Consider the following 72,089-nt stretch of genomic DNA (forward strand, 5'->3'; position numbering starts at 1 on the left):
TGACTTTTCCCTTATTCTCCAACTGTGCATTAGTGACCTTACCCTGATTCTACAACTGTGCATGAGTGACCTTACACTGATTCTCCAACTGTGGAAGCGTGACCTTTCCCTTATTCTCCAACTGTGCAAGCATGACCTTTCCCTTATTGTCCAACTGTGTATGCACAACCTTTCCCTTAATCTCAAACTTTCCAAGCGGGTCCTTTCCCGTATTCTCCAACTCTCCATGTGTGACCCTTCCCTTATTCTCCAACTGTGCATGCATGACCTATCTCTCATTATCCAACTGTGCGTGAGTGACATTTCCCTGATTCTCCAACTGCACATACATGTCCTTTCCCTTATTCTCCAACTTCATATGCATCTTTTTTCCCTTATTCTCCAACTGTACATGAGTGACCTTTCCGTTATTCTCCCACTCTGTATGTGCAGCATTTCCGTTATTCTCCAACTGTGCATTCGTGTTCTTTTCCTTTTTCGCCAACTGTGCAAGTGTCTCCTTTCCCTGATTCTCCAACTGTGCAAGCGTGACCTTTCTCTTATTCTCCAACTCTGTATGTGCAGCATTTCCGTTATTCTCCAACTGTGCATGTGTGTTCTTTCCCTTATTCTCCAACTGTGCAAGTGTCTCCTTTCCCTTATTCTCAGACTGTGCAAGCGTGACATTTCCCTTATTCTCCAACTGTGTATGTGCAACCTTTACCTTATTCTCCAACTGTGCAAGCGAGACCTTTCCCTTATTCTCCAACTGAGCAAGTGTCTCCTTTCCCTTAATCTCCAACTGTGCATGCGTGTCCTTTCCCTTATTCTCCAACTGTGCAAGTGTCTCCTTTCCCTTATTCTCCAACTGTACATGCGAGTCCTTTCCCTTATTCTCCAACTGTGCCAACATGACCTTTCCCTTAATCTCCAACTGTGCATGAGTGACCTTTCCCTTATTCTCCAACTGTGTATGTGCAACCTTTCCGTTATTCTCCAACTGTGCAAGTGTCTCCTTTCCCTTTTTCTCCAACTGTGCAAGCATGACCTTTCCCTTATTCTCCAATATTGCATGCATGTCTTTTCCCTTATTCTCCAACTGTGCGAGTGTCTCCTTTCCTTTTATCTCCAAATGTGCAAGCATGACCTTTCCCTTTTTCTCCAACTGTGCAAGCATGTCCTTTCCCTTATTCTCCAACTGTGCATGCATGACCTATCTCTCATTATCCAACTGTGCGTGAGTGACATTTCCCTGATTCTCCAACTGCACATACATGTCCTTTCCCTTATTCTCCACCTTCATAAGCATCTTTTTTCCCTTATTCTCCAACTGTACATGAGTGACCTTTCCGTTATTCTCCCACTCTGTATGTGCAGCATTTCCGTTATTCTCCAACTGTGCATTCGTGTTCTTTTCCTTTTTCGCCAACTGTGCAAGTGTCTCCTTTCCCTGATTCTCCAACTGTGCATGCGTGACCTTTCTCTTATTCTCCAACTCTGTATGTGCAGCATTTCCGTTATTCTCCAACTGTGCATGCGTGTTCTTTACCTTATTCTCCAACTGTGCAAGTGTCTCCTTTCCCTTATTCTCAGACTGTGTATGTGCAACCTTTACCTTAATCTCCAACTGTGCAAGCGAGACCTTTCCCTTATTCTCCAACTTTGTATGAGTGACCTTACCTTGATTCTCCAACTGTGCATGCGTGTGCTTTCCCTTATTCTGCAACTGTGCATGCGTGTCCTTTCACTTATTCCTCAAATGGTGCAAGTTTCTCCTTTCACTTATTATCCAACTATGCATGCGTGTCCTTTCCCTTATTCTCCAACTGTGTATGAGTGACCTTACCCTGATTCTCCAACTGTGCATGAATAACCTTACCCTGATTCTCCAACTGTGTATGCATGTCTTTTCCCTTATTCTCCAACTGTTCATGCATGTGCTTTCCCTTATTCTCCAACTGTACATGAGAGACCTTACCCTGATTCTCCAACTGTGCATGTGTGACCTTACCTTGATTCTCCAACAGTGCATGCGTGTCCTTTACCTTATTCTCCAACTGTGCAAACGTGACCTTTCCATTGTTCTCCAACTGTGTATGTGCAACCTTTCCCTTATTCTCCAACTGTGCAAGTGTCCCCATTCCCCTATTCTCCAACTGTAAAAGTGTGACCTTTCCCTAATTCTCCAACTGTGCATGAGTGACCTTACCTTGATTCTCCAACTGTGTATGCATGTCTTTTCCCTTATTCTCCAACTGTGCATGCGTGACCTTACCTTGATTCTCCAACTGTGTATGCATGTCTTTTCCCTAATTCTCCAACTGTGCATGAGTGACCTTACCTTGATTCTCCAACTGTGTATGCATGTCTTTTCCCTTAACCTCCATCTGTGCAAGTGTCTCCTTTCCCTTATTCTCCGACTATGCATGTGTGTCCTTTCCCTTATTCACCAACTGTGCAAGCGTGACCTTTCCCTTATTCTCCAACTCTCCATGTGTGACCTTTCCCTACTGTGCAAGCGTGTTCTTTCCCTTATTCTGCAACTGTCCCTGCGTGACCTATCCCTTATTCTCCAACTGTGCATGAGTGACCTTACCCTGATTCTCCAACTGTCCATAACTGACCTTACCCTGATCCTACAACTGTGCAAGCGTGACCTTTCCCTTATTCTCCAACTGTGCAAGCATGACCTTTCCCTTATTCTCCAACTGTGCATGCGTGTGCTTTCCCTTACTCTCCAACTGTGCAGGCGTGACCAATCCCTTATTCTACAACTGTGCATGCATGTCCTTTCCCTTATTCTCCAACTGTGAATGAGTGACGTTACCCTGATTCTCCAACAGTGCATGAGTGACCTTACCCTGATTCTCCAACTGTGCATGAGTGCCTTACCCTGATTCTCCAACTGTGCATGCATGTCTTTTCCCTTATTCTCCAACTGTACATGCATGTCCTTTCCCTTATTCTCCAACTGTACATGAGTGACCTTACCCTGATACTCCAACTGTGCATGAGTGACCTTACCTTGGATCTCCAACTGTGCATGCATGTGTTTTCCCTTATTCTCCAACTGTGCAAACGTGACCTTTCCCTAGTTCTCCAACTGTGTATGTGCAACCTTTTCCTTATTCTCCAACTGTGCATGCGTGTCCTTTGACTTATTCTCCAACTGTGCAAGTGTCTCCATTCCCTTATTCTCCAACTGTGCAAGCGTGACCTTTCCCTTATTCTCCAACAGTGCATGGATGACCTTACCTTGATTCTCCAACTGTGCATGCGTGTGCTTCCCCTTATTCTCCAACTGTGCATGCGTGACCTTTCCCTTATTCTCCAACTGAGCAAGTGTCTCCTTTCCCTTATTCTCCAACTGTGCATGCGTGTCCTTTCCCTTATTCTCCAACTGTGCAAGTGTCTCCTTTCCCTTCTTCTCCAACTGTACATGCGAGTCCTTTCCCTTTTTCTCCAACTGTGCAAGCATGACCTTTCCCTTATTCTCCAACATTGCATGCATGTCCTTTCCCTTATTCTCCAACTGTGCAAGTGTCTCCTTTCCTTTTTTTCTCCAAATGTGCAAGCATGACCTTTCCCTTTTTCTCCAACTGTGCATGCATGACCTATCTCTCATTATCCAACTGTGCGTGAGTGACATTTCCCTGATTCTCCAACTGCACATACATGTCCTTTCCCTTATTATCCAACTTCATAAGCATCTTTTTTCCCTTATTCTCCAACTGTACATGAGTGACCTTTCCATTATTCTCCAACTCTGTATGTGCAGCATTTCCGTTATTCTCCAACTGTGCATTCATGTTCTTTTCCTTTTTCGCCAACTGTGCAAGTGTCTCCTTTCCCTGATTCTCCAACTGTGCAAGCGTGACCTTTCCTTTATTCTCCAACTCTGTATGTGCAGCATTTCCGTTATTCTCCAACTGTGCATGTGTGTTCTTTCCCTTATTCTCCAACTGTGCAAGTGTCTCCTTTCCCTTATTCTCAGACTGTGCAAGCGTGACCTTTCCATTATTCTCCAACTGTGTATGTGCAACCTTTACCTTATTCTCCAACTGTCCAAGCGAGACCTTTCCCTTATTCTCCAACTGTGTATGAGTGACCTTACCTCGATTCTCCAACTGTGCATGCGTGTGCTTTCCCTTATTCTCCATCTGTGCATGCGTGTCCTTTCCCTTATTCTCCAACTGTGCAAGTTTCTCCTTTCACTTATTATCCAACTGTGCATGCGTGTCCTTTCCCTTATTCTCCAACTGTGTATGAGTGGACTTACCCTGATTCTCCAACTGTGCATGAGTGACCTTACCCTGATTCTCCAACTGTGTATGCATGTCTTTTCCCTGATTCTCCAACTGTACATGCATGTGCTTTCCCTTATTCTCCAACTGTACATGAGTGACCTTACCCTGATTCTCCAACTGTGCATGTGTGACCTTACCTTGATTCTCCAACTGTGCATGCGTGTGCTTTACCTTATTCTCCAACTGTGCAAACGTGACCTTTCCCTTGTTCTCCAACTGTGTATGAGCAACCTTTCCTTAATCTCTAAGTGTGAAATTGTGTCTCCATTCCCTTATTCTCCAACTGTGCAAGTGTGACCTTTCCCTTATTCTCCAACTGTGCATGAGTCACCTTACCATGATTCTCCAACTGTGCATGCATGTGCTTTCCCTTATTCTTCAACTGTACATGCGTGTCCTTTCCCTTATTCTCCAGCTGTGCATGCGTTACCTTTCCGTTATTCTCCAATTGTGCAAGTGTCTCCTTTCCTCAATCTACAACTGTGCATGAGTGTCCTTTCCCTTATTCTCCAACTGTGCAACTATCTCCTTTCCCTTATTCTCCAACAGTACATGCGTGTCATTTCCCTTATTCTCCATCTGTGCCAGCATGACCTTTCCCTTGTTCTCCAACTGTGCATGAGTGACCTTTCCCTTATTTTCCAAGTGTGCATGAGTGACCTTACCCTGTTTCTCCAACTGTGCATGAGTGACCTTACCCTTATTCTCCAACTGTGCAAGGGTGACCTTTCCCTTATTCTCCAACTGTGCATGACTGACCTTACCCTGATTCTCCTACTATGCATGCGTACGTTTTTCCTTATTCTCCAACCATGCATGAGTGACCTATCCCTTATTCTCCAACTGTGCATGAGTGACCTTACCCTGATTCTCCAACTGTGCATGTGTGAACTTACCCGGATTCTCCAAATGTGCATGCATGTGCTTTCCCTTATTCTCCAACTATGCAAGAGTGACCTTTCCCTTATTCTCCAACTGTGCATGCGTGTCCTTTCTGATATTCTCCACTGTGCATGCGTGTGCTTTCCCTGATTCTCCAACTGTGCACGCGTGAGCTTTCTCTTATTCTCCAACTGTGCAAATGTATCCTTTTCCTTATTCTCCAACTAATCCTGCGTCACCTTTCCCTTATTCTCCAACTGTGCATGAGTGACTTTACCCTGATTCTCCAACTGTGCATGAGTGACCTTACATTGATTCTCCAACTGTGCATGCGTGCGCTTTCCCTTATTCTCCAACTGTGTATGCGCAATATTCCCTTATTTTCCAACTGTGTAAGCTAAATCTTTCCCATATTCTCCAACTGTGTATGTGCAACCTTTCCGTTCTTCTCCAACTGTGCAAGTGTCTCCTTTCCCTTTTTCTCCAACTGTGCATGCGTGTCCTTTATTCTCCAACTGTGCATGCGTATCCTTTCCCTTACTCTCCAAATGTGCAAGTGTCCCCTTTTCTTTTCTCTCCATATTGGAAAAGTGACCTTTCCCTTATTCTCCAACTGTGCCAGCGTGTACATTCCCTTATTCTCCAACTGTGCAACTGTGTTCTTTCCATTATTCTCCAACTGTGCATGCATGACCTTTCCTTGATTATCCAACTGTGCATGCGTGACCTTTCCCTTATTCTCCACCTGCACATGCTTGTCCTTTCCCTTATTCTCCACCTGCGCATGCTTGTCCTTTCCCTTATTCTCCAACTTCATATGCATCTCCTTTCCCTTCTTCTCCAACTGTGCATGTGTGACCTTTCCCTTATTATCCAACTGTGCTTGAGTGACCTTACCCTGATTCTACAACTGTGCATGCGTGTCTTTTTCGTTATTCTCCAACTGTACATGCATATGCTTTCCGTTATTCTCCAACTGTAGAAGTGCAACCTTTCCCTTATTCTCCAACTGTGCAAGCATGTCCTTTCCCTTATCTCCAACTGTGCAAGCTTGTCCTTTCCCTTATTCTTTAACTCTCCATGTGTGACCTTTCCCTACTGTGCAAGCGTGTACTTTCCCTTATTCTGCAACTGTCCCTGCGTGACTTTTCCCTTATTCTCCAACTGTGCATTAGTGACCTTACCCTGATTCTACAACTGTGCATGAGTGACCTTACACTGATTCTCCAACTGTGGAAGCGTGACCTTTCCCTTATTCTCCAACTGTGCAAGCATGACCTTTCCCTTATTGTCCAACTGTGTATGCACAACCTATCCCTTAATCTCAAACTTTCCAAGCGGGTCCTTTCCCGTATTCTCCAACTCTCCATGTGTGACCCTTCCCTTATTCTCCAACTGTGCATGCATGACCTATCTCTCATTATCCAACTGTGCGTGAGTGACATTTCCCTGATTCTCCAACTGCACATACATGTCCTTTCCCTTATTCTCCAACTTCATATGCATCTTTTTTCCCTTATTCTCCATCTCTCCATGTGTGACCTTTCCGTTATTCTCCCACTCTGTATGTGCAGCATTTCCGTTATTCTCCAACTGTGCATTCGTGTTCTTTTCCTTTTTCGCCAACTGTGCAAGTGTCTCCTTTCCCTGATTCTCCAACTGTGCAAGCGTGACCTTTCTCTTATTCTCCAACTCTGTATGTGCAGCATTTCTGTTATTCTCCAACTGTGCATGTGTGTTCTTTCCCTTATTCTCCAACTGTGCAAGTGTCTCCTTTCCCTTATTCTCAGACTGTGCAAGCGTGACATTTCCCTTATTCTCCAACTGTGTATGTGCAACCTTTACCTTATTCTCCAACTGTGCAAGCGAGACCTTTCCCTTATTCTCCAACTGAGCAAGTGTCTCCTTTCCCTTAATCTCCAACTGTGCATGCGTGTCCTTTCCCTTATTCTCCAACTGTGCAAGTGTCTCCTTTCCCTTATTCTCCAACTGTACATGCGAGTCCTTTCCCTTATTCTCCAACTGTGCCAGCATGACCTTTCCCTTAATCTCCAACTGTGCATGAGTGACCTTTCCCTTATTCTCCAACTGTGTATGTGCAACCTTTCCGTTATTCTCCAACTGTGCAAGTGTCTCCTTTCCCTTTTTCTCCAACTGTGCAAGCATGACCTTTCCCTTATTCTCCAATATTGCATGCATGTCTTTTCCCTTATTCTCCAACTGTGCAAGTGTCTCCTATCCTTTTATCTCCAAATGTGCAAGCATGACCTTTCCCTTATTCTCCAACTGTGCAAGCATGTCCTTTCCCTTATTCTCCAACTTTGCAAGCGTATCCTTTCCCTTATTCTCCAACTGTGCATGCATGACCTATCTCTCATTATCCAACTGTGCGTGAGTGACATTTCCCTGATTCTCCAACTGCACATACATGTCCTTTCCCTTATTCTCCACCTTCATAAGCATCTTTTTTCCCTTATTCTCCAACTGTACATGAGTGACCTTTCCGTTATTCTCCCACTCTGTATGTGCAGCATTTCCGTTATTCTCCAACTGTGCATTCGTGTTCTTTTCCTTTTTCGCCAACTGTGCAAGTGTCTCCTTTCCGATTCTCCAACTGTGCATGCGTGACCTTTCTCTTATTCTCCAACTCTGTATGTGCAGCATTTCCGTTATTCTCCAACTGTGCATGCGTGTTCTTTCCCTTATTCTCCAACTGTGCAAGTGTCTCCTTTCCCTTATTCTCAGACTGTGTATGTGCAACCTTTACCTTAATCTCCAACTGTGCAAGCGAGACCTTTCCCTTATTCTCCAACTTTGTATGTGTGACCTTACCTTGATTCTCCAACTGTGCATGCGTGTGCTTTCCCTTATTCTCCAACTGTGCATGCGTGTCCTTTCACTTATTCTCCAACTGTGCAAGTTTCTCCTTTCACTTATTATCCAACTGTGCATGCGTGTCCTTTCCCTTATTCTCCAACTGTGTATGAGTGACCTTACCCTGATTCTCCAACTGTGCATGAATAACCTTACCCTGATTCTCCAACTGTGTATGCATGTCTTTTCCCTTATTCTCCAACTGTACATGCATGTGCTTTCCCTTATTCTCCAACTGTACATGAGAGACCTTACCCTGATTCTCCAACTGTGCATGTGTGACCTTACCTTGATTCTCCAACAGTGCATGCGTGTGCTTTACCTTATTCTCCAACTGTGCAAACGTGACCTTTCCATTGTTCTCCAACTGTGTATGTGCAACCTTTCCCTTATTCTCCAACTGTGCAAGTGTCTCCATTCCCCTATTCTCCAACTGTGCAAGTGTGACCTTTCCCTAATTCTCCAACTGTGCATGAGTGACCTTACCTTGATTCTCCAACTGTGTATGCATGTCTTTTCCCTTATTCTCCAACTGTGCATGCGTGTCCTTTCCCTTAATCTCCATCTGTGCAAGTGTCTCCTTTCCCTTATTCTCCGACTATGCATGTGTCCTTTCCCTTATTCACCAACTGTGCAAGCGTGACCTTTCCCTTATTCTCCAACTCTCCATGTGTGACCTTTCCCTACTGTGCAAGCGTGTTCTTTCCCTTATTCTGCAACTGTCCCTGCGTTATTCTCCAACTGTGCATGAGTGACCTTACCGATTCTCCAACTGTCCATAACTGACCTTACCCTGATCCTACAACTGTGCAAGCGTGACCTTTCCCTTATTCTCCAACTGTGCAAGCATGACCTTTCCCTTATTCTCCAACTGTGCATGCGTGTGCTTTCCCTTACTCTCCAACTGTGCAGGCGTGACCAATCCCTTATTCTACAACTGTGCATGCATGTCCTTTCCCTTATTCTCCAACTGTACATGCATGTCCTTTCCCTTATTCTCCAACTGTGAATGAGTGACGTTACCCTGATTCTCCAACAGTGCATGAGTGACCTTTCCCTGATTCTCCAACTGTGCATGAGTGCCTTACCCTGATTCTCCAACTGTGCATGCATGTCTTTTCCCTTATTCTCCAACTGTACATGCATGTCCTTTCCCTTATTCTCCAACTGTACATGAGTGACATTACCCTGATACTCCAACTGTGCATGAGTGACCTTACCTTGGATCTCCAACTGTGCATGCATGTGTTTTCCCTTATTCTCCAACTGTGCAAACGTGACCTTTCCCTAGTTCTCCAACTGTGTATGTGCAACCTTTTCCTTATTCTCCAACTGTGCATGCGTGTCCTTTGACTTATTCTCCAACTGTGCAAGTGTCTCCATTCCCTTATTCTCCAACTGTGCAAGCGTGACCTTTCCCTTATTCTCCAACTGTGCATGGATGACCTTACCTTGATTCTCCAACTGTGCATGCGTGTGCTTCCCCTTATTCTCCAACTGTGCATGCGTGACCTTTCCCTTATTCTCCAACTGAGCAAGTGTCTCCTTTCCCTTATTCTCCAACTGTGCATGCGTGTCCTTTCCCTTATTCTCCAACTGTGCAAGTGTCTCCTTTCCCTTCTTCTCCAACTGTACATGCGAGTCCTTTCCCTTATTCTCCAACTGTGCCAGCATGACCTTTCCCTTATTCTCCAACTGTGCATGAGTGACCTTTCGCTTATTCTCCAACTGTGTATGTGCAACCTTTCCGTTATTCTCCAACTGTGCAAGTGTCTCCTTTCCCTTTTTCTCCAACTGTGCAAGCATGACCTTTCCCTTATTCTCCAACATTGCATGCATGTCCTTTCCCTTATTCTCCAACTGTGCAAATGTCTCCTTTCCTTTTTTTCTCCAAATGTGCAAGCATGACCTTTCCCTTTTTCTCCAACTGTGCATGCATGACCTATCTCTCATTATCCAACTGTGCGTGAGTGACATTTCCCTGATTCTCCAACTGCACATACATGTCCTTTCCCTTATTATCCAACTTCATAAGCATCTTTTTTCCCTTATTCTCCAACTGTACATGAGTGACCTTTCCATTATTCTCCAACTCTGTATGTGCAGCATTTCCGTTATTCTCCAACTGTGCATTCATGTTCTTTTCCTTTTTCGCCAACTGTGCAAGTGTCTCCTTTCCCTGATTCTCCAACTGTGCAAGCGTGACCTTTCCCTTATTCTCCAACTCTGTATGTGCAGCATTTCCGTTATTCTCCAACTGTGCATGTGTGTTCTTTCCCTTATTCTCCAACTGTGCAAGTGTCTCCTTTACCTTATTCTCAGACTGTGCAAGCGTGACCTTTCCCTTATTCTCCAAATGTGTATGTGCAACCTTTACCTTATTCTCCAACTGTCCAAGCGAGACCTTTCCCTTATTCTCCAACTGTGTATGAGTGACCTTACCTCGATTCTCCAACTGTGCATGCGTGTGCTTTCCCTTATTCTCCAACTGTGCATGCGTGTCCTTTCCCTTATTCTCCAACTGTGCAAGTTTCTCCTTTCACTTATTATCCAACTGTGCATGCGTGTCCTTTCCCTTATTCTCCAACTGTGTATGAGTGGACTTACCCTGATTCTCCAACTGTGCATGAGTGACCTTACCCTGATTCTCCAACTGTGTATGCATGTCTTTTCCCTGATTCTCCAACTGTACATGCATGTGCTTTCCCTTATTCTCCAACTGTACATGAGTGACCTTACCTTGATTCTCCAACTGTGCATGCGTGTGCTTTACCTTATTCTCCAACTGTGCAAACGTGACCTTTCCCTTGTTCTCCAACTGTGTATGTGCAACCTTTCCTTATTCTCCAAGTGTGCAAGTGTCTCCATTCCCTTATTCTCCAACTGTGCAAGTGTGACCTTTCCCTTATTCTCCAACTGTGCATGAGTCACCTTACCATGATTCTCCAACTGTGCATGCATGTGCTTTCCCTTATTCTCCAACTGTGCATGCGTGTCATTTCCCTTATTCTCCAGCTGTGCATGCGTTACCTTTCCGTTATTCTCCAATTGTGCAAGTGTCTCCTTTTCTCAATCTACAACTGTACATGTGTGTCCTTTCCCTTATTCTCCAGCTGTGCAACTATCTCCTTTCCCTTATTCTCCAACAGTACATGCGTGTCATTTCCCTTATTCTCCAACTGTGCCAGCATGACCTTTCCGTTGTTCTCCAACTGTGCATGAGTGACCTTACCCTGTTTCTCCAACTGTGCATGAGTGACCTTACCCTTATTCTCCAACTGTGCAAGGGTGACCTTTCCCTTATTCTCCAACTGTGCATGAGTGACCTTACCCTGATTCTCCAACTGTGCATGCGTACGTTTTTCCTTATTCTCCAACCATGCATGAGTGACCTATCCCTTATTCTCCAACTGTGCATGAGTCACCTTACCCTGATTCTCCAACTGTGCATGTGTGAACTTACCCGGATTCTCCAAATGTGCATGCATGTGCTTTCCCTTATTCTCCAACTATGCAAGAGTGACCTTTCCCTTATTCTCCAACTGTGCATGCGTGTCCTTTCCGATATTCTCCACTGTGCATGCGTGTGCTTTCCCTGATTCTCCAACTGTGCACGCGTGAGCTTTCTCTTATTCTCTAACTGTGCAAATGTATCCTTTTCCTTATTCTCTAACTAATCCTGCGTCACCTTTCCCTTATTCTCCAACTGTGCATGAGTGACTTTACCCTGAATCTCCAACTGTGCATGAGTGACCTTACATTGATTCTCCAACTGTGCATGCGTGCGCTTTCCCTTATTCTCCAACTGTGTATGCGCAATATTCCCTTATTTTCCAACTGTGTAAGCTAAATCTTTCCCATATTCTCCAACTGTGTATGTGCAACCTTTCCGTTCTTCTCCAACTGTGCAAGTGTCTCCTTTCCCTTTTTCTCCAACTGTGCATGCGTGTCCTTTATTCTCCAACTGTGCATGCGTATCCTTTCCCTTACTCTCCAAATGTGCAAGTGTCCCCTTTTCTTTTCTCTCCATATTGGAAAAGTGACCTTTCCCTTATTCTCCAACTGTGCCAGCGTGTACATTCCCTTATTCTCCAACTGTGCAAGTGTGTTCTTTCCATTATTCTCCAACTGTGCATGCATGACCTTTCCCTTATTCTCCACCTGCACATGCTTGTCCTTTCCCTTATTCTCCACCTGCGCATGCTTGTCCTTTCCCTTATTCTCCAACTTCATATGCGTCTCCTTTCCCTTCTTCTCCAACTGTGCATGTGTGACCTTTCCCTTATTATCCAAATGTGCTTGAGTGACCTTACCCTGATTCTACAACTGTGCATGCGTGTCTTTTTCGTTATTCTCCAACTGTACATGCATATGCTTTCCGTTATTCTCCAACTGTGGAAGTGCAACCTTTCCCTTATTCTCCAACTGTGCAAGCATGTCCTTTCCCTTATCTCCAACTGTGCAAGCTTGTCCTTTCCCTTATTCTTTAACTCTCCATGTGTGACCTTTCCCTACTGTGCAAGCGTGTACTTTCCCTTATTCTGCAACTGTCCCTGCGTGACTTTTCCCTTATTCTCCAACTGTGCATTAGTGACCTTACCCTGATTCTACAACTGTGCATGAGTGACCTTACACTGATTCTCCAACTGTGGAAGCGTGACCTTTCCCTTATTCTCCAACTGTGCAAGCATGACCTTTCCCTTATTGTCCAACTGTGTATGCACAACCTTTCCCTTAATCTCAAACTTTGCAAGCGGGTCCTTTCCCGTATTCTCCAACTCTCCATGTGTGACCCTTCCCTTATTCTCCAACTGTGCAAGTGTGTCCTTTCCCTTATTCTCCAACTGTCCCTGCGTGACCTTTCCCTTTTTCTCTAATTGTGCATGTGTGACCTTACCCTAATTCTCCAACGTGCATGTGTCTTTTTCCTTATTCTCCAACAGTACAAGCATATGCTTTTCCTTATTCTCCAACTGTGGATGTGCAACCTTTCCCTTATTCTCCAACTATGCAAGTGTGTCCTTTCCCTTATCTCCACCTGTGCAAGCGTGTCCTTTCCCTTATTCTCCAACTGTCCATGTGTGACCTTTCCCTACTGTGCAAGCGTGTCCTCTCACTTATTCTGCAACTGTCCCTGCGTGACCTTTCCCTTATTCTACAACTGTGCATGAGTGACCTTACCCTGATTCTCCAACTGTGCATAAGTGACCTTACCCTGATCCTACAACTGTGCAAGCGTGACCTTTCCCTGATTCTCCAACTGTGCAAGCGTGTCCTTTCCCTTATTCTCCTACTGTGCATGCGTGACCTTTCCCTTATTCTCCAACTGTGCATGCGTGTGCTTTCCCTTACTCTCCAACTGTGCAGGCGTGACCAATCCCTTATTCTACAACTGTGCAGGCATGTCCTTTCCCTTATTCTCCAACTGTGAATGAGTGACCTTACCCTGATTCTCCAACTGTGCATGAGTGCCTTACCCTGATTCTCCAACTGTGCATGCATGTCTTTTCCCTTATTCTCCAACTGCACATGCATGTCCTTTCCCTTATTCTCCAACTGTACATGAGTGACCTTACCCTGATTCTCCAACTGTGAATGAGTGACCTTACCTTGATGCTCCAACTGTGCATGCGTGTGTTTTCCTTTATTCTCCAACTGTGCAAACGTGACCTGTCCCTTGTTCTCCAATTGTGTATGTGCAACCTTTCCTTATTCTCCAACTGTGCATGTGTGTCTTTTCCCTTATTCTCCAACTGTGCAAGTGTCTCCATTCCCTTATTCTCCAACTGTGCAAGCGTGACCTTTCCCTTATTCTCCAACTGTGCATGGATGACCTTACCTTGATTCTCCAACTGTGCATGCGTGTGCTTTCCCTTATTCTCCAACTGTGCATGCGTGACCTTTCCCTTATTCTCCAATTGAGCAAGTGTCTCCTTTCCCTTATTCTCCAACTGTGCATGCGTGTCCTTTCCCTTATTCTCCAACTGTGTAAGTGTCTCCTTTCCCTTATTCTCCAACTGTACATGCGAGTCCTTTCCCTTATTCTCCAACTGTGCCAGCATGACCTTTCCCTTATTCTCCAACTGTGCATGTGTGAACTTACCCTGATTCTCCAACTGTGCATGCGTGTTCTTTCCTTTATTCTCCAACTGTGCAAGCATGTCCTTTCCCTTACTCTCCAACTGTGCAAGCATGACCTTTCCCTTATTCTCCAACTGTGCAAGCTTGAGCTTACCGACTCCTTAACTACACATGTGCAATATTGATATTGATCCTGGAGAAGATGAATCATATTTGCGGTTATTAAATACAGTGTTGCCGATACTGTATTAATGCAAAAGTCAATATTTGTCCATCCCTTGTCTCAGGGGTGGATTGGGCCACCGGGACACCGGGCCGGTTCCCGCTGGGCCGGCCCTTTGTGTTCCCTTTAGTGGCCACTGCCCTTCCTTCTCTCACCCCTGCTGAACTGCTAATGGCCGGGCTGGCGCGATCAGAGCTTGGCTCCGATGGGCAGCTCACTGAAGTAAACAAACAAAATGGCCGCCGGGGGAGTTGCTGCGCATGCCCAGCCACAGAAGCTCTTCCCATAAGCCTTTGTGGAGTCCATCAGTCACCACTCTTCGGAGTCTGGCATCTCTGCAGCAATCTTCTTTGCCCTGCACACACACAGCAGACAGCACAGGAGGACACAGGAGCCTGCACGGACCTGCCAAGCATTCTTTTACCGGAGCTGCCTGCCACGGCCCACAGCTAAGCTCCACCCCTCCTGACATTTGGCTCTGCCCCCTTTTTAAAAAATCTGCAAATGGGGCCAGTGACCTGGACCTCCCCGAGTCCCCTACTTTCTCGACTCCTTCCCACTTCACCTGGCTATCTTCCCCTCCCCATCTGGCTCTTTTCTCTTCCCCACCTGACCTGGCTCTCTTCCACACCTGACCTGGTTCTCCTCCCCTCCCCATCTGACCTGGCTCTCCTCCCCACCTGACCCTGGCTTTCCTCTCCTCCTCACCTGACCTGGCTCTCCCCCCCTACACCTGACCTAACACTACTCCCCACCTGACCTGGCTCTACTCCCCACCTGACCTGGTTATCTGAAGAAAGGCAGTCTCCAGTGCCGACGCCATCCAGCTGAAGAGAAGAAATTGATAAGGAGTGGAGAGAACAGAAGAAGCAAATAGTTGCAGAAAAAAAGGTAAGTATTTTATTTTAAATGTTTATAATATAGGTCTTTAATAAGGTAATATGTATATGTGTATTCATTTAATAAATAATATATTTCATATTTGAAATTAAATATATAAGTGTATATTTAATTCAAAATATTAAATATAGAATTTATTATTATTATTGATGTGGTTATATTTTTGACTGTGGAGATTCCGGCGTCAGAAAGCCATCGCTGGAATCCCGACACTTATCAGAATACCTGAGGTAAGTACTGAAGTTAGGGAGAAAGTTAGGGGTAGGCACTAAGGGGAGGGTTAAGTTTAGGCTGCGAGGGGGGTTGATAGATTAGGTTTAGGCACTAAGGGCGTTAGGTGTAGGCTACGGGTTGGGAGGGTTAGGGCCATGGCCAGCGCAACGTAACCATCCAGCCCTGCGCTGCAGGGAAGTGGCGGCCTGGAGAGGAGCAGCCGCTGCCTACTCCATGTCCTGGGATTTTGTTACCAGCGGGTGACCAGCAGCTCCTTCCCTGTAGCGGCAGCCGGAGGCTGGAGCTCACTCCTGAGCTCCACCTTCCTGCTTCCACAGTGGGTGAAGGGAGAGACGTGATGACATCTCTCCCATATTGCCCAACCTGAGGACGCAGTACTTAGACAGCGGTGGACACAGGAGCAGGGCTTCAGGTAAGTATAGTATTTTGTTTTGTGTGTGTGTGTGTCTGTGACTTTATGTGTAAGGGACACTACTACTGGGGGCACTGCGTAAGGGGCACTACTACTGGGGGAATTGTGTAAGGAGCACTACTACTGAGGACACTGTGTAAAGGGCACTACTACTGGGGGCACTGTATAAGGGGCACTACTACTGGGGGCACTGCATAAGGGGCACTACTACTGGGGGTACTGCGTAAGGGGCACTAATACTGGGGTCACTGCATAAGGGGCACTACTACACCGGCATTGCATAGGGGGCACTATTACTATAGGGATCATTGCAAAAGGGACACTATTACTACAGGGTGCATTGCAAAAGGGGCACCACTACTACTGTGGGCATTGCAAAGCACCACTACTGTGGGCATTGCAAAAGGGGAACTACTAATCTGGACAATGCATAAGGGGCACTACTATGGACATTGTGTATAAGGGGCACTACTATCATAACGGGAATAGGGGACAATACTATGTGGTGTAATGTGAATCATGGGCGCTATGTGCGGTGTAATGTGAATAAGATTGTACTACTGTGTGGTTTAATTTGAATTAGGGATACTATTGTGTGACCATGCCCCCTTTTGTGAGACCACGCCTCTTTGTGTACCGTGCGCAAATGTAATAATTTGCAGGAGGGCACGAAACACCCTAGCACCGCTCCTGGATGGAATTATTCTCCCCCTTTCACAGACCCCACCCCCTCAACAGACCCGCCCCCATTAGGGCTTCTACCGCAGATTTCCCGGGCTGGTTTTCCATCCCAATCCACCCCTGCCTAGTCTGAATCACCAAACTTACCAAGAAAGATTAAAAGATCTAAATATAATACAATGGTATCACTGCGCTCTACAAATAGGGGTATATTGTGTTTGTTACTTATCATGTGAAACAAGAAGGTTTTAATTAGTTAAAAATATAAATATTTTTAACATACAGTAACAGCATAATACAAACTGACTCAACTAAAATAATTAGAACTTACTTAATGCTTCAATTTAATTTAAAGTTTCTGCAATAGAATAAATTATATTAAGTCACCAGTCAGTGAAGCAGTGGGTGGTAAGAAGTTAGATTACATGCAGGGCTGGATTAAATCTTGTGGGGGCACCGGGGCTACTAAGTTGTGGGGGCCCCCTACAATAAAATGGACACCCCTACGCCCCATTGCCCCGTAATATGCCCCACAGTGCTACCCTTTTTGTGTACAGTGACCAGCCCAATGCCCCTGAGTACTCACCTTCCGGACCTGTGTTCAACTTCTGCATGCAGAGTTAGTGCACACAGCGCAAAGCAGCTCCCAAGTCCCCTCATCAGCAACCAGCATCACGGACATGATGTGTCACATGACGCTGATGAGGGGACTAGGGAGCCGCTTAGAGCTGTGTGTACTCACTATGCATGCATGCAGGACAACTGCGGCATCCCCCTTCCAGGAACAGGTGCTGCTGGGCACCTGTTCTCGATAATTGAAGGTTCACAACAACCCTGTGTGGGGGCCCTTTTGTGTGTGGAGGCCCCAGTGCGACCGCCCCTGTCATCTTCCCCTTAATCCCACCATGATTACATGAGCAGATGCCATTACTGTCTGTACCACTGTATCACTGTATTCCTACAATAAACCTGCAAGCCTGGTTAGCAATCACTGTTGTGGCTTAAAGTCCATATTCACATTCCGATGGTGCCTATTGTTAACCTCCTATGATTTTAAACCAATAGAACATATCAACAGGTCATGGGCCCAGGTACCACTAGCGCCATAGTACCCTGACTGTGAAGTACACAGTGAGTCCTGTGTTTGGTTCAGCAAACAGCATGTACACAGCAGCAGCATCCAGCATGCTTAAAATCCCCATCGGCAGATAATGCGTGCAACCTTAAAGTTATGTAACCAACTTAAATATAATAAAGAGACAGACCACGTATATATGCGATCAAAAATATATGGTCAGCTTAATTTATTTTACAATCAGAGTATGGTGGCATAAGAAAGAACGGGCAGTAACCTGACGCCCCACACTTGACTTATGCAAGGATGTAAAAACACTCACTGAACGGGCCAATATCCCAATTCAAGTGTAATAGTGATATAAAACTTGCAAGGGCCGATATCCCTCTCTGGCAAGTGAGACGGTATCCAGCCCCATCCCAATGCACTATTTTAGCCCTCTCCGATGAGAGGTGCCGCTGACCCCAGTAGGGTAAAATCAGCCTAACCAATGCATAGAAGGGGACGCACCGCTCATACTGCAGCAAGGTGGACGCTTTATAGATACTGCCGTTCTTTCCCGCCACGCATGTTCCCAATGATGGAACGTGCCCACCACCATACAACCTACTCTCTAAAAACCTCCCCACACCGAACAAAAAACACTCTATAAATGAAATTTGTCCCTGCTAGGCATCTTTTACCCCATTAAAGGGTGATGCTCCACAAATCTACCCCCCCAACCATGCACCTACATCAACAGGAAAGGCTAGCACAATATCGGACAAAATATCACGACATCTGGCCAAAGCCAAGCAACCCACCGAAATCATGAACAAATAGTGTGCCGCAAGTAAAGCGACAGCTGCTGGCACAACTCATTCTCTCCCAGGTGAATTGCTAAGACCAAAAAAGAACCAAAGTCCTCAACTGACATCCGAATACAGGGCACTAATGCCTCCCAACCCATACTAGCAAAGCGGGATGACCTGCCCCAAAAATATAAACAAGTGTCCGATAAACAAATGAGCTATAATCCTGTAAACCACCTGCAATACATGAAATACACATGAGTATGGTGACTATGACATATTGCAGAGGGAGGTGATGGGGGGGGAAGGAGGACTTGACCCGAGGTAAAAACCTACAAAAAACCTGCTGGATCTTTTATTTTCGTTAGTAATGTTATTCTATATTCTGTTGTTTTCTTAGCCAAACGTTGTCCTAAGCAGGGCAAAAAATAGGGCAAAATCCCTCGAGACCCCCACCGGAAAGGTAGCAAGTTGGCCGGAGCACTCAAGTCCACAAACAAAATTACACATCAGTAGTCCACATGAATAGAGGCGTAGGACTTCCATCATCACAGAGCCTGTATCCCCTGCCGAGCTGTGACTGCAAGAAAGTCTCTCACTGTTGCCACAAAGTCTGATAGGCAATCAAAGGACTGAGGAACCAAGGAGCGACATGCAAAAACTCTCCATGACGTCTTGAGAATTGCACGGGGTATCATCTGTGCTGGCGACTCCATTCCTGACAACAGAAGCAACAAAATCGATCCCTTGAGCAGTGGAAGGAGGGTATTCGGCCACATCAATGTCTGAAACAAAAGAAAAAACAGGGGCAGTATCGAACTCCAGGGTCCCTTGCATTCAGTCCATGAACAGTAAGCGCAGGCGCAAACGAGACACAGGGAGCAACAGCTGCAAAGCCAACCTAACTACTGAACGAGTGGACCCAGAGGGCCGACATGGCGGATGCTGTGGGAGCTAACAATGCCAACCCTTGTAAACAGAGCCCCCCCAACTGTTGTGACAGCAGGGGCCTCAAAGCACCCCCATTGACACAAGCAGTGCAACAATGGCTCCTGAATCGAGGAAAGTAGTATTCCCCGGTATTGGCAAACCCGCGTAAACACTGACCGAGCTACACCAAGTTATTAGGAGACCACAACCCACTGCCCCGGGAACCCAAGCCAGAGGCGTGTCCCAATATTACTGAGGGCTGTGTATAAAATATGGTAATTTGAAGAGCGTTGTATGTGGTGGTGGTGGACTCGGGTCAAACCTGTTTCTCTATGTAAGATATATATATATATATATATATATATATATGATTATGCATATATGGACGGGGATGAGAATGCAATTTAAGTTGTGTAGCTCCCTAAATTCAATGAACATATATTTGTAAAATAAAAGGGGGTGTATATGAGGTATGTTGTATTTTGAAGAGCGTTGTATACGGGGGTGAACCCCAGCCTAACCTGTACCTGTATGTAAGATAAATATATATGATTAGGTCTCCATTGGAATAGGGATGAGACTACAAGTAAAAATTGTGTAGCTCGCCTAATTCCCATGCACAAAATTTGTAATATAAAAATGTCCACACCAAAATGTAAAATATAAAACAATACTCCCAAAGGCCAGATCCTGCGCTTAGGAGTAACCGGACTCCTGAGGGGATATTTAAAATCATCCCTGCAGTCACAGCATCAACATACCTATGTATGACCTCACAATGAATTAGACAAGGCTCGCTAATAAAACCAGTATGGAAAGACACCCTCTCATGGGTAAGAAAAAACAAACAAACCGCGGGCACCGTCTATAGGGAAAAAAGGGGTCAGAATACCGTGCGGTAATAATGCAGTACAACTACCAGAAGTATCAGGGAAAATTCATACGGACAAATGAAAATGACCCTCACGAAGTGTTAGTATGCATGCAGGAGCACCGTCTACAGGTAAAGAGCATAAATTACTGTATGGGGAACCATACAATTCCGCTACGGAAAGTATCAGGGGAAATCATATGGACAAGAGAAAATTAATCCACAACCACGTAGTGCTCCTATGTATGTACGTTTATGACCAAAAGGTGGTCCAAAAGAGGAGGTGATAGGTTCCAATCTTATAATTAGATAAAAAATACCCTGGCCCCCAATGGTATCAAGGACATTATAGAGCTCAACCACGTGCAAATAATTCCAGGTATACTGGGAATTTTGGACTATGAGCTCGTGATACCATTCACAAACTGACTCCAACTCGCTACAAGTCCCTACGTGTTCGTGGGGTCATAATGCATTTCCAAACTCTAATCAACTTAGGGATACCCATGTGAACCTAATTTTGTACATGTATGAAATAGAAAGTATATGTTAGCGTGATATTAGAAATATGCCGCGAGGACACATTTGTGATAGATTACCCGTGAATATACCACGATACATATTTTCCTTATCCACAGTTCTGTCGTACTTATTTTCTCAGCTATGTGCACCAGTAACATGAATGTTTCTGCTGTAATAAATGAGTTTGATGTACGATACTGTCTTATTCAGATTGAACAATTGACTGTATTAATATTAAAAACAATATACCTATTGCGTGTACTGACTTATAATTTCCGAATGTCAACAATGTGCCCAACTATAACATGAATGTTTGCTGTAATAAATGAATGTCACGTGACAAAATCTATAACGCGATATATCTAATAAAGGACCGTGCAGAAGAACCGCAGTGCCAAAGGCCCGTGGTTTCCGACATGCTGGCCTATGATAGCGTGTTACAACGCCTTTTACGTGTATAAAAAGTCATTGCATAATTTATGAAATAAATGCTCTGCCAATAGTATTGAATAATAAAACTGGTGTGGTGACAATGACCAACCGGCTGTGAATAGACCAATAAAGGATGTGCATACTGTAGGTGGGCTATTTAGCAACTGATGACAAAAGGCACGTGGCCGAGAAACGATATACTCCACGCCCTTGTCGTCTTGAATTACGTATGAAATGAGCCCACACAATGCCCAAACTGACAAGCGGGCGCAGGATGCCGTCCCCTGCCGCAGAGAAGCGAGGAAAAAACCCTCCCAGCACTGTATATTACATATTCCCACAGCCCAGCCCGGGAGCTGCGGCTGGCATGAGCACTGGAGAACTGCTATTAGACTGCCAACAGACATGAATATAACTGCCTTCCTAAAGTTATTTTTAATACATTATACTGCTGGCTTGCCGATACATAATTATGCTATAATATATACATATCTTATACTGCTGTCTTACCGACACATAACTTACCACGGGCGTAATCATATATACCTAATTAATACCAGAAAGGACCAAATTAATAGTGCCCTACCACTATGCGTATCATGCAGCCTGTTATACTTGAATGTGCATGTACTACTAATAACTGTTTGCTCTGCAGAAAGAAAAAAGCTGAGGGAGAGGCTGCCACATCTCTCTAACTGCCAAGCTCTTGGGACGTATACCGCAGGCGCGGCTGGGAATGCTCAAGGCTACTCCACACCCCCAGACTGCAGAGACCTTAGGGGTGTGAAAGCACCCCCACTGCCACCAGCAGAACGGCAACAGTCAGCATGCAGGGAGGCATAACAGTGAAGGGGCACAGTGGCCGCATTAGGGGGCCCCATGGCAGCAAGCATACCCTGCTGCGCTGTGAGGGGTACAGGGCTGCTGCCGCAATTGAAACCCTCTTAGAGGACAGAGAAGATGGCTGCAGGCCCCTCCTCCCCATCCATAAGATGGCCGGTGGCTCCGCCCCACACGATATGGATCGAGCCGGCGCCATTACAGGCTCGCGGCTCACTCGCGTATTTCTGCGCTTTCTAGTCCCCCGGCCGTGCAGCTTTCCAGTACGGGACCCAGCCGGGGGACGTTAACAGGAGTCGTGTTAAGGGCACGACGCACGCGACCGCAAGAGCAGGGGAGGGGGGTGCGGGGACGCACGGCTGCTATAGCATCCATCGCGCCCACCTCCCCCGAGTATCCAGGGAGCGGGAGCGATGTGGGCAACGGGGAGGCTATAACCCCAACCCGGCAGCATCAGCGAGCTGGGCGGGGTGAGAATGGTGACCAATGGTGAGGCATTTAGAGAACAAAAAAAACTGTGCGCGGCCGCGAGAGCGGCGCACGCGGGTCTGTGCGGCCTAGCCGGTGCCTTGCCCGCCAGCGCCCCGGATCGACGGGAGGACCGGCAGGGCTGACTAATGGGGATCAGGGGAGCAAGCTGCTAACTAGTGGGATGAGCCCCAGTCCGGCAGCATCAGCCACCTGGGCAGGAACAGAACGAGCACGCTGGGGGCGAGACATAGCTGGAGCAGACCACAGAGAAAAGGCAGAAAAGACAGAATAGATAGGAAAAACAAAATGAAGGTTAAGATGGTAGAATAGAGAGGAAAAAATAGATGAAATATAAGATGAAAAGCTTTCAAAAGAACAGAACTCTACAACCTCATGTCTGTACAGTTTGCAGATCAGATTCCCAAGAGGCAGTGTAACATTGCTGACCTAACCAGACTCCTATTAACCACACCCCTAACACAACACTCCACCAATCCTAACCTCATGTCAGTCTGACCATAAAAAACTAACACTCCCCTACCTAACTTTATTAACCCCACGCATCCCTGCCTAGGGTTTTATGTGCCCTCTGTTCTATCTGAACCTCGGTTGTCTTATGATCAAATTTGAGAGGTTCATCTCCATAGCGAACATGTTCGCTATGGAGATGCAACTTAAATTAAGAAGTTGTGGAAGACCACCAGTTATCCAGATGACAATCCTAACCTGATGATGTGGAACATGGAAACAATAGGCTTGAGTGTGGAGCAAAATGATTATTCCATAATTCATGGGAAGGTGTCAGCATATGACATGTGGAGAGCCCTGCAGACAGTGTAGGAAGATAAAGGTATCATGAGGAGAATAAACTTGAGGTGAGGAGTGCTTTATAACACTAAATTGAGTTAATACAAAAGTATGAAAGACTATATTGACAAGATATTGGGTGGGATGCAGCAACGGTAGAAATGCGGTCAAACCACAAAAATGAGGGTTTGATCGCATTTCTCACATGCACCAGGCTTGCATGCGGTGGGTAATGCCACCTTTAGCTGGGGTTACCCTATTGAAGCCCTCCCAGCACCCTCCCGCAGCATGTGTGTCCTTCTGCGCATGCGCAGCAGCACGCCTGAGAGGCTTCTGGGTCTTGGACCCAGAAGTCCCTCATTTGCAAAGGACAGCTCTTACCGAGAGAGTGGCCTTTTTTGCATTCCTTCATGCATACTGACATTACTAACGCCGGCATGCATGCGAAGAGCGGCAGGAATGCATCGCATCCTGAATGCGATGCGTCATGCATCCCGCCCATTGTCTTTATCTCCGCATTCAACATCTGTGGGAGTCCAAGTCGATGACAGGGAAATAACAATTGCAATGCTGCAGAATTTAATGTCTGAATTAGATTTTCTGATATTAACTTTAGAATCCAATATGGCTAAGCTATTAACATAAATTGTAAGAACTAAAGTACTGTAATTCCAAGAACGCATGGCAATTGAATTAAATACTGAGGTCTTTATAACACATCCTCTGAATATCACCCAGTGTCATTTACAAGGCATTAATGATATACAGATAAGGGCCGTAATTACCTTGGGGGCCACAATTCCTAAGAGTGGGTCAGTGGGGACTCTCTAAAGGGCCAATAATAAACTCTGCAGAACCCCTATCAAAGCAATTGAGAAGGGGAACCATATAATATAGGGGTACCAGCTCTTTAGAATGTTGAACACCAAGCTACTTGAGGGGTGCAATATATGTGTGTGTTTGGTGGGGGGATGCAGGTGGTGTCCTGCTAATTATAAAGAAAGGAGGATGTGGACAATATGTGGGGTTGCAGATAATGACAATCACATGGGGGGGCATAAAGACAGCAGCTTAAGGAGGGATGATGTTATTTGCAGTGTGGTACTATTGTATATTGTATAAAAGATCCCAAACTCGGTCCTCAAGGCACCCTAACAGTCAGGGCCGGCTCGAGGCACGTGCGACCAATGCGGTCAAACAGGGGCGCCACCCCATAGAGGGCGCACCCCTCCAAACCATCCCGATTTCAGCGGGACAGCCCCGTTTTTTGGGCACTGCCCCGCTGTTCCACCTGAGGGCCAAAGTGTCCTGCCTGTGGTCGGGAGATTGGACACCCCCATTGCCGCAGCTGTGCCAGCCCCGAAGAAGAGAAATGGATGCCGCACACCATTCAGTGCAGGAAGAGGGCTGGGGGAAGTCCAGCTACTGATATTAAATGGGAGGCATGCCATATGGGTATGCCCTCAAATAGCATCATTTTGGGGGCTGTGGCCTATGGTAATTAGGCCACATCCCTTTTCGAACACGTGCGCAGGGTAAGGGAGAATTGGATTCCATATCTGCACAGGGCGTGGCTCCTCCTGGAGTCGGCCCTGCTAACAGTCCAGGTTTTAAGGATATCCATGCTTGACCACAGGTGACTTAATTAGTACCTCTGTCTATTTGATTTAAGCACCTGTGCTCAGCCATGGATATCTCTAAAACCTGAACTGTTGGGTGCATTGAGGACTGCATTTGGGAACCTCTGATATAGTAATAAAAACCACTTTAAGATAGGAGCAATATCTATGGTGCATGAAACCCTGGAATTTATTTATACATACACAACTGCTTAAGGAAGGGACATTTGTGGGTGTGTATGTAGGGATGTATTAAACATCATGGCAAGCTGGAAATGCAGCTAAATTAGGTAAGTGCTGAGGTTATATGAGGAGAGGATGACAATCTAATTCTGTATTAGCTGAGCTTTAACTACTTCCTTGTGAGGTTTTATTAGACACAAATAGTTTGGTCCTGTGCAGGGGCAGAGTCAGGGTCACTCTTCCTGGGCTGCCTCACCTTGCATGTGCATGCCATCAAAATGTCTACAATGATCAGTCTGCAGGGAGAGAGGTGCAGCTGGACTGGCCACCTGGCCCTTCTGTCAAATGCCAGAAGGGCTGATGGCCTGACGGGCAAGTCTGAATCCCTGAAGGCCTGGTCAAGAAGCTCCTCCTCCCATCACTGTGCTTGGCTGGCATACAGATATGGGGTGTGGCACTACCCCATGCCTCTGTGACTCGCAGCATGCCCACACTAAGCATACCCCTCTGATGCATGGCCATGCCATGATTCTGGCCCCTAGTCTGTCCCTGGAGAGGTGAGGAATTGATACTGTGTATTGTGCATTGTCGTCAGCAGCCCACCTAACATGTATTCTACCTTATGCAGTGGCACCAAAGGCCCCTCCCTCCCATGGTAGAGGGCGGGGCTATGAGTCAATGGGGCCTTTCGGGGATTACCCGATGATCCCATCCGTAAAGTACACCTCAAAATGTTTGTTACAAGGAGTAAGAAGTAGCTGGGAGCTGCCTTGTGAACCTGTCCCTCCCCCAGCCGGCACTGCTCCATGTGTAAAGTGCTTATTGAACATGTGAAGTGTGTAGCAAGTCAGTGTGACAACACAGCCCAAATAACCTGCCCTTTTCTGGCCCCTTCAGCTTTATAAAAAGGAGACTTAGGGGGGGAGGGATAAATTTACACAAGTTCTATAAGGAGGTTTCCATACAAGTGTATGGGGTCCACGTTCCACTATGGGGATGACAGTTACCTGTTTAATGAACGTTAACAAAACTTACTTTTCACAAAAGTAGGTGAAACTTGTTTATTTTCACCTATTTTAAGGATAATGAGTTGGCCCCCATGAGAGAAACATACTAAAGGTTGGTTTGTAGAAATCAGTTTTTTTGTCTTTTTGTTGGTGGTTTTGAAACCAACAAATTTACTATAGACCAAAAAAGCCACAAAAGTGCAGCAAAACCATAATTTTCAAAACTCAACACTACAATTGATGCCCTGCCTTTTCACCAGTATAGAATAGAGGCCACCGTGCTTGTCAAGTGGCGGATTTGTGATCCACCAAACAAATGCCAGAAATACCAACTAAACATATAAGGTATTTCTGATAGGCGAGATAGCCCAAACAGCTTTCTATCATCACTATCTGCCAAACAGCTACCAGGGAGGCTCATACATTTATTATGCCTGAAATCATTATGGTATAAGAGGTAAAGAAGATTCATTGTTATCTTATGAGGGCATTATTGTTATTGAATAAATGTCTTAGGGCTCCAACTGAATTTTTACCATGTATTAAGTATATTAAGCTGGAAATATGAATGATTGGTAAAGGAAACAAATAAATGTATTGCTGATGGGGAAAACAATACTTTGTGATGTGGTCTCCATTTATAGTGGCATAAAATAGTAATTGTTGCATCTATCATAATAACACAAATGGCCCCAATATCAATCATATTACAAACCTTATACAATTACTAAATAATATTGGTTTATTAATATAATAAATCATTTATTTAGGCTACTCATATATTAATCAGATTTAAATGCCCTTATAAGGTAATTATATTTTTTTTCCCTTTTATTCAGTCAATGATTATTGCACTAATAATACATTTATTAATCCTCCACATATCTTTCTGGTGGTTTTGCAGCAGTTTAGCAAATATTAAAAGCTGCACATTGATGGTGGTTTTAGTCACCCTCCAAGCTGCTGAATAGTAAATCCGGCCTTAGTAAATTCCACTTAGGCTCCCCTCATATACTGTAGCAGACAGTACCAGACACGCTACTACTGATATATAGGTGTGAAACATTGCATCATTGGGCCTATGGTAAAATTGTGGGACAAGATCGGTGCCATCATTTGGATATCACAGAGCATGCATCGAACCCATGTACAGTATGTTTAGAAGGTGCCCCAGTTCTGTCAACAGCAAAACAAGGTGCCTTGGAATGGTAACCCAGCATTGGCCTTATAGCTGTCATACCCTCTGCTCATACCCTCTATGAACACTGCAGGAATACACCAATGTGTCAGGGACCTAAAAGATGTGAACTTTAAGTTCTTTCAATAGTCCTAAATGCAGGATAACTGGTATGCATATGACTATAATTTTCAATCACTAATTTATGTTAAATATCTGAACTTGTATCCGGCCCAAACAGGCTTTGTTAAAGGATGTCACTCTACTCATAACATTCGCACTGTGCTAGCGACAATGTATCAGTCACATGTGGAAAAAAGGAAAAGAAATATTGTGGTGAGTTGTGACGCTGACAAAGCATTCGATAGAGTATCTTGGTCCCATTTAATAAGAATATTTAATTATCAAGGATTTGGCCCTGACTTCATTCACATATTCAAAACACTATATCAGGATCCAAAAGCCTTTTTGACAATAAATTCATTAAACACCCGACCATTCTGTCTATCTCGAGGAACGAGACAAGGTTGTCCACTTTCACCACTGCTTTTTAATCTGGCCCTAGATCCCCTACTACGCCATTTTGAAAGGGAAAGAGACTGGCAAGGTATTTTCTTGGCAAAGCACGAGATAAAATTTTCGGTCTTTGCTGATGACCTCTCATTATATTTCGCTAATCCCAAGGAGGCTATACCGCTCCTTCTGCAAATCTTACATGTGTTTGAGGAAATAGCGGGTTTTAAAATTAATTATGCTAAAACTGAGGCATTGGCCTTTTTTAGGGAGGCCAAGACGGGTTGGGGAAACTCCTTTCCCTTTAAATGGGCAGATAAATACATCACTTACTTAGGTATCAATGTCTCTTCACACCCCTCTCAATTATATGCTGTTAATTATACCCCATTATTGTTAAAAACATACACAGACTTCAATAAATGGGCACATCTTCCATTGTCCTATATAGGCAGATGCCATCTCTATAAAATGATTAGCTTCCCCAAATTTCTTTACATTCTCCAAATGTTACCAATCATCCCAGATAAGAGAGACCTTAAATTTTTTAATCAGGCTTTACAAAAATTCATATGGGCAGGGAAACGCCCCAGAATTTCACTGTTTAAGTTGCAACAACAGACACATTTAGGAGGGGTAAACCTACCATGTCTCAGACAATATGCTCTAGCCGCTAATTATCGAATAGCAATGGATTGGATTGGAGGACATAACACTTACACCACATACTCTATGGAACAGGCATTTACTCCACACCATAACTTGATATCGCTTTTACACACTCATCCTCTTAGTTTACCTCCTGCAGCTAGGGAGAATATGTTAATAAATATGACATGCACAGCATGGCGAGTTATTAGATCACAGTCCCACTTATCCAAACTGTCCTCATTATTTTTGCCATTATGGGGTAACCCATCTTTTTCACCTGGCACTTCAACCCAATTTCAACATTGGCATGCCAGCGGTCTTCGATATATTTATCAATTTTTGCACAACCAAACACTCCAACCTCTCACTCGCTCTCAAATGCAGGAGAAATTTCCCTCCATTATTATCCCTCTATTTCCTTATCTGCAGGCACTGAGTTATATTCAGACCATGTTGCGTAGATTTTTAGCAACTGATCTAGATTGGGGTTTAGATAATGCGTTACGTCGCAAACCACAGGGTCCTTTTTCTACTTCCTTTATATATTCTAGTGCCCGACCTCTTATTAATTTAGAGTTAAGTACCACAGGTCTTGCAAAATGGAAGGAGATCTTCCCGCAAATCCCCATAGAGACCATTGCTCTATCATGTCTTAAAATGAACAAACAATTGGGATCAGTCTCTTATAATGAAATGCACCTTAAAATTTTGCACAGAGCTTATTACACCCCCAAATTGAAATATATTATAGGCGATGCACCTAATGCCAATTGTTATAAATGTTCTGCTCCTGATGCCAACATAGTACACTGCCTGTGGGATTGTCCGCTTGTACAGGTTTTCTGGGGTAAACTCGATAGTTATATTAAAGAGGTTCTCAGAATTGATTTCACGCTCTCCAAAGAATGGGTTTTTTGGAATATATCCACAAACACACGTTCACAGGGTTTGACAAAAGGAAATAAATTACTTCTGACCAAATTGACTGCAGCTGCAAAAAAGACCATTCTCTCACAATGGATTGAACCTAATCCACCTACTCTTACATTGCTATATCCGAGAATTACATTTCTGTTTACCATGGACTGGACAGAGATGTCCACCAATAAAGAAAATCTTACCGAAATGTTTTTTGGCACATGGTTACCCTATATTTATAATTTAACCTCCTCACTTAAAGATTCTTTACGGAGATGTTTCCAATTAACGTCTTGGTATAACTTGGAAGGACTTGATAATGGCCCTCCCTTTTGATCCTGATTCTGATATAGATTTTGAATATAATTTTGATTTATACCATAAGTATAACGGACATGTTAATGGTATTGACAATAATAAATGTAACTGAAAGGTATAAGTAACATTTTATATGGATGTTTTTTGTGTGCGTAGCTATATTTTATATCTAAACCTATATACTGCAAATATTTCAACTATTTTGTCAGATGCTTCTTTGCAATGTGTTCATTTTGCTGAGAAAACTCATTGTTATATTTATGTTATATTATATTGTTGTTTGTTTTTCCTAACAATAAAATATTTTACAAAAAAAAAAAAAATATCTGAACTTGTGACATATTTGATAGATATGTAACTATGGTGGAGATGTACTAAGCTCTGGAAATTGATAAAGTGGAGCGTGATAAACGATCAGCCACTCAGCTCCCAACTGTCATGTTAAAGGCTGTGTATGAAAAATGACAGTTGGGACCTTATTGGTTGGTCGTTTATCATTTTCCACTGTATCACTTCACAGAGCTTAGTACATCTGGCCTTATAAATGTTACTGTTGTTCCCTTATGTAACGTAGTTTTTAGCATCAGTGGTCCTTTAAGTCTGGTTGTAGCCATGGCAACAGCACTAGCACCATCACTGCACAACAGGTTGCCAGGGCAACGCCAGTTGTTTAGACTGTCTGTGAGCTCAGGTTCCTGACAGTTGTCACATCTGCCTGACCAGAAGAATTGAATTATATTTATTCATTTATACTTATTTTATTATACATAATATTTATATTTTATAATTTTTATTATAACATTTTTAGATAAAATATATAAGTTATTTTAACAGTATAAGAGTTTAATTTTTTTATTATTATTTTATATATAAAAATAAATTAGATATTTTACGATCTAAACTTTTTAAATTTATTTTTTTTCACATCATTATTTCAATTAATTGTGGATTTTAAGATAAACCACATTTTTAAGTTTCTTTTATTTTGATACAATACTTGGTGCATGTGAGCGAGTGGCAGAGAAATGGACACTGGGTAAGTACAATGAGCCAGTCACTATATATAGTAGCTTATAGGATACTGTAAGGGGATAAACATTGTGATGCTGACTGTGAGCAGTTAATCCTTATGTCAAATATTATGAAGAAGTTCAAATATTTATCTTGGGTACTGAGCCTGATTCAGATGTGGAGGCAAATGCCATCGCAGCTGCAATCTCTCATGGATCATATGCTAATGACCCACTTGCCATCCAGTGCTTAGAGACACCCACTGACAGCATCTCACATCCGCTACTCATGCACAAAATCACGAACATCAAATGCAGATAAAGTGGCCATTTGCTTTCTCAGTAAGATTACACTGTCGCAGACATAGCGAGTCTCCAGACACACAGAGAGCTCTCCTACTGCGAGTAAGAATGCAAAGGCTAATTTATGGATGCCAAGAAAACAGTGTTTAAATGGTCCCAACACACCTGCATTTATCTATGTCCCTCATGTGCTGGGGAACAGACAGGGGCTTTTCTACATTAATGGAAGTGGGGCCGTTTCTGGGTGCTGAATTACTTCCCTTATCTTTCATATGAAAATATGTATTATTATTACCATATATAATAGAGATTCATTTATCACACAGGACAACAGCCCAGACACCCAGAGCAAAGAAGAGAAAACTAAACCTCTATGAAGATCTGAGCCGCCATTCCCCGTCTCCTCACCTAGGATATGAGAAGGAAGCCTTCTACAGATTGCTGGGTAAGGCTGTCTTATCATTTACTAACATTTATTAGGACCACAAACAACATTAATAAGAGACTATACTGCACATATACCATTTCATTTTATGTAGAGTAAAAAATTATTCCTAGCAAAACCTTGAAAATGGTTCTGGGTTTGAATTATTCATATAAAATGTATTGTTCAAATAATATTCCTATAATAATATTCTTCCCGATGTAAATAAATCACAATATACAGCCAACAATAATTATTGTTATGTGAAATGTGATCAGGGGTGTGTTGGCCATAGGCCTTACTTGGACTTTTTTCAATAGGCTGATGGCTGTGTGGCTGGATGAAGGCTTTTTTTTGATCATTTGCTGATTGTTACTCAGCACCTGACTCACTCATCAGGACTGATCCTCGGCCATCTGAATAAAGTGTTAAAGGTATTGGCCATGCAGTCTGCTACAGTGCACCACCCCTACCTCTTCTCTGGAGGCCTGTCCCTTTTACATGCTTTGTATTATATTGTGGTCACTAGGTTTCTGACTCTATTGCACATGCACTCTGTATTGTATGGTGGTCTACTGGGGTGATCTATGTATTGTATGTCAGTATGATGCTGTAAGTTTTGGGTACAGTTAGGCAGAAATGATGTGATTTATATTTTTATTGTACACTGCTAGGAAAATGTTATTCTAACCCCACCTACATTTGTGTTGGCAATGCCCACAGGTGAACTGGTCCCACCTAACTGAGGTCACTTTTATAATTTTTTCCAGGGTCACTTTAACAATCTATCCCTGATTGTCAGGAACTTGTAAGAGGAAGGGCAAGCTCCTGTAAGGGGTTATTTGTGTAAAGTAGAATGGGTACAACAGATAAGTGTATTACACAATATCGCCCCCTTGTATATTTATAAGGGATGCAATGATAATTTTCTTATTAGAAATACATGAAGCCCCGGATAGATCTCAGATAACTGAAAAATGGCAGTACAGAGAGGACTAACATCACTGCCTTGTGTATTTGTAGGTAATTAAAGTAACAGCCCTTATAAGCATTGAGCAAATAATTATCATCACTATTAAGAGCCTTTATAATTATTATTATTATTAGTATTATCCTTTATTTATATAGCGCCACAAGTGTTCCGCAGCGCCCTACATAGTACAGAAAACTAATAAGTGAACAAAAAAAACAAACAAGTAATTTACAGTACAGTGAAGGACATTATATACATTTCTGCAATAGTGATTAAAACACTCACAATAAGCAGTAGGGAGTTGCCAGAGACGTGTTAGGTGCCCTTATGAGGAGTAAGGAGTACAAGAAAGTGTAAGGAGTAGCACATGAGGGAAGAGGTCCCTGCTTGTGAGAGCTTACATTCTAATGGGGAGGGGATAAGCATTGAGCAAATAATTATCATCACTATTAAGAGCCTGGAAGTGCCTTTGATATGCTGGTGCCTGTTGTGTTCCTGTGATAACAGATTAAAGAGCACATATAATCCATCCCCGCCTGTCCTGTATTGTGCCCAGAGTCAGCCCTCTGCCAGCTACCCAGCAGTCCTGATCCAACATTAGTATGACAAATTTCCCTAGCAAAGTTTTGTCTAATACATTACATGACTACATTAATAGCATGATGAGTACGTTATTGGTAACTGTAGGAAGGCAGGTATACCTTTTATCCAATGAGATTCTGTCATTTCCTAGTGGTTTAAAAATGAGAGCAAATGTCCAAATGGCTTCTATGGGCAACACCAACTTATGTTCTGTTACCTGTAGGAAATGAGTATAGAAATATTCCCCATTATAGTATATAGGATTTCAATATTTTATTTTTTTGTTTGCAGAAGAAAGTACCATCAAAGCATTCCTTAAATTGGATAAGACCATGAGAATGTCAGACAAGGTATTTATTTTACTGTTACGTCACCATTACTATCTTAGATTTGTAGTGTGTAATATATAGTAAGTGTAACCAGGCTGATATTACCTATTACCAGGGTAATGCAAACGAAAACAGTGAAAGGTCATGTTTAATATTTTTGGACTTGGGGCTGATCAGAGTTATACGTTAATGCCGTCACAGCTGCTAATGCGTACTCATCTGCCATCCGAAATTATGCAAATATTGCAGCTGCCGGAAGATGTAATGAGATGTCCTCCTGAGTGTGGACAATTTGCGTCAGAAGCGACTTTGCGTAGTATTGTGTATGCCGTCCTATTCTGAGGCCGTCCCACATTGGCCAGATCGGTCTTTTCATGTAATAGGGCATTTGGGAACCACCCTGACTTGTAGAACATCGTGGAAGTGTTGTTGGGGTGAATAAAAAGCTCCAAGTTACTAAGGCATGTGTATGGGGAAGGGAAGCCTGTTACTCACACATCTCTTGTACCTAGCATGGGGCAGACACTAATGATGACGGCTGAGGCTGCCGGTGTGAGGTCAATGGGCATCACTGGTTTCCGCTTGCACACCCACTGTCCCCTCATTAGTTACATAGATACTCGCATTAGCATAAAGTAGTAAATAGGGATGGATTCATGTTTATAGGGGCCCTAGGGCAACTAACTTCTGGGGGCCCCTGCCAATAAAATTGACAATAATATATACTGGCAATGTTATTAAAAAAAAGTATAATGAGTAAATATTCCCAGCACAACAATGTAGTGTGCCCAGTTTACATTATGCCACACAGGATCCTCAGTACACATATGCCACAGTGCCCCCAATGCTGGTGATGTAGCAACAGAGGCGGCTCCAGGAGTTGGAGCACCTTGTGCCGGCTCTTTACAGTGCGCTCCAACAGTGCCAAAAATGGGGGTGTGGTCTAATTACCATAGGCCACACCCCTATGTGGCATTATTTGGAGGCGTGCCCGCATGGCACGCCTCCAAATACCGTCAGGCTAGCTGGGGAGAGCCTGAGTAGCTGGGCTTCCCCCAGTTCCTCTCCCGTTACTGAATGGATGCCGCGCATATGCGCGCAGCATCCATTCAGACACCAGGGTCTGGCACGGCCACACAGCTGTGATGGTGGGGGTCCCCAACCTCCCAATTTGACCACCCGTGGGCCACTTTGGCCCATGGGTGGAATAGTGGGACAGTACTGTCCTGCTGAAATCGGGATGTTGGGGAGGGGTGCGCCCTCTATGGGTGGTGCCCCTGTTTGAACGCACTGGTCGAACACCCCTAGAGCCGGCCCTGTGTAACGATGTGTGGGGGGCCCTGGGCAACCACCCTAGTGGCCCTGTTGTTAATCTGGCTCTGACAGTTTTGCAGGTTTCCGCAGCTGCCCACAATTACAGCCATTTTGGGTATGACTCAGAAACAGCCCATTAGATCCTCCATGTCACCAAATCCCACAGCCATGCCCCCAATAGTTTGCCTTTTGAGCTACAGGGAGCTGAACAGTGTAAGATAGGACTGCTGGGCTATGTACACATGTATTTTTCCATTCTGATGCTGTAACTGGTATTTCTATCCTAGTACTTACTGGCCATGGTGTTCACCTACTTCCAGAGAGCCCACCTGACCCTGAGCGAGTATAATTCCATCAATTTCTACTGCGCTCTGTAAGTATTTTTATTTGTTGATTACTCAGTTACTGTACATATGGAGACCAAGGGGCCTATTCATCATCATTTATTTTTCACAAAAGCATGTAAAAATTTACATTTTCACATACTTTTGTAAAAAATAAGTGTCAGGGCCATTCATCAAGTTCCGAAAAAGCATTTTTTTGGAACTTGATGGTGTTACTGAACATCACTCTGAGATGGCGTTCAGCCTCCGATAATCTTCACAGGCTGCTGTTTACACGGTAGCTTGTGAAGATTTACATGGCAGCCACACAGCACATGGATCTATTCAGATCCCTCCCTGCTGTGTCTGCACAGCCGACATGTGGCCCAGCTCACCGAAAGAATATAGGTGAGCCGGGTTACGGAGATGCAGCGTCATGAAGCAGGCGGGTCGGATACCAGCAAGGGAAGGGGGTCTCACACCTGTGGGGGGTGGGAGGGAGGGCCAGATTGTACACCTGCAAGGGGAGGGGGTGCTGGATTGTACACCTGCGGAGGGGAGGGGGGGTTCCCGTATCATATGGGGGGGCAGTGAATTCAGCAGCCTGTGTAAGACAGGCAGTGAAAAGTTTCTCCCTTACAAAATACTGCTTCATAGAAACAGCAGTTTTTTGGAAGTGATAGTTTAGGGCAGGAGGCATGATGAAAGCCTCCTAAACTGTGTTTGAACTCACATGTGATAATTATGTTTCGATGAATAGGCCCCCAAATGTCCTAGAAAACTTCTTAGGCAAGTCGGGGGCTGTTTACTTATCTACAGCCATTACTGTATGTCCAACATTAAAGAACAATAAAGGATTATATGCATTTACTAAACAGCCCAAATGACACAGGGGCTATAAGTGAGATATTGGGGCTATATACTCCCTGTAGGGGATATACCCAGCTGCCACAGAGATACATATCCAGAGCTGTAATAGTTACTTAACACTCTGCTGGCCCCCGTTCTTTTCTGAGTATGTACAGAGCCTGCTGCATAGCATTCACACGGCATACATACACACAGCATACATACACATACTGTAGCATATACACACAGCATACTTACAAACACACACATAGAGCATATATGCACATAGCATACTTACACAGTGGCGTAAGTTCATCCCAGATGCCCAGAGGCAAGTTATAATTTAGTGCCCCCGCGTCACAGCCGCTGACACTGTAATGTAGCATTCGCATGCAGACAGGCTATAGATAGACAAAGGCAGCAGCTGATGGTCTGACATAGAGCTCTCCACTAGTGTATGGTGGCTTCTCAGGTGCCGGAAGGGGTGCCATGTATTGGGCAGCCGTGACAGTACACTCTGGGTACATAGTTACAGCCCTAAGTGGGGTGAATATGTCGTGGACAATGGAGGAGGTGCCCCTTCAGAGCGCCTCCCATAGCTTCTTACACACACACGCAGGTCTGGATTAAGGGTGGGTGACAGGGGCGGTTATCCTGTGGCCCCCACACACAGAGAGGCCCCCACTCTTGACCACGCAGGGGGATTTCTGAGTGCTTAGAAACCCCCCCCCCCGATGGACCAATTCCCCTCTTCACCGGCCGTAATGGTGGCAGAGCCAATATGACAAGCCCCACCCCGAAATCAACCGCGAATCACTGCATTACAATGTGAGGGGGCAGAGCCTGATGATGTGAGCTGCCCGTCCCCATTAGCAACCTGTGTATGCATGTGTTAATATGTATATGTGTTAGTGTGTGTATACTGTGTATGTATATGTGTTAGTGTGTTTGTATGTGTTTATGTGTGTATACTATATATGTGTGTGTTAGTATGATATATATATCTATATCTATATATATATTACATTTGCTACATATATCTATATATATATCATATATATGTGTGTGTGTGTGTGTGTGCGTGCGTGTTTAACACACACATGGGGGAGTAGGATTAGGCTCCGTGTGCTGGGTGGGGTGGGGTTAAGTAAGCTCCGTGTGGCTTGGTGGGGGCCCCCACAATTTAGTTGCCCCAGGGCCCCCACAAGCCTTAATCCAGTCCTGCACACATGTGTGGGTTCTGCTGCTAGCTGCAGACCTCCTCCTAGGTGCCTGTGAGGACTGTAATTGCAGCACGCTGCCCGGACCCTGCCGGTTCAGCTGTCAGCGCTTCCACTTCAGGTGATATAAAAGCCACCTGACGCGGAAGCGCTCACAACTAAACAGGCAGTGTCCGGGCAGCTCTGATCGTGGTGGGTGGCCTGCGGCTGGTGCACAGTCAAAAACAAGGCTGTCTCCAACTGAAAAAAAAATGGTCCAGGGTGGGTTTCTGGGTACTCAAATCCCCCATCCCTTGCATGCGGTACTATATATTATATATTATATCACCTGCCTTCAAGAAAACTCATTATTACATTGTGCAGAGTAATAAGAGGTCAGCAGCATCTACAGCACTGTCACCAGCAAAGGGCTGTACCCAGTGATACATACACCCTCTTCCCCCTACCACACCACAGTCTACTTTATTGCCTTGTACTTAACATAATGGGACCTGTGACAGACATGGTAGGTCCTATTGATGGAAACTAAGACATGATTTGCACATTTGATGGCTAGATGGCACAGACTTACTTCTCGTGGTCTTCTGTTTCCACAGGTTCCTGGCTAATCAAATGGAAGAGGAGAATTTCTCTTACTTTACAATGTACTGTGATGCTGACATTCCTATTCCACTCGAGACGTTTGATATGTTGAAGAACAGGTTTTGGGTGAGGATGCAGCACAGGACATTTGTTGCACGTGAAGAACTGGAAGTGGTGAGTAATTTATTAGAATAAATAAATGTAGGAGAATTTCATGGACCATAATGGGAGTCATTAAGAAAACCTCTCTGTAAGCAGTGTAATGTGTAATGTATCTGATAAACATGTCATTCCAACCAACATAGGGGGTCATTCAGACCCGCTCGAGAGCGGCAGTACGCTCGCAAGCGGGTCGATGTCCCCCACTGTGCATGCGCACGATGGAGGGAGCTCCGTCGTGCGCATGCGCGAGACCCGGAGAGCGACGGGCTCTCCATCACTCCAGGTCTCGCACCAAAGGGGGCGTGCTGTCGATGTTGATTGACAGCACGCCCCCTTTGGTGGGCGTGCCGGGGGCGTGCCTGCCAGACGGAGGCGTTCCCATGGGAACGCCTACCGTCTCAAGCCGGCCCCACTAGTGATGTCAGTGGGAGTGATTTTGGCTCTGATAGAGCCAAAATCACTCTAGGGCTTGCGGCAGCGAGACCCTACTGTAGGGTCTCCGTCGCAAGCCCGATGGTCGCGATGGTCAAGAGGACGCTCCAAAAAAAGGTAGGAGGGCCCTGATTCAGAGCGAGCGCTCTGGTCAGAGCGTTCAGCTCTGAATCAGGCCCATAATCCCATTCTAGAGCATTTGGCAAGGGTAATGAGCTTTGTGTGTTGCACAAAACCATATAACGTAGTTATTACTGATGTGTGATCAGTGATGTAGGGTATGGAGTCTCTGCCTTAAGCTAGGTACAGAACATACCTAATCCATTACTCTGCTGATTGGGTAAATGCTCCCTGTCAGGCCTGTACACACATAGCTCAGTGTGTGCAGACTTCTATGGGATCAGGAGGTCAGGGCTGACAAATATTAAACAGCCCATAAGATGCAACCTCCTGATTCTGACCATTGCAGGAGCGTTATAAGCCATTTATTCGTTAACATTCCTGCAACGCTACAGTTATTTATATAGCGCACACATATTCCGCAGCGCTTAACAGAGAGAATATTTGGCCCTTCACATCAGTCCCTGCCCCAGTGGATCTTACACTCTATATTCCCTATCATATGCACACACACCTACACACACGGGTTAATTTTTGTGGGGAGCCAATTAACCTACCAGTATATTTTTGGAGTGTGGGAGGAAACCGGAGTACCCGGAGGAAACCCACGCAAGCACAAGGAGAATATACAAACTCCACACAGTAAGAGCCATGGTGGGAATTGAACCCATGACCTCATTGCTGTGAGGCAGTAACGCTAACCATTACACCGTCATATGCACCTATACAATCGTCAGCCCAATCACCCTATATTCTTATCATTGCGAATCAAGACAATAAGAAATTATTTATCAGCAGAATGTAATAAGAATGGTCAGCTGGAATAGCTGTTGTGTAAACGGCTGTCCCGGCAATGTCCCTATGACTTTCAAAGCTGCTTTAACATAGCTGTGAGTTATCCTCCTTAGTCAGATGACCACTGCACATTGCCTATGTTATGATAATGTAGGAGATACTGGCAATATCTCCTACATATCAGTAATGATGCATAAAGCCGTAATTAAATATAACAAAGAAAATGGGGAAAATGTTGAGTCTTGCATGAATTTGCTCTGAGAGTACCCAGAACAGTGGTGCACACATGCTATATCCACCTATGCCTTTCTCCTGCATTAGGGGGGCAATGGAGTTCTAACTTTGTCCAAGTACAGTAAAGTAAAGGATGATGATGATGATGGCTGCTGGACTTGCAGACTGTTTGTGATTGACTGGTGTTTTCCTCTGATAGTCCCCCCGTCCAGCATTTTATGCAACCAGTATTTATCCTTCATGCAAAACAACTAATATATGTTTGTTCACCCCTTGCATTGCAGCATGGTGTGTCCAGGTACACATATACTTGCTCTTGAGAGGTTTTAGCAGCTGTACCTATACCTAAGAGTGTATGCATTTATTAGACATAAAGGAGATGGTTTAAGCATGGGTGCAAATGGGACATACTGTAAGTGCCTGTGATGTGTGCCTGGTGTAATCCATGTGCCTATGTTACTGTTGCTGCCCAGAATGCATGTCAAGCTTCACATATGGGTGGAAATATGATATTTTGCATGTGACTTTTTTAATAGGCTATTTTTTAGGTCAGCTCTTCAAGAATGTGTTACATATCTGACAGTCACAGGCTATAAAAACAGATTCAGGGTCCCACAAGACGTGAGCCTTTATTATAGAGTGCGGAAGTCCAACTAGCAGACCGTGAGCTGAATGTGACCCTAAATAGCTGGATAACAGTTTTCTTTATGTTTACTAGATTATGAGAAATGACCCACACTATGCCTGGGAAAGGAAACGGAAAGACCCGCATCAACATCCAGCCATCCGGGCAAAAAGAAGGAAAAATAAGGCATCCAGGAAAAAATAAATAAATTAGCCCCGGCATCTAGTGATGACCCACAACAACTAATGCCATCACCTTTCTACCAACACCATCACCTCTGTACCAACACCATCACCTTTGTACCAACGCCATCACCAACGCCAGCACCTTTGTACCATCACCTTTGTACCAATGCCGTCATCTTTGTACCAACGCCGTCATCTTTGTACCAACGCCATCATCTTTGTACCAACACCATCATCCATGTATCAACACCATCATCTTTGTACCAACACCATCAACTTTGTACCAACACCATCATCTTTGTACAACACCATCAACTTTGTACCAACGTCATCAACTTTGTACCAACGCCATCAATTTTGTACCAACGCCATCATCTTTGTACCAATGTCATCATCTATGTAACAATGACAACTATGTAACCAACACTGCCACCAACTTATTTCCCCTATGGCTTGATGAGAATTACCACCGTATAATGCTGAAGGAGGAGGAAAAGAATATTTAACTTCAATATAATAAATACGTTTTCTCAGCTACAGTATACAAAATGTATTAGTATTTTTCAGTATAGAGGATAAAGATAAATGTAGATACAGATACAAATTAATATGAACTTAAACAATTTATACCCAGCGCTTGACATAGCAGAGGTATAAGGGCACAGCTGCAGCAGTAGTAAAGGGGCAATTGCCCGCTCCACATTACATACAATAAACAAGAAAAAACTGTGCTGCTGTGTCCTATTGGGGTAACAAAATCAAGTTTTCCAGCCCTTAAAATAATATTTATTTATAACAATAAAAGACAAATAAGAGTGTTATTTTGTTTCTCAACAAAAACCTTTGGATCTGCACTTACACATGCGTGCCTTATAATTCCGTGCAGAAAATTAATCAACTGAAGAGAAACTGACATCCAATGACCACAAAGTGCATACTATTTATATGGCCAGCAATGATTTGGGAGCTATACAGCTTGAAATAGGCCACAGTAGTGGCTGAAACATGTTGCTGATCCCTGTTTTATGACCCACTGTATCCTGAATCCAGAAATCACAGGCCAAGCTTACTGCACCTACCTGTGACTGAGTATTGCTGCGGGGACCCTATACTGGCTCACTGCATTTGTCTGGGGAAGCGGTGAGCATGTTCCCAGCATGACCGGAAATAGGAGTGTGACACGTAGCCATGCCACCTTTTTGTGTGCATGCTGAAAGAATGTGCATGAGGACCCGATCGCCCCATCACAAATATTGGGCCTGATTCAGACCCACTCGCGAGCGGCTGTCCGCTCGCAAGTGGGTCGATGTTATGGACTGAGCATGCGCACGACGGAGGGAGCTCCGTCGTGCGCATGCGCCAGACGCGACGAGCGAGGGAAAGTCCTTCGCTCGTTGTGTCCGATCAAAGGGGGCGTGCTGTCAATGTTGATTGACAGCACGCCCCCTTTGGTGGGCGTGCCTCCCTGACGGGGGCGTTCCTAAGGGAACGCCTCCCGTCAGAAGCCGGCCCACTGACATCACTAGTGATGTCAGTGGGAGTGATTTTGGCTCTGATAGAGCCAAAATCACTCCGGAGCTTGCGGTTGAAAACCTCAACCGCAGGCTCCGGCTCGCAAATTCGATGGTCGCGATGGTCTCGACCATCGCGACCATCACAATGCACGCTCGTATAGCCTGTGGGTGGTGACCCACAGCTATACGAGCGTCCAGGAGGACGCTCCATGAAAATGGAGCCCGGCCCTCATTCAGAGCGTGCGCTCTGCTCAGAGCGTACGGCTCTGAATGAGGGCCATTGTTCTTTAGGGCCCCCCAGAGTCATAATCCGCTGCCCTATGCTATAGAAAACATATTTTTTCCACATATGGGGAGAGGGAACTATGTGCCCTATCATGCCCATAATTACACCTGTAAATGTAGGGTCGCTCAAAATTATGTGGCCCCTTTAGCCGTTATTGTTTGGTGAACACCTGTAATCACCAGACAATATCACCCAGCGCTCCAGAAAAAAATAGTTTTCCAAGATGGACGAAGGGCACATTGTCCCTATCTCTCCCATACTGACCCACACACACATGGGGCACTGAGTCTTCAAACAATGTGTCCCCTTAGTAGTTAGTTATACCCCTTTTACACCGAAGCAAAAACCTGGGTTTTTGCTGGGTCTACCCAGGTCACAGCTCAGTGTAAAAGGGTCCCTGAAAAATAACCCAGGTCAAGTAACCCGGCAATCCAACCCAGGTAGCTACCAGGGTTGGACCCAGGATGGACCTGGGTAATGGTGCAGTGTCATGTCTAAAATTAGCTGATTGGTGGTTGTGGAGCAGTTACCTCCCACTTTCTATGACCTCACAAGTTTAGTAGGGCAGACCCGGTTTCATTGTGAACAGGGCTGAGCTGAGAATAACCCAGATTGATGGTGCTGTGTAAACGGTGTCTGACCTGGGTTGGAACCATGTCTGAAAACCCAGGTCGGACCCGGGTTTTTGGTGGAAAAGAGGTATTATTGTCTTACAAACCCTCCAACATAAGTCTTAACCCATTCTATTAGGTACAAAATGCCTTGCACTGCAGACACCTGTGAAGAAACACCCTTCTCATCAATTAACTAGTTTAACGCAGGTGACTGCAATCACAAATTAGGTGGGAAGTCCAAGAGCAGAGCATTTTGTACCTGATGGAAGGGGCCATGTGGGAGGGTAGGCAGACAATAACTAACACAGGACACAAATAATAAAATTTTCTACAGATCTAAGGGGTCTATTTACTAAGAAGTGTTAAGAGACAGAGTTGAAAGTGATAAGAAAGTATATATAGGGCCTCATTTACTAACGAGTTTTATTACCAAAATGAGTGATACATTTCACGGTGTATGATTTTCCAACTGCACAGGCGTGGCTTTCCGCTTATTCTCCAACTACACATGTGTAACCTTCTGCCGATTCTCCAACAGCACATGCGTGAACTTCTGCCAATTCTCCAAACCGCACATACATGACCTTCCGCTAAATCTCCAACTGCACATGCGTGACCTTTCGCTGATTCTCCAACTGCACATGTGTGACCTTCCGGCTGATTCTCCAACTGCACATGCATGACCTTCCGCAGATTCTCCAACTGCACATGCGTGACCTTCCACTAATTCTTCAACTGCACATGTGTGACCTTCCACTCATTCTCCAACTGCACATGTGTGACCTTCTGCTGATCCTCCAATTGCATATGCGTGACCTTCCACTAATTCTTCAAATGCACATGTGTAACCTTCCACCTATTCTTGAACTACACATGCGTGACCTTCCGCTGATTCTCCAACTGCACATGCGTGACCTTCTGCTGATTCTCCAACTGCACATGCATGACCTTCCAGTGATTCTCCAACTGCAAATGTGTGACCTTTCGCTGAGTCTTCAACTGCACATGCGTGACCTTTCCCTGACTCCCGAACTGTGCATGTGTGACTTTCCCCTGATTCTCCAACTGCATATACGCAACCTTTCCCATATTCTCCAACAGTGCAACCGCGACCTTTCCCTTATTATCCAACTGTACATGCATGTCCTTTCCCTTATTCTCCAACTGTACATGCATGACCTTTCCCTTATTCTCCAACTGTACAAGCATGTCCTTTCCCTTATTCTCCAACTGTGCAAGCGTGACCTTTCCTTATTCTTCAACGGTACATGCGTGACCTTTCCCTTATTCTCCAACTGTGCAAGCATGTCCGTTCCCTTATTCTCCAACTGTGCAAGGGTGTCCTTTCCCTTATTCTCCAAATGTGCAAGTGTGACCTTTCTCTTATTCTCCAACTGTACATGCATGCGCTTTCCCTTATTCTTCAACTGTCTATGTGCAACCTTTCCCTTATTCTCCAACTGTGGATGAGAGACCTTACCCTGATTCTCCAACTGTGCAAGCGTGACCTTTCCCTTATTCTCCAACTGTCCATGCATGTCCTTTACCTTATTCTCCAACTGTGCATGCGTGTCCTTTCCCTTATTCTCCAACTGTCCCTGCGTGTCCTTTCCCTTATTCAGCAACTGTGCAAACGTGACCTTTCCCTTATTCTCCAACTGTGCAAACGTGACCTTTCCCTTATTCTCCAACTGTGCAAGCATGTCCTTTCCCTTATTCTCCAACTGTGCATGCGTGACCTTTCCCTGATTCTCCAACTGTGCATGTGTGACCTTTCCCTTATTCTCCAGCTGTGCAAACGTGACCTTTCCCTTATTCTCCAACTGTGCAAGCATCTCCTTTCCCTTATTCTCCAACTGTGCATGCGTGACCTTTCCCTGATTCTCCAACTGTGCATGTGTGACCTTTCCCTGATTCTCCAACTGTGCAAGCGTGTCCTTTCCCTTATTCTCCAATTTCATATGCGTGTCCTTTCCCTTATTCTCCAACTGTGCATGAGTGACCTTACCATGATTCTCCAAATGTGTATGTGTGTCCTTTCCCTTATTCTCCAACTCTACAAGCATGTCCTTTCCCTTATTCTCCAACTGTGCAAGCGTGACCTTTCCCTTATTCTCCAACTTCATATGCGTGACCTTTCCCTTATTCTCCAACTGTGCATGAGTGACCTTACCATGATTCTCCAAATGTGTATGTGTGTCCTTTCCCTTATTATTTAACTCTGCATGAGTGACCTTACCCTGATTCTCCTACTGTGCATGAGTGACCTTACCCTGATTCTCCAACTGTGCATGCGTGACCTTTCCCTTATTCTCCAACTGTGCATGCGTGCACTTTCCCTTATTCTCCAACTGTGCATGCCTGACCTTTATTCTCCAACTCTCCATGTGTAACCTTTTCCTTATTCTCCAACTGTCCATGCATGACCTTTCCCTTATTCTCCAACTGCACATGTGTGACCTTTCCCCTATTCTCCAACTGCGCAAGCATGACCTTTCCCTTATTCTCCAACTGTGCATGCGTGACCTTCTGCTAATTCTCCAACTGCATAGGCATGATCTTAAGCTAATTCTCCAACTGCACATGTGTGTCCTTACCCTGACTCCCCAACTGTGCATGTGTGACCTTCCGCTAATTCTCCAACTGTGCATGCGTGACCTTCTCATGATTCTCCAACTTCGTATGCGCAACCTTTTCCTTATTCTCCAACTGTGCATGCATGACCTTTCCCTTACTCTCCAACTGTGCAAGCGTGACCTTTCCCTTATTCTCCAACTGTGCAAGCGAGACCTTACCGACTCCTTAACTGCACATGTGCAATATTGATATTGATCCTGGAGAAGATGAATCATATTTGCGGTTATTAAATACAGTGTTGCCGATACTGTATTAATGTAAAAGTTGATACGGGACCGCCGTTTGTCCATCCCTTGTCTCAGGGGCGGATTGGGCCGCTGGGACACCGGGCTGGTTCCCGCTGAGCCAGCCCTTGTGTTCCCTTTAGTGGCCACCACCCTTCCTTCACTCACCCCTGCTGAACTGCTAATGGCCGGGCTGGCGCGATCGTAAACAAATAAAATGGCCACCGGGGGAGTTGCTGCACATGCCCAGCCACAGCAGCTCCTCCCATAAGCCTTTGTGGAGTCCATCAGTCACCACTCTTCGGAGTCTGGCATCTCTGCAGCAATCTGCCTTGCCCTGCACACACACAGCAGACAGCACAGGAGGACATAGGAGCCTGCACGGACCTGCCAAGCATTCTTTTACCGGAGCTGCCTGTCATGGCCCACAGCTAAGCTCCGCCCCTCCTGACATTTGGCTCTGCCTCCTTTTTAAAAAATCTGCAAATCGGGCCAGTGACCTGGACCTCTCCGAGTCCCCTCCTTTCTCGTCTCCTTCCCACTTGACCTGGCTATCTTCCCCTCCCCACCTGGCTCTTTTCTCTTCCCCACCTGACCTGGCTCTCCTCCCCTCCCCATCTGACCTGGCTCTCCTCCCCACCTGACCCTGGCTCTCCTCCCCTCCCCATCTGACCTGGCTCTACTCCCCACCTGACCTGGCTATCTGAAGAAAGGCAGTCTCCAGTGCCAATGCCATCCAGCTGAAGAGAAGAAACTGGAGAGAACAGAAGAAGCAAATAGTTGCAGAAAAAAAGGTAAGTATTTTATTTTAAATATTTATAATATATGTCTTTAATAAGGTAATATGTATATCATATTTTAAATTAAATATATACAGTGTATATTTAATTCAAAATATTAAATATAGAATTTATTATTATTATTGATGTGGTTATATTTTTGACTGTGGAGATTCCGGCGGTCAGAAAGCCATCGCTGGAATCCCGACACTTATCAGAATACCTGAGGTAAGTACTGAAGTTAGGGAGAAAGTTAGGGGTAGGCACTAAGGGGAGGGTTAAGTTTAGGCTACGAGGGGGGGTTGATAGATTAGGTTTAGGCACTAAGGGGGTTAGGTGTAGGCTACGGGTTGGGAGGGTTAGGGCCATGGCCAGCGCAACGTAACCATCCAGCCCTGCGCTGCAGGGAAGTGGCGGCCTGGAGAGGAGCAGCCGCTGCCTACTCCATGTCCCGGGATTTTGTTACCAGTGGGTGACCAGCAGCTCCTTCCCTGAAGCGGCAGCCGGAGGCTGGAGCTCACTCCTAAGCTCCGCCTTCCTGCTTCCGCAGTGGGTGAAGGGAGAGACGTGATGACATCTCTCCCATATTGCCCAACCCGAGGACGCAGTACTTAGACAGCGGTGGACACAGGAGCGGGGCTTCAGGTAAGTATAGTATTTTGTTTTGTGTGTGTGTGTGTCTGTGGCCATGGCCAGCGCAACGTAACCATCCAGCCCTGCGCTGCAGGGAAGTGGCGGCCTGGAGAGGAGCAGCCGCTGCCTACTCCATGTCCCAGGATTTTGTTACCAGTGGGTGACCAGCAGCTCCTTCCCTGAAGCGGCAGCCGGAGGCTGGAGCTCACTCCTAAGCTTCGCCTTCCTGCTTCCGCAGTGGGTGAAGGGAGAGACGTGATGACATCTCTCCCATATTGCCCAACCCGAGGACGCAGTACTTAGACAGCGGTGGACACAGGAGCGGGGCTTCAGGTAAGTATAGTATTTTGTTTTGTGTGTGTGTGTGTCTGTGACTTTATGTGTAAGGGACACTACTACTGGGGGCACTGCGTAAGGGGCACTACTACTGGGGGAATTGTGTAAGGAGCACTACTACTGGGGGCACTGTGTAAGGGGCACTACTACTGGGGGCACTGTATAAAGGGCACTACTACTGGGGGCACTGCGTAAGGGGCACTACTACTGGGGGTACTGCGTAAGGGGCACTAATACTGGGGTCACTGCATAAGGGGCACTACTACAGCGGGCATTGCATAGGGGGCACTGTTACTATAGGGATCATTGCAAAAGGGACACTATTACTACAGGGTGCATTGCAAAAAGGGGCACCACTACTACTGTGGGCATTGCAAAAGGGGCACTACTAATCTGGACAATGCATAAGGGGCACTACTATGTACATTGTGTATAAGGGGCACTACTATCATAACGGGAATAGGGGACAATACTATGTGGTGTAATGTGAATCATGGGCGCTATGTGCGGTGTAATGTGAATAAGATTGTACTACTGTGTGGTTTAATATGAATTAGGGATACTATTGTGTGACCATGCCCCCTTTTGTGAGACCACGCCTCTTTGTGTACCGTGCGCAAATGTAATAATTTGCAGGAGGGCACCAAACACCCTAGCACCGCTCCTGGATGGAATTATTCTCCCCCTTTCACAGACCCCGCCCCCTCAACAGACCCGCCCCCATTAGGGCTGCTACCACAGATTTCCCGGGCTGGTTTTCCATCCCAATCCACCCCTGCCTAGTCTGAATCACCAAACTTACCAAGAAAGATTAAAAGATCTAAATATAATACAATGGTATCACTGCACTCTACAAATAGGGGTATATTGTGTTTGTTACTTATCATGTGAAACAAGAAGGTTTTAAGTAGTTAAAAATATTAATATTTTTAACATACAGTAACAGCATAATACAAACTGACTCAACTAAAATAATTAGAACTTACTTAATGCTTCAATTTAATTTAAAGTTCCTGCAATAGAATAAATGATTATATTAAATCACCAGTCAGTGAAGCAGTGGGTGGTAAGAAGTTAGATTACATGCAGGGCTGGATTAAATCTTGTGGGGCCAACGGGGCTACTAAATTGTGGGGGCACCCTACAATAAAATGGACACCCCTATGCCCCATTGCTCCCCTAATATGCCCCACAGTGCTACCCTTTTTGTGTACAGTGACCAGCCCAATGCCCCTGAGTACTCACCTTCCGGACCTGTGTTCAACTTCTGCATGCAGAGTTAGTGCACACAGCGCAAAGCAGCTCCCAAGTCCCCTCATCAGCAACCAGCATCACGGACATGATATGTCACATGACGCTGATGAGGGGACTAGGGAGCCGCTTAGAGCTGTGTGTACTCACTATGCATGCATGCAGGACAACCGCGGCATCCCCCTTCCAGGAACAGGTGCTGCTGGGCACCTGTTCTCGATAATTGAAGGTTCACAACAACCCTGTGTGGGGGCCCTTTTGTGTGTGGAGGCCCCAGTGCGACCGCCCCTGTCATCTTCCCCTTAATCCCACCATGATTACATGAGCAGATGCCATTACTGTCTGTACCACTGTATCACTGTATTCCTACAATAAACCTGCAAGCCTGGTTAGCGATCACTGTTGTGGCTTAAAGTCCATATTCACATTCTGCTGGTGCCTATTGTTAACATCCTATGATTTTAAACCAATAGAACATATCAACAGGTCATGGGCCCAGGTACCACTAGCGCCATAGTACCCTGATTGTGAAGTACACAGTGAGTCCTGTGTTTGGTTCAACAAACAGCATGTACACAGCAGCAGCATCCAGCATGATTATGATCAAATTTGAGAGGTTCATCTCCATAGCGAACATGGAAGTTCGCTATGGAGATGCAACTTAAATTAAGAGGTTGTGGAAGACCACCAGTTATCCAGATGACAATCCTAACCTGATGATGTGGAACATGGAAACAATAGGCTTGAGTGTGGAGCAAAATGATTATTCCATAATTCATGGGAAGGTGTCAGCATATGACATGTGGAGAGCCCTGCAGACAGTGTAGGAAGATAAAGGTATCATGAGGAGAATAAACCTGAGGTGAGGAGTGCTTTATAACACTAAATTGAGTTAATACAAAAGTATGAATGACTATATTGACAAGATATTGGGTGGGATGCAGCAACGGTAGAAATGCGGTCAAACCACAAAAATGCGGGTCTGATCGCATTTCTCACATGCACCAGGCTTGCATGCGGTGGGTAATGCCACCTTTAGCTGGGGTTACCCTATTGAAGCCCTCCCAGCACCCCCCCCGCAGCATGTGTGTCCTTCTGCGCATGCGCAGCAGCACGCCTGAGAGGCTTCAGGGTCTTGGACCCAGAAGTCCCTCATTTGCAAAGGACAGCTCTTACCGGGAGAGTGGCCTTTTGTGCATTCCTTCATGCATACTGACATTACTAACGCCAGCATGCATGCGAAGAGTGGCAGGAATGCATCGCATCCTGAATGCGATGCATCATGCATCCCGCCCCTTGTCTTTATCTCCGCATTCAACATCTGTAGGAGTCCAAGTCGATGACAGGGAAATAACAATTGCAATGCTGCAGAATTTAACGTCTGAATTAGATTTTCTGATAGTAACTTTAGAATCCAATATGGCTAAGCTATTAACATAAATTGTAAGAACTAAAGTACTGTAATTCCAAGAACGCATGGCAATTGAATTAAATACTGAGGTCTTTATAACACATCCTCTGAATATCACCCAGTGTCATTTACAAGGCATTAATGATATACAGATAAGGGCCGTAATTACCTTGGGGGCCACAATTCCTAAGAGTGGGTCAGTGGGGACTCTCTAAAGGGCCAATAATAAACTCTGCAGAACCCCTATCAAAGCAATTGAAAAGGGGAACCATATAATATAGGGGTACCAGCTCTTTATAATGTTGAACACCAAGCTACTTGAGGGGTGCAATATATGTGTGTGTTTGGTGGGGGGATGCAGGTGGTGTCCTGCTAATTATAAAGAAAGGAGGATGTGGACAATATGTGGGGTTGCAGATAATGACAATCACATGGGGGGGCATAAAGACAGCAGCTTAAGGAGGGATGATGTTATTTGCAGTGTGGTACTATTGTATATTGTATAAAAGTTCCCAAACTCGGTCCTCAAGGCACCCTAACAGTCAGGGCCAGCTCGAGGCACGTGCGACCAGTGCAGTCAAACAGGGGCGCCACCCCATAGAGGGCGCACCCCTTGAAAACCATGCATTCCGTGCACCATTCAGTGCAGGAAGAGGGCTGGGGGAAGTCCAGCTACTGATATTAAATGGGAGGCATGCCATATGGGTATGCCCTCAAATAGCATAATTTTGGGGGATGTGGCCTATGGTAATTAGGCCACGTCCCTTTTCGAATGCGTGCGCAGGGTAAGGGAGCATTGGATTCCATATCTGCACAGGGCGTGGCTCCTCCTGGAGTCGGCCCTGCTAACAATCCAGGTTTTAAGGATATCCATACTTGACCACAGGTGACTTAATTAGTACCTCTGTCTATTTGATTTAAGCACCTGTGCTCAGCCATGGATATCTCTAAAACCTGAACTGTTGGGTGCATTGAGGACTGCATTTGGGAACCTCTGATATAGTAATAAAAACCACTTTAAGATAGGAGCAATATCTAAGGTGCATGAAACCCTGGAATTTATTTATACATACACAACTGCTTAAGGAAGGGACATTTGTGGGTGTGTATGTAGGGATGTATTAAACATCATGGCAAGCTGGAAATGCAGCTAAATTAGGTAAGTGCTGAGGTTATATGAGGAGAGGATGACAATCTAATTCTGTATTAGCTGAGCTGTAACTACTTCCTTGTGAGGTTTTATTAGACACAAATAGTTTGGTCCTGTGCAGGGGCAGAGTCAGGGTCACTCTTCCTGGGCTGCCTCACCTTGCATGTGCATGCCATCAAAATGTCTACAATGATCAGTCTGCAGGGAGAGGGGTGAAGCTGGACTGGCCACCTGGCCCTTCTGTCAAATGCCAGAAGGGCTGATGGCCTGACGGGCAAGTCTGAATCCCTGAAGGCCTGGTCAAGAAGCTCCTCCTCCCAGCACTGTGCTTGGCTGGCATACAGATATGGGGTGTGGCACTACCCCATGCCTCTGTGACTCGCAGCATGCCCGCACTAAGCATACCACTTTGATGCATGGCCATGCCATGATTCTGGCCCCTAGTCTGTCCCTGGAGAGGTGAGGAATTGATACTGTGTATTGTGCATTGTCGTCAGCAGCCTGTTACCTGTTTAATGAGCGTTAACAAAACTTACTTTTCACAAAAGTAGGTGAAACTTGTTTATTTTCACCTATTTTAAGGATAATGAGTTGGCCCCCATGAGAGAAACATACTAAAGGTTGGTTTGTAGAAATCAGTTTTTTTGTCTTTTTGTTGGTGGTTTTGAAACCAACAAATTTACTATAGACCAAAAAAGCCACAAAAGTGCAGCAAAACCATAATTTTCAAAACTCAACACTACAATTGATGCCCTGCCTTTCACCAGTATAGAATAGAGGCCACCGTGCTTGTCAAGTGGCGGATTTGTGATCCACCAAACAAATGCCAGAAATACCAACTAAACATATAAGGTATTTCTGATAGGCGAGATAGCCCAAAAAGCTTTCTATCATCACTATCTGCCAAACAGCTACCAGGGAGGCTCATACATTTATTATGCCTGAAATCATTATGGTATAAGAGGTAAAGAAGATTCATTGTTATCTTATGAGGGCATTATTGTTATTGAATAAATGTCTTAGGGCTCCAACTGAATATTTACCATGTATTAAGTATATTAAGCTGGAAATATGAATGATTGGTAAAGGAAACAAATAAATGTATTGCTGATGGGGAAAACAATACTTTGTGATGTGGTCTCCATTTATAGTGGCATAAAATAGTAATTGTTGCATCTATCATAATAACACAAATGGCCCCAATATCAATCATATTACAAACCTTATACAAATACTAAATAATATTGGTTTATTAATATAATAAATCACTTATTTAGGCTACTCATATATTAATCAGATTTAAATGCCCTTATAAGGTAATTATATATTTTTTTCCCTTTTATTCAGTCAATGATTATTGCACTAATAATACATTTATTAATCCTCCACACAACTTTCTGGTGGTTTTGCAGCAGTTTAGCAAATATTAAAAGCTGCACATTGATGGTGTTTTAGTCACCCTCCAAGCTGCTGAATAGTAAATCCGGCCTTTGTAAATTCCCCTTAGGCTTCCCTCATATACTGTAGCAGACAGTACCAGACACGCTACTACTGATATATAGGTGTGAAACATTGCATCATTGGGCCTATGGTAAAATTGTGGGACAAGATCGGTGCCATCATTTGGATATCACAGAGCATGTATCAAACCCATGTACAGTATGTTTAGAAGGTGCCCCAGTTCTGTCAACAGCAAAACAAGGTGCCTTGGAATGGTAACCCAGCATTGGCCTTATAGCTGTCATACCCTCTGCTCATACCCTCTATGAACACTGCAAGAATACACCAATGTGTCAGGGACCTAAAAGATGTGAACTTTAAGTTCTTTCAATAGTCCTAAATGCAGGATAACTGGTATGCATATGACTATAATTTTCAATCACTAATTTATGTTAAATATCTGAACTTGTGACATATTTGATAGATATGTAACTATGGTGGAGATGTACTAAGCTCTGGAAAGTGATAAAGTGGAGCGTGATAAACGATCAGCCACTCAGCTCCCAACTGTCATGTTAAAGGCTGTGTATGAAAAATGACAGTTGGGACCTTATTGGTTGGTCGTTTATCATTCTCCACTGTATCACTTCACAGAGCTTAGTACATCTGGCCTTATAAATGTTACTGTTGTTCCCTTATGTAACGTAGTTTTTAGCATCAGTGGTCCTTTAAGTCTGGTTGTAGCCATGGCAACAGCACTAGCACCATCACTGCACAACAGGTTGCCAGGGCAACGCCAGTTGTTTAACTGTCTGTGAGCTCAAGTTCCTGACAGTTGTCACATCTGCCTGACCAGAAGAATTGAATTATATTTATTCATTTATACTTATTTTATTATACATAATATTTATATTTTATAATTTTTATTATAACATTTTTAAATAAAATATATAAGTTATTTTAATAGTATAAGAGTTTAATTTTTTTATTATTATTTTATATATAAAAATAAATTAGATATTTTACGATTTAAACTTTTTAAATTTATGTTTTTTTACATACATAGCGATTCTCCAGACACACAGAGAGCTCTCCTACTGCGAGTAAGAACGCAAAGGCTAATTTATGGATGCCCAGAAAACAGTGTTTAAATGGTCCCAACACACCTGCATTTATCTATGTCCCTCATGTGCTGGGGAACAGACAGGGGCTTTTCTACATTAATGGAAGTGGGGCCGTTTCTGGGTGCTGAATTACTTCCCTTATCTTTCATATGAAAATATGTATTATTATTACCATATATAATAGAGATTCATTTATCACACAGGACAACAGCCCAGACACCCAGAGCAAAGAAGAGAAAACTAAACCTCTATGAAGATCTGAGCCGCCATTCCCCGTCTCCTCACCTAGGATATGAGAAGGAAGCCTTCTACAGATTGCTGGGTAAGGCTGTCTTATCATTTACTAACATTTATTAGGACCACAAACAACATTAATAAGAGACTATACTGCACATATACCATTTCATTTTATGTAAAATAAAAACTTATTCCTAGCAAAACCTTGAAAATGGTTCTGGGTTTGAATTATTCATATAAAATGTATTGTTCAAATAATATTCCTATAATAATATTCTTCCCGATGTAAATAAATCACAATATACAGCCAGCAATAATTATTGTTATGTGAAATGTGATCAGGGGTGTGTTGGCCATAGGCCTTACTTGGACTTTTTTCAATAGGCTGATGGCTGTGTGGCTGGATGAAGGCTTTTTTTTTAATCATTTGCTGATTGTTACCCAGCACCTGACTCACTCATCAGGACTGATCCTCGGCCATCTGAATAAAGTGTTAAAGGTATTGGCCATGCAGTCTGCTACAGTGCACCACCCCTACCTCTTCTCTGGAGGCCTGTCCCTTTTACATGCTTTGTATTATATTGTGGTCACTAGGTTTCTGACTCTATTGCACATGCACTCTGTATTGTATGGTGGTCTACTGGGGCGATCTATGTATTGTATGTCAATATGATGCTGTAAGTTTTGGGTACAGTTAGGCAGAAATGATGTGATTTATATTTTTACTGTACACTGCTAGGAAAATGTTATTCTAACTCCACCTACATTTGTGTTGGCAATGCCCACAGGTGAACAGGTCCCACCTAACTGAGGTCACTTTTATAATTTTTTTCAGGGCCACTTTAACAATCTATCCCTGATTGTCAGGAACTTGTAAGAGGAAGGGCAAGCTCCTGTAAGGGGTTATTTGTGTAAAGTAGAATGGGTACAACAGATCAGTGTATTACACAATATCGCCCTCTTGTATATTTATAAGGGATGCAATGATAATTTTCTTATTAGAAATACATGAAGCCCCGGATAGATCTCAGATAACTGAAAAATGGCAGTACAGAGAGGACTAACATCACTGCCTTGTGTATTTGTAGGTAATTAAAGTAACAGCCCTTATAAGCATTGAGCAAATAATTATCATCACTATTAAGAGCCTTTATAATTATTATTATTATTAGTATTATCCTTTATTTATATAGCGCCACAAGTGTTCCGCAGCGCCCTACATAGTACAGAAAACTAATAAGTGAACAAAAAAAACAAACAAGTAATTTACAGTACAGTGAAGGACATTATATACATTTCTGCAATAGTGATTAAAACACTCACAATAAGCAGTAGGGAGTTGGCAGAGACGTGTTAGGTGCCCTTATGAGGAGTAAGGAGTACAAGAAAGTGTAAGGAGTAGCACATGAGGGAAGAGGTCCCTGCTTGTGAGAGCTTACATTCTAATGGGGAGGGGATAAGCATTGAGCAAATAATTATCATCACTATTAAGAGCCTGGAAGTGCCTTTGATATGCTGGTCCCTGTTGTGTTCCTGTGATAACAGATTAAAGAGCACATATAATCCATCCCCGCCTGTCCTGTATTGTGCCCAGAGTCAGCCCTCTGCCAGCTACCCAGCAGTCCTGATCCAACATTAGTATGACAAATTTCCCTAGCAAAGTTTTGTCTAATACATTACATGACTACATTAATAGCATGATGAGTATGTTATGGGTAACTGTAGGAAGGCAGGTATACCTTTTATCCAATGAGATTCTGTCATTTCCTAGTGGTTTAAAAATGAGAGTAAATGTCCAAATGGCTTCTATGGGCAACACCAACTTATGTTCTGTTACCTGTAGGAAATGAGTATAGAAATATTCCCCATTATAGTATATAGGATTTCAATATTTTATTTTTTTGTTTGCAGAAGAAAGTACCATCAAAGCATTCCTTAAATTGGATAAGACCATGAGAATGTCAGACAAGGTATTTATTTTACTGTTACATCACCATTACTCTCTTAGATTTGTAGTGTGTAATATATAGTAACCAGGCTGATATTACCTATTACCAGGGTAATGCAAACGAAAACAGTGAAAGGTCATATTTAATATTTTTGGACTTGGGGCTGATCAGAGTTATACGTTAATGCCGTCACAGCTGCTAATGTGTACTCATCTGTTATCCGAATATATGCAAATATTGCAGCTGCCGGGAGATGTAATGAGATGCCCTCCTGAGTGTGGACAATTTGCGTCAGAAGCGACTTTGCGTAGTATTGTGTATGCCGTCCTATTCTGAGGCAGTCCCACATTGGCCAGATCGGTGTTTTCATGTAATAGGGCATTTGGGAACCACCCTGACTTGTAGAGCATCGTGGAAGTGTTGTTGGGGTGAATAAAAAGCTCCAAGTTACTAAGGCATGTGTACGGGAAGGGAAGCCTGTTACTCACACATCTCTTGTACCTAGCATGGGGCAGACACTAATGATGACGGCTGAGGCTGCCGGTGTGAGGTCAATGGGCGTCACTGGTTTCCGCTTGCACACCCACTGTCCCCTCATTAGTTACATAGATACTCGCATTAGCATAAAGTAGTAAATAGGGATGGATTCATGTTTATAGGGGCCCTAGGGCAACTAACTTCTGGGGGCCCCTGCCAATAAAATTGACAATAATATATACTGGCAATGTTATTAAAAAAAGTATAATGAGTAAATATTCCCAGCACAACAATGTAGTGTGCCCAGTTTACATTATACCACACAGGATCCTCAATACACATATGCCACAGTGCCCCCAATGCTGGTGATGTAGCAACAGAGGCGGCTCCAGGAGTTGGAGCATCTTGTGCCGGCTCTTTACAGTGCGCTCCAACAGCGCCAAAAATGGGGGTGTGGTCTAATTACCATAGGCCACGCCCCTATGTGGCATTATTTGGAGGCGTGCCCACATGGCACGCCTCCAAATACCGTCGGGCTAGCTGGGGAGAGCCTGAGTAGCTGGGCTTCCCCCAGCCCCTCTCCCGTTACTGAATGGATGCCGCGCGCATGCGCGCAGCATCCATTCAGACACCAGGGTCTGGCACGGCCACACAGCTGTGATGGTGGGGGTCCCCAACCTCCCAATTTGACCACCCGTGGGCCACTTTGGCCCATGGGTGGAATAGTGGGACAGTACTGTCCTGCTGAAATCGGGATGTTGGGGAGGGGTGGGCCCTCTATGGGTGGTGCCCCTGTTTGAACGCACTGGTCGAACACCCCTAGAGCCGGCCCTGTGTAGCGATGTGTGGGGGGCCCTGGGCAACCACCCTAGTGGCCCTGTTGTTAATCTGGCTCTGACAGTTTTGCAGGTTTCCACAGCTGCCCACAATTACAGCCATTTTGGGTATGACTCAGAAACAGCCCATTAGATCCTCCATGTCACCAAATCCAACAGCCATGCCCCCAATAGTTTGCCTTTTGAGCTACAGGGAGCTGAACAGTGGAAGATAGGACTGCTGGGCTATGTACACATGTATTTTTCCATTCTGACGCTGTAACTGGTATTTCTATCCTAGTACTTACTGGCCATGGTGTTCACCTACTTCCAGAGAGCCCACCTGACCCTGAGCGAGTATAATTCCATCAATTTCTACTGCGCTCTGTAAGTATTTTTATTTGTTGATTACTCAGTTACTGTATATCTGGAGACCAAGGGGCCTATTCATCATCACTTATTTTTCACAAAAGCATGTAAAAATTAACATTTTCACATACTTTTGTAAAAAATAGGTGTCAGGGCCATTCATCAAGTTCCGAAAAAGCATTTTTTTGGAACTTGATGGTGTTACTGAACATCACTCTGAGATGGCGTTCAGCCTCCGATAATCTTCACAGGCTGCTGTTTACATGGTAGCCTGTGAAGATTTACATGGCAGCCACACAGCACATGGATCTATTCAGATCCCTCCCTGCTGTGTCTGCACAGCCGACATGTGGCCCAGCTCACCGAAAGAATATAGGTGAGCCGGGTTACGGAGATGCAGCGTCATGAAGCAGGCGGGTCGGATACCAGCAAGGGAAGGGGGTCTCACACCTGTGGGGGGTGGGAGGGAGGGCCAGATTGTACACCTGCAAGGGGAGGGGGTGCTGGATTGTACACCCGCAGAGGGGAGGGGGGTTCCCGTATCATACGGGGGGGGGGCAGTGAATTCAGCAGCCTGTGTAAGACAGGCAGTGAAAAGTTTCTCCCTTACGAAATACTGCTTCATAGAAACAGCAGTTTTTTGGAAGTGATAGATAAGGGCAGGAGGCATGATGAAAGCCTCCTAAACTGTGTTTGAACTCACATGTGATAATTATGTTTCGATGAATAGGCCCCCAAATGTCCTAGAAAACTTCTTAGGCAAGTTGGGGGCTGTTTACTTATCTATAGCCATTACTGTATGTCCAACAATAAAGAACAATAAAGGATTATATGCATTTACTAAACAGCCCAAATGACACAGGGGCTATAAGTGAGATATTGGGGCTATATACTCCCTGTAGGGGATATACCCAGCTGCCACAGAGATACATATCCAGAGCTGTAATAGTTACTTATCACTCTGCTAGCCCCCGTTCTTTTCTGAGTATGTACAGAGCCTGCTGCATAGCATTCACACGGCATACATACACACAGCATACATACACATACTGTAGCATATACACACAGCATACTTACAAACACACACATAGAGCATACATGCACATAGCATACTTACACAGTGGCGTAAGTTCATCCCAGATGCCCAGAGGCAAGTTATAATTTAGTGCCCCCGCGTCACAGCCGCTGACACTGTAATGTAGCATTCGCATGCAGACAGGCTATAGATAGACAAAGGCAGCAGCTGATGGTCTGACATAGAGCTCTCCACTAGTGTATGGTGGCTTCTCAGGTGCCAGGAAGGGGTGCCATGTATTGGGCGGCCGCGACATTACACTCCGGGTACACAGTTACAGCCCTAAGTGGGGTGAATATGTTGTGGACAATGGAGGAAGTGCCCCTTCAGAGCGCCTCCCATAGCTGCTTACACACACACGCAGGTCTGGATTAAGGGGGGGTGACAGGGGCGGTCATCCTGTGGCCCCCACACACAGAGGGGCCCCCACTCTTGACCACGCAGGGGGATTTCTGAGTGCTTAGAAAACACCCCCCCGATGGACCAATTCCCCTCTTCACCGGCCGTAATGGGGGCAGAGCCAATATGACAAGCCCCACCTCGAAATCAACCGTGAATCACTGCATTACAGCGTGAGGGGGCAGAGCCTAATGATGTGAGCTGCCCGTCCCCATTAGCAACCTGAAGCTGCTGGATACAAGTAAGTGTTTGTACTGTGTTTGTGTGTATATATGTGTATGAGCTATTGTATATACAGTATGTGTGTATATATGTGTATGCATGTGTTAATATGTATATGTGTTAGTGTGTGTATACTGTGTATGTATATGTGTTAGTGTGTTTGTATGTGTTTATGTGTGTATACTATATATGTGTGTGTTAGTATGATATATATATCTATATATATATATATATATATATATCATTTGCTACAAATATCTATATATATATATCATATATATGTGTGTGTGTGCGTGCGTGTTTAACACACACATGGGGGAGTAGGATTAGGCTCCGTGTGGTGGGTGGGGTGGGGGTAAGTAAGCTCCGTGTGGCTTGGTGGGGGCCCCCACAATTTAGTTGCCCCAGGGCCCCCACAAGCCTTAATCCAGTCTTGCACACTTGTGTGGGTTCTGCTGCTAGCTGCAGACCTCCTCCTAGGTGCCTGTGAGGACTGTAATTGCGGCACGCTGCCCGGATCCTGCCGGTTCAGCTGTCAGCGCTTCCATGTCAGGTGATATAAAAGCCAGTGTCCGGGCAGCACTGATCGTGGGTGGGTGGCCTGCGGCTGGTGCACAGTCAAAAACAAGGCTATACCATCTGAAAAAAAAATGGTCCAGGGTGGGTTTCTGGGTACTCAAATCCCCCATCCCTTGCATGCGGTACTATATATTATATATTATATCACCTGCCTTCAAGAAAACTCATTATTACATTGTGCAGAGTAATAAGAGGTCAGCAGCATCTACAGCACTGTCACAAGCGAAGGGCTGTACCCTGTGATACATACACCCTCTTCCCCCTACCACACCACAGTCTACTTTATTGCCTTGTACTTAACATAATGGGACCTGTGACAGACATGGTAGGTCCTATTGATAGAAACTAAGACATGATTTGCACATTTGATGGCTAGATGGCACAGACTTACTTCTCGTGGTCTTCTGTTTCCACAGGTTCCTGGCTAATCAAATGGAAGAGGAGAATTTCTCTTACTTTACAATGTACTGTGATGCTGACATTCCTATTCCACTTGAGACGTTTGACATGTTGAAGAACAGGTTTTGGGTGAGGATGCAGCACAGGACATTTGTTGCACGTGAAGAACTGGAAGTGGTGAGTAATTTATTAGAATAAATAAATGTAGGAGAATTTCATGGACCATAATGGGAGTCATTAAGAAAACCTCTCTGTAAGCAGTGTAATGTGTAATGTATCTGATAAACATGTAATTCCAACCAACATAGGGGGTCATTCAGACCCGCTCGTGAGTGGCAGTACGCTCGCAAGCGGGTCGATGTCCCCCACTGTGCATGCGCACGACGGAGGGAGCTCCGTCGTGCGCATGCGCGAGACCCGGAGAGCGACGGGCTCTCCATCACTCCGGGTCTCGCACCAAAGGGGGCGTGCTGTCGATGTTGATTGACAGCACGCCCCCTTTGGTGGGCGTGCCGGGGGCGTGCCTGCCAGACGGAGGCGTTCCCATGGGAACGCCTACCGTCTCAAGCCAGCCCCACTAGTGATGTCAGTGGGAGTGATTTTGGCTCTGATAGAGCCAAAATCACTCCAGGGCTTGCAGGAGCGAGACCCTACCACAGGGTCTACGTCGCAAGCCCGATGGTCACGATGGTCAAGAGGACGCTCTAAAAAAAGGTAGGAGGGCCCTGATACAGAGCGAGCGCTCTGGTCAGAGCGTTCAGCTCTGAATCAGGCCCATAATCCCATTCTAGAGCATTTGGCAAGGGTAATGAGCTTTGTGTGTTGCACAAAACCATATAACGTAGTTATTACTGATGTGTGATCAGTGATGTAGGGTATGGAGTCTCTGCCTTAAGCTAGGTACAGTACACACCTCATAGTTGCCGACATTCAGCTCCCTCCTTCCGGGAGGGAGCTGAATGCCTGCACACAGCGGGGGGCATGACCGGGCACTGATGCCTAATGGGGGCGGGGCCAGGGGCGTGTCTACATGATTGCGTCATCGTGGCCCCGCCCCCTCTTCACAATGCTGAAAATAAAGGCATTCTGAAGCAGGGGGCGGAGCCGCAATGACGCAATTTAGCGCTAATCGCGTCATCGGGACCCCCGCTGTGGGGGGTTTCTACTTGTAGTCGGGGGGTCAGCCGACAGCCGGGAGGCTTGCGTGCCTTTCCGGGGGGTCGGGAGCGGCACCCGATATTCAGGAGGCTCCCGACCAAATCGGGAGGGTACGCAGGCCTGACACACCTAATCCATTACTCTGCTGATTGGGTAAATGCTCACTGTCAGGCCTGTACACACATAGCTCAGTGTGTGCGGACTTCTATGGGATCAGGAGGTCAGGGCTGACAAATATTAAACAGCCCATAAGATGCAACCTCCTGATTCTGACCATTGCAGGAGCGTTATAAGCCATTTATTCGTTAACATTCCTGCAACGCTACTGCATATTATTATTATTACCAGTTATTTATATAGCGCACACATATTCCGCAGCGCTTAACAGAGAGAATATTTGGCCCTTCACATCAGTCCCTGCCCCAGTGGATCTTACACTCTATTTTCCCTATCATATGCACACACACCTACACACACGGGTTAATTTTTGTGGGGAGCCAATTAACCTACCAGTATATTTTTGGAGTACCCGGAGGAAACCCACGCAAGCACAAGGAGAATATACAAACTCCACACAGTTAGAGCCATGGTGGGAATTGAACCCATGACCTCATTTCTGTGAGGCAGTAACGCTAACCATTACACCGTCATATGCACCTATACAATTGTCAGCCCAATCACCCTATATTCTTATCATTGCGAATCAAGACAATAAGAAATTATTTTTCAGCAGAATGTAATAAGAATGGTCAGCTGGAATAGCTGTTGTGTAAACGGCTGTCCCGGCAATGTCCCTATGACTTTCAAAGCTGCTTTAACATAGCTGTGAGTTATCCTCCTTAGTCAGATGACCACTGCACATTGCCTATGTTATGATAATGTAGGAGATACTGGCAATATCTCCTACATATCAGTAATGATGCATAAAGCCGTAATTAAATATAACAAAGAAAATGGGGAAAATGTTGAGTCTTGCATGAATTTGCTCTGAGAGTACCCAGAACAGTGGTACACACATGCTATATCCACCTATGCCTTTCTCCTGCATTAGGGGGGCAATGGAGTTCTAACTTTGTCCAAGTACAGTAAAGTAAAGGATGATGATGATGATGGCTGCTGGACTTGCAGACTGTTTGTGATTGACTGGTGTTTTCCTCTGATAGTCCCCCCCCCCCGTCCAGCATTTTATGCAACCAGTATTTATCCTTCATGCAAAACAACTAATAAATGTTTGTTCACCCCTTGCATTGCAGCATGGTGTGTCCAGGTACACATATACTTGCTCTTGAGAGGTTTTAGCAGCTGTACCTATACCTAAGAGTGTATGCATTTATTAGACATAAAGGAGATGGTTTAAGCATGGGTGCAAATGGGACATACTGTAAGTGCCTGTGATGTGTGCCTGGTGTAATCCATGTGCCTATGTTACTGTTGCTGCCCAGAATGCATGTCAAGCTTCACATATGGGTGGAAATATGATATTTTGCATGTGACTTTTTTAATAGGCTATTTTTTAGGTCAGCTCTTCAAGAATGTGTTACATATCTGACAGTCACAGGCTATAAAAACAGATTCAGGGTCCAACAAGACGTGAGCCTTTATTATAGAGTGCGGAAGTCCAACTAGCAGACCGTGAGCTGAATGTGACCCTAAATAGCTGGATAACAGTTTTCTTTATGTTTACTAGATTATGAGAAATGACCCACACTATGCCTGGGAAAGGAAACGGAAAGACCCGCATCAACATCCAGCCATCCGGGCAAAAAGAAGGAAAAATAAGGCATCCAGGAAAAAATAAGAAACTTAGCCCCAGCATCTAGTGATGACCCACAACAACTAATGCCATCACCTTTCTACCAACACCATCACCTTTGTACCAACATCATCACCTTTGTACCAACGCCATCACCAACGCCAGTACCTTTGTACCATCACCTTTGAACCAACACCATCATCTATGTACCAACACCATCATCTTTGTACCAACACCATCAACTTTGTACCAACGCCGTCATCTTTGTACCAACGCCGTCATCTTTGTACCAACGCCATCATCTTTGTACCAACACCATCATCCATGTATCAACACCATCATCTTTGTACCAACACCATCAACTTTGTACCAACGCCATCATCTTTGTACCAACGCCGTCATCTTTGTACCAACGCCATCATCTTTGTACCAACACCATCAACTTTGTACCAACGTCATCAACTTTGTACAAACGCCATCAATTTTGTACCAACGCCATCAATTTTGTACCAACGCCATCATCTTTATACCAACGTCATCATCTATGTAACAATGACAACTATGTAACCAACACTGCCACCAACTTATTTCCCCTATGGCTTGATGAGAATTACCACCGTATAATGCTGAAGGAGGAGGAAAAGAATATTTAACATCAATATAATAAATACGTTTTCTCAGCTACAGTATACAAATGTATTAGTATTTTTCAGTATAGAGGATAAAGCTAAATGTAGATACAGATACAAATTAATATGCACTTAAACAATTTATACCCAGCGCTTGACATAGCAGAGGTATAAGGGCACAGCTGCAGCAGTAGTAAAGGGGCAATTGCCCGCTCCACATTACATACAATAAACAAGAAAAAACTGTGCTGCTGTGTCCTATTGGGGTAACAAAATCAAGTTTTCTAGCCCTTAAAATAATATTTATTTATAACAACAAAAGACAAATAAAAGTGTTATTTTGTTTCTCAACAAAAGCCTTTGGATCTGCACTTACACATGCGTGCCTTATAATTCCGTGCAGAAAATTAATCAACTGAAGAGAAACTGACATCCAATGACCACAAAGTGCATACTATTTATATGGCCAGCAATGATTTGGGAGCTATACAGCTTGAAAAAGGCCACAGTAGTGGCTGAAACATTTTGCTGATCCCTGTTTTATGACCCACTGTATCCTGAATCCAGAAACCACAGGCCAAGCTTACTGCACCTGGCTGTGACTGAGTATTGCTGCGGGGACCCTACACTGGCTCACTGCATTTGTCTGGGGAAACGGTGAGCATGTTCCCAGCATGATAGGAAATAGGAGTGTGACACGTAGCCATGCCACCTTTTTGTGTGCATGCTGAAAGAATGTGCACGAGGACCCGATCGCCCCACCACAAATATTGTTCTTTAGGGCCCCCCAGGGTCTTAATCCGCTGCCCTATGCTATAGAAAACATATTTTTTCCACATATGGGGAGAGGGAACTATGTGCCCTATCATGCCCATAATTACACCTGTAAATGTATGGTCACTCAAAATTATGTGGCCCCTTTAGCCGTTATTGTTTGATGAACACCTGTAATCACCAGACAATATCACCCAGCGCTCCAGAAAAAAATAGTTTTCCAAGATGGAGGAAGGGCACATTGTCCCTATCTCTCCCATACTGACCCACACACACATGGGGCACTGAGTCTTCAAACAATGTGTCCCCTTAGTAGTTAGTTATACCCCTTTTACAACGGAGCAAAAACCTGGGTTTTTGCTGGGTCTACCCGGGTCACAGCTCAGTGTAAAAGGGTCCCTGAAAAATAACCCAGGTCAAGTGACCTGGCAATCCAACCCAGGTAGCTATCAGGGTTGGACCCAGGATGGCCCTGGGTAATGGTGCAGTGTCATGTCTAAAATTAGCTGATTGGTGGTTGTGGAGCAGTTACCTCCCACTTTCTATGACCTCACAAGTTTAGTAGGGCAGACCTGGGTTCATTGTGAACAGGGCTGAGCTGAGAATAACCCAGATTGATGGTGCTGTGTAAACGGTGTCTGACCTGGGTTGGAACCATGTCTGAAAACCCAGGTCGGACCCGGGTTTTTGGTGGAAAAGAGGTATTATTGTCTTACAAACCCTCCAACATAAGTCTTAACCCATTCTATTAGGTACAAAATGCCTTGCACTGCAGACACCTGTGGAGAAACACCCTTCTCATCAATTAACTAGTTTTACACAGGTGACTGCAATCACAAATTATATGCAATAGAGCAAGTAGCGCTAGTGGTATAGTAATTTACATAACATATAGACTGTGGTATTAAGTATATAAAACAATTTATTATAAAAAACGTTGCTGATTCCACAATAGGATATTGCCTGTCAGCACATAACATTAAAATCACAAGTTCTCACCCATAATCTCAAGTCTGTATTAAACTTTGATATAAGATCCTAGTGGGGTACCATCGATGTTGCCTCAATTGGGGACTGTTCTTTAGATGTTGTCACTGGCTGCCGCTAGAGGAATATCCCTTAGGTATTATAATCCAATTAGTGGGTCCTCAAGTGATGCGGTCTCCTATATGTTATAATTGCTGCTTGGTAAAGTGCCTGGTTCCGCTAGAGGAATGTCCCTTGTATAAGATAGTTCCAGTAATGGGTCCTCAATTCATGCGGTAGCTGGATAGCAAAATTCTGGATGCAGCATAAATGGTGTTGAGCATATCACTGAGTCCTCAGCTCCAAAGGCTAGTGTGGTGATTGAGCAGCAAAGTCTGCTTGTATATGAAGATAGTCGCCCAATTTCCAGGTCCTTAGCTCCAAGAGCTGCTGGAGTGAGAGATGATGGTACAAGCGATGTTCCAATATGGATCTATAAAGTAGGGTGATGTCTGAGAAAGATCCTGACGCGTTTCCCTGCGTCTAGGCGCAGCTTTATCAAAGGTAAGGAATGTATATCAAGCATGGTGCTTTTATACCCTTAAGTAGGGTTATTAAGAGGCACCTGATTTCAATTAAGAAAATACCACAGATACAGTTGTTACTAGTTTTCACCAAATTTGCATTTTAACCATACATAAGTAAGCACAAACATATAAACATATAAACATTTAGAGTGCAGACCCATTTTTCAAAAAAACTTTTGTTACCATACTATATAGAAAGCATTATTAGAGTTTCCAGTTTCTCAATACCTCATCACGTGATGTAAACAAGGGAGTACTGTTTGTATTTAATCCCTTATTCCTGCCGGTCGCGGCTGTCTAACTAAATTCTCTCTTATAAGAGAGTTTATACAGGGTCACTGAATCGTGATTACCTTCATTTTTAAGCTGTAAGTCTCCGTAGCCGCGTTCGATAGCTCATAGTCCGGTCACATGTCCCTGTCATGTACCGGAGTCACTCCCCCTGTGTGACATAAAGTCACATGGTGCGTAGTTAAGCTCATCATTAGCAATTGGATGTAGATGTTATTTTAGTCATGTGTGAGTATCTCGTGATCTACCCTAATCTACATCCCGCGGTCACGTGATTAATATACTTCTGTCAACATAGACAGTTCAGCTAAGGCTTCTGGGACATGTAGTTAGAAGATTAATAGTATATATACATAGTTCTTTCAGTATATCTCAAATTGTTTAGCAAGAAAACATAATGTTAAACAAATAATGACCCAAATACTCTGATCTCCTTATATATTAAACATATACAAAAAAAAAAAAAAAAAAAAACACAGAGAGAGAATTATTAATGGTTCCAAAGTACCATATATATCTAATATATTGGAAGTGGTGGTAGTGGATATCCTATATTAATTGATGATGGAATTGAGTTCTACTGCTTCATTCAAACCCTCCGGATGTATACAATTCATTCTAAACATCCAGAATACTTCTTGTTTGCAGAGCTTCTTGAAACGATCTCCACCCCGTATCGTTACTGGAATATGTTCTAAACCCACCAGTTTAAGACACCTAGGATCTCCATTGTGATGCTCCAAAAAATGTTTGGATACACTATGGGTTGTAATCCTATTTATTATATTTCTACGGTGTTCTAAAAATCTACACTTTAATTTCCTTGTGGTTCTCCCAATATATTTTAAATCACATTCACAACTCAACATGTAAATGACATAAGTGCTATTACAATTAATAACATGTTTTATTTCATATATATCCTCTGCTTTTGTTTTTACTGATAATGTCCTGTTACTGGCATAATTACACGTGATGCATCTCGTGCCTCCACACTTAAAGAATCCTTTCAGTTTAGTCTGAGACCACAGATTTTTGGGGGGTTTAGTTAGTTGATGATCCATTGATGTTTGTAAGAAATTAGGAGCCAATAGGGTTTTCAGGGACCTATTTTTGCGAAAAACAAATGTAGGTGTAGAGGGATTATAGAAATTAGTGTTTACTTCCTTTTTAAACACTCATTTCTATAATCTTCAGTTCACTTATTGTTTCAACTCAAGCCGGATTTCCTTCCTGGATCTGACTCTAGAGATTCAGGATAATACAATCTGCACCTCTAATTTTTCAAAAGAAGTAGGTAGAGATGCTTATTTGCACTATACTAGTGCTCATTATCCTCCTTGGAAAAGGAATATTCCAAAAGGTCAATTCCTTCGTTTAAAACGCAATTGTTCCACTATTGAATCCTTTGAAAACCAGGCCAAAAGGATGGCTACTTCTTTACAAACACGAGGATATCCAGTAGTAGTTGTAAATAAAGCATTGAATGAAGTTAGAAACATAAATAGAGAAGACCTCTTGATACAAAATCAAGCTAAGAAAAGGGAAAAAGAAGAAAAAGATTTGAGTAGAGAAATAAGCTTTATATCTACATTCAATAATCAATATCATAAAATTAAAACTATAGTACAAAAGAACTACAGTATTTTGAAACAAGACCGTCTCTTATGTGATCTCATTCCCTCTACACCTACATTTGTTTTTCGCAAAAATAGGTCCCTGAAAACCTTATTGGCTCCTAGTTTCTTACAAACATCAATGGATCATCAACTAACTAAACCCCCAAAAAATCTGTGGTCTCAGACTAAACTGAAAGGATTCTTTAAGTGTGGAGGCACGAGATGCATCACGTGTAATTATGCCAGTAACAGGACATTATCAGTAAAAACAAAAGCAGAGGATATATATGAAATAAAACATTTTATTAATTGTAATAGCACTTATGTCATTTACATGTTGAGTTGTGAATGAGATTTAAAATATATTGGGAGAACCACAAGGAAATTAAAGTGTAGATTTTTAGAACACCGTAGAAATATAATAAATAGGATTACAACCCAAAGTGTATCCAAACATTTTTTGGAGCATCACAATGGAGATCCTAGGTGTCTTAAACTGGTGGGTTTAGAACATATTCCAATAACGATACGGGGTGGAGATCGTTTCAAGAAGCTCTGCAAACAAGAAGTATTCTGGATGTTTAGAATGAATTGTATACATCCGAAAGGTTTGAATGAAGCAGTAGAACTCAATTCCATCATCAATTAATATAGGATATCCACTACCACCACTTCCAATATATTAGATATATATGGTACTTTGGAACCATCAATAATTCTCTCTCTGTGTTTTTTTTTTGTATATGTTTAATATATAAGGAGATCAGAGTATTTGGGTCATTATTTGTTTAACATTATGTTTTCTTGCTAAACAATTTGAGATATACTGAAAGAACTATGTATATATACTATTAATCTTCTAACTACATGTCCCAGAAGCCTTAGCTGAACTGTCTATGTTGACAGAAGTATATTAATCATGTGACCGCGGGATGTAGATTAGGGCGGATCACGAGATACTCACACGTGACTAAAATAAAATCTACATCCAATTGCTAATGATGAGCTTAACTACGCACCATGTGACTTTATGTCACACAGGGGGAGTGACTCCGGTACATGACAGGGACATGTGACCGGACTATGAGCTATCGAACGCGGCTACGGAGACTTACAGCTTAAAAATGAAGGTAATCACGATTCAGTGACCCTGTATAAACTCTCTTATAAGAGAGAATTTAGTTAGACAGCCGCGATTGGCAGGAATAAGGGATTAAATACAAACAGTACTCCCTTGTTTACATCACGTGATGAGGTATTGAGAAACTGGAAACTCTAATAATGCTTTCTATATAGTATGGTAACAAAAGTTTTTTTGAAAAATGGGTCTGCACTCTAAATGTTTATATGTTTATATGTTTGTGCTTACTTATGTATGGTTAAAATGCAAATTTGGTGAAAACTAGTAACAACTGTATCTGTGGTATTTTCTTAATTGAAATCAGGTGCCTCTTAATAACCCTACTTAAGGGTATAAAAGCACCATGCTTGATATACATTCCTTACCTTTGATAAAGCTGCGCCTAGACGCAGGGAAACGCGTCAGGATCTTTCTCAGACATCACCCTACTTTATAGATCCATATTGGAACATCGCTTGTACCATCATCTCTCACTCCAGCAGCTCTTGGAGCTAAGGACCTGGAAATTGGGTGACTATCTTCATATACAAGCAGACTTTGCTGCTCAATCACCACACTAGCCTTTGGAGCTGAGGACTCAGTGATATGCTCAACACCATTTATGCTGCATCCAGAATTTTGCTATCCAGCTACCGCATGAATTGAGGACCCATTACTGGAACTATCTTATACAAGGGACATTCCTCTAGCGGAACCAGGCACTTTACCAAGCAGCAATTATAACATATAGGAGACCGCATCACTTGAGGACCCACTAATTGGATTATAATACCTAAGGGATATTCCTCTAGCGGCAGCCAGTGACAACATCTAAAGAACAGTCCCCAATTGAGGCAACATCGATGGTACACCACTAGGATCTTATATCAAAGTTTAATACAGACTTGAGATTATGGGTGAGAACTTGTGATTTTAATGTTATGTGCTGACAGGCAATATCCTATTGTGGAATCAGCAACGTTTTTTATAATAAATTGTTTTATATACTTAATACCACAGTCTATATGTTATGTAAATTACTATACCACTAGCGCTACTTGCTCTATTGCATGTGATTTTGTACTTATAGGGAGTGACTCCCCTACTTTTTCATAGTAGCTGCTAGAAAAGCAACACATTTCAGCGCCTGTTTATACCCAATTGGGTATCTCTTTTTTTCTTGTTTTATACGCAATCACAAATTAGGTGGGAAGTCCAAGAGCAGAGCATTTTGTACCTGATGGAAGGGGTCATGTGGGAGGGTAGGCAGACAATAACTAACACAGGACACAAATATTAAAATTTTCTACAGATCTAAGGGGTCTATTTACTAAGAAGTGTTAAGAGACAGAGTTGAAAGTGATAAGAAAGTGATAAGGTGCCAGCCGATCAGCTCCCAACTGTCATCTCACAGGCTGTGTTTGAAAAATGACAGTTGGAAGCTGATTGGCTAGCACCTTATCACTTTCTTATCACTTTTCACTCTGTCTCCTAAAACTGCTAAGTAAATAGACCCCTCTATCCCTTAACTCTCCCATCTTGTGTTAAATAAAAAAAAATGATCCTATATTTAATGCAGTTGGTTGTCTAGTGCACAGGTTCTCAACTTGGTCATCAGGACCCCAAACAGTGCATGTTTTCCTGGTTTTCCCACAGAATAACAAGTGAAATATTTAGCTCCACCTGTGGATCTTTTAAAATGTGTCAGTGAGTTATGATTACACCTGTGCACCTGCTGGGTGACCTGGGAAATGTGACCTGTGTGGAGTCCTGAGGACAGAATTTGAGAACCACTGATCTAGCATATATCTAATGGTAGCCTTGTTGGGCTCCCATATTCTTCCTATACATAGGAAAAATCCATTTTTATTTCAAGTGCAGATATTTTTTGTCAAAATCTACACATAGTATCCTGCATTTTATTATTTTGAAAAGGTGAATTATTGGTGAAACAGGATCCATAAAGTATTACTTTGTGGTGCTTATGAAAAATCACATTTGCTTATCTTTTCTTTTCTTAAAAGTTCAATAAACACTTTTTGGCCATATGGGTTAAAAAAAAAAAGTTTTAAGTGTTAGAATGAGTAAATAGACTATTGATATTTACTGCAAATATAGGGCCTCATTTACTAACGAGTTTTATTACCAAAACGAGTGATACATTTCACGGTGTATGATTTTCCAACTGCACAAGCGTGGCCTTCCGCTTACTCTCCAACTACACATGTGTAACCTTCTGCCGATTCTCCAACAGCACATGCGTGAACTTCTGCCAATTCTCCAAACCGCACATACGTGACCTTACGCTAATTCTAGAACTGCACATGCCTGACCTTCCGCTGATTCTCCAACTGCACATGTGTGACCTTCTGGCCGATTCTCCATCTGCACATGCGTGACCTTCCGCCGATACTCCAACTGCCCATGCATGACCTTCCGCAGATTCTCCAACTGCACATGCGTGACCTTCCACTGATTCTCCAACTGCACATGTGTGACCTTCCACTCATTCTCCAACTGCACATGTGTGACCTTCTGCTGATTCTCCAATTGCATATGCGTGACCTTCCACTAATTCTTCAACTGCACATGTGTAACCTTTCGCCTATTCTCCAACTACACATGCGTGACCTTCCGCTAATTCTCCAACTGCACATGCGTGACCTTCTGCTGATTCTCCAACTGCACATGCATGACCTTCCGGTGATTCTCCAACTGCATATGTGTGACCTTTCGCTGAGTCTCCAACTGCACATGCGTGACCTTTCCCTGACTCCCGAACTGTGCATGTGTGACTTTCCCCTGATTCTCCAACAGTGCAACCGCGACCTTTCCCTTATTCTCCAACTGTACATGCATGTCCTTTCCCTTATTCTCCAACTGTGCAAGCGTGACCTTTCCTTATTCTCCAACGGTACATGCGTGTCCTTTCCCTTATTCTCCAACTGTGCAAGCATGACCTTTCAGTTATTCTCCAACTGTACATGCATGTCCTTTCTCTTATGCTCCAACTATGCATGAGTGACCTTTCCCTTATTCTCCAACTGTGCAAGCATGTCCGTTCCCTTATTCTCCAACTGTGCAAGCGTGACCTTTCCCTTATTCCCCACTG

General features: G+C 44.1%; 2 protein-coding genes across 2 annotated transcripts; both read left to right on the top strand.

The window, feature by feature from the left end:
• Positions 1 to 31,054: 31,054 nt before the first annotated feature.
• Positions 31,055 to 40,644, top strand: LOC148532068 (speedy protein C-like). The gene is made up of 6 exons (XM_088468442.1): positions 31,055 to 31,113; positions 31,338 to 31,456; positions 33,282 to 33,340; positions 34,921 to 35,006; positions 37,622 to 37,781; positions 40,069 to 40,644. The coding sequence occupies exons 3-6, from the start codon at positions 33,323 to 33,325 to the stop codon at positions 40,177 to 40,179; spliced, it is 375 nt and encodes a 124-aa protein (XP_088324568.1). The 5' UTR covers positions 31,055 to 31,113; positions 31,338 to 31,456; positions 33,282 to 33,322; the 3' UTR covers positions 40,180 to 40,644.
• A 13,151-nt stretch (positions 40,645 to 53,795) lies between these two features.
• LOC148532069 (speedy protein C-like) lies at positions 53,796 to 63,036 on the top strand. Its single transcript, XM_088468291.1, has 5 exons — positions 53,796 to 53,881; positions 55,708 to 55,766; positions 57,339 to 57,424; positions 60,098 to 60,257; positions 62,926 to 63,036. Exons 2-5 carry the CDS (start codon positions 55,749 to 55,751, stop codon positions 63,034 to 63,036), a joined length of 375 nt encoding a protein of 124 aa, XP_088324417.1. The 5' UTR covers positions 53,796 to 53,881; positions 55,708 to 55,748.
• Positions 63,037 to 72,089: the final 9,053 nt, after the last annotated feature.

This window comes from Taudactylus pleione, unplaced genomic scaffold, assembly GCF_031769625.1.
Source record: "Taudactylus pleione unplaced genomic scaffold, aTauple2 ptg000085l, whole genome shotgun sequence".
NCBI lineage: Eukaryota > Metazoa > Chordata > Amphibia > Anura > Myobatrachidae > Taudactylus > Taudactylus pleione.

Excerpts from the sequence above, each read along its gene's own strand:
- LOC148532068 (XM_088468442.1), top strand. Across the intron at positions 35,007-37,621 it reads ATCAATTTCTACTGCGCTCT|GTTCCTGGCTAATCAAATGG; the intron begins GTAAGTATTTTT and ends CTGTTTCCACAG. Across the intron at positions 37,782-40,068 it reads CACGTGAAGAACTGGAAGTG|ATTATGAGAAATGACCCACA; the intron begins GTGAGTAATTTA and ends TATGTTTACTAG.
- LOC148532069 (XM_088468291.1), top strand. Across the intron at positions 57,425-60,097 it reads ATCAATTTCTACTGCGCTCT|GTTCCTGGCTAATCAAATGG; the intron begins GTAAGTATTTTT and ends CTGTTTCCACAG. Across the intron at positions 60,258-62,925 it reads CACGTGAAGAACTGGAAGTG|ATTATGAGAAATGACCCACA; the intron begins GTGAGTAATTTA and ends TATGTTTACTAG.